General features: G+C 32.4%; 3 protein-coding genes across 3 annotated transcripts; 2 read left to right on the top strand and 1 right to left on the bottom strand.

Moving 5' to 3' along the window:
* The first annotated feature begins 26,591 nt into the window (after positions 1–26,591).
* On the top strand, positions 26,592–30,144 carry LOC132745579 (uncharacterized abhydrolase domain-containing protein DDB_G0269086-like). The gene is made up of 2 exons (XM_060734527.1): positions 26,592–27,089; positions 27,824–30,144. Exon 2 carries the CDS (start codon positions 29,359–29,361, stop codon positions 30,142–30,144), a length of 786 nt encoding a protein of 261 aa, XP_060590510.1. The 5' UTR covers positions 26,592–27,089; positions 27,824–29,358.
* A 7,930-nt stretch (positions 30,145–38,074) lies between these two features.
* On the bottom strand, positions 38,075–43,484 carry LOC132745578 (complement C1q tumor necrosis factor-related protein 2-like). Its single transcript, XM_060734526.1, has 6 exons — positions 42,853–43,484; positions 41,123–41,205; positions 40,614–40,665; positions 40,336–40,427; positions 39,922–39,982; positions 38,075–38,484 (listed from the first exon to the last, which is right to left on the bottom strand). Exons 1-6 carry the CDS (start codon positions 43,322–43,324, stop codon positions 38,075–38,077), a joined length of 1,170 nt encoding a protein of 389 aa, XP_060590509.1. The 5' UTR covers positions 43,325–43,484.
* Positions 43,485–52,846: 9,362 nt separating this feature from the next.
* Positions 52,847–55,510, top strand: LOC132745572 (uncharacterized). The gene is made up of 2 exons (XM_060734518.1): positions 52,847–52,979; positions 53,136–55,510. The coding sequence occupies exons 1-2, from the start codon at positions 52,932–52,934 to the stop codon at positions 53,793–53,795; spliced, it is 708 nt and encodes a 235-aa protein (XP_060590501.1). The 5' UTR covers positions 52,847–52,931; the 3' UTR covers positions 53,796–55,510.
* Positions 55,511–72,089: the final 16,579 nt, after the last annotated feature.

The raw sequence follows: 72,089 nt of genomic DNA, 5'->3' as shown, positions 1-72,089 counted from the left end.
AAAAACAAAATGTCTTTTATAAATCATTAAAACCCGAGATTAAGAAAAAAAGACAAAATATGCATTTTTTTCTCTATGAATGCAAAAGTAATCCCTTTTGTTTTTCTCTATCCAAAACCAGCTGAAATGATACCTTATTTATTCTAACTTCAATAAAATTAATTATAAATATGATAATAAATTTATTCACAAATTTAAATTCATATTTATTTATTAAATTAGAGAATGGTCCAAAAATACAGAATGATCTATTTTTAAAAAAAGTTACTTTTAAACAAAACTAGACATTGTTTCCCCAGAAATGATGATCATATGTTTAAAAAAGTAAATCATTAACGATTTAAGAAAAAAATTACATGTAATATGCACTTATAAATGATTGATTGTGTTATCACAATATTTCTACTGCGTGACTAATGCATTTAGGGCTCTTTTTTGTACCTATTATTAACTTTCGTAGATTATCAGTGTCGTTTATAATGAGCAAATTAATTTTTTTTTGTTCACTTGACAATATTTTACTTCTAGTATTCATAAAAGTTTTCAAAATTTCATGAAAATAAGTATTTATTTGAAGGCATGCAGCTTTAATAAAAATGTGTTAAAATATACTTACCCCATCGTGCTGAGCATTTAAAACAAACAACATACAGACTGCGAAAACAATAAAGCCTAACAACCGCATGGTTTCTTTCTTTAAACGTTTATGTACGCTTCTTAAAACAAGAGAAACAAATAAGACAATTTTTAGATTATAAAAGCTTTTAACTGACTGTTAATTTTTTATAAATCTATTAAAAATAAATGAGCATCTAAGCCATGGATATGGTACAAAAGTAAGTATCAACAGATTTATACCAGTGCCAATATGTGAATCAAACCGAGTCTGCAACATTTACAATTTTGCTGGGTTTTTTTTTAAATTTATTTTTCTGTTTCAAGAATCGCCTAGCGCGGAGAATATGAAAAAGCTGTAAATCATTTATTTGCAAACATGCACCGTTTATACTTAGCTTAGTAAAGGGAAAGTTACGTACGAGTGAACTTAAGTGGCTAATTACAATGTGCTATCAGTAAAGATATGCCTAAACAATTTACACACTATGGTATCAATATATTTTAGCTTCAAAAAGTATTCAAATCTGTTAATCTAAGTTTTTACTGTAACATTGAATTTGAAGGTAAAATGTTAGTAATTTAGATCGATAACATATGTCCATTCATTTTAATCCTTTCAATAAACTTGTTATAAATTAAAAAACCTAAAACAAAGAAGCACATTATTCTCATAGCTCATAGAGAATTTATATCCTATCATATATATATATATATATTTGTTAGTATAACAGATATTATTTTTGCGATACACTTTTTATTAATAAACACTTTTATAATAGTATGCGCACGAACATTCAAAGAATAAAAGAAAAACAAAGTATCACGTTATAACTTACTAAACACTTGGAACGAGTCCGGCAAGAATGTAAAGGGGATATCCTTATATAGCTTTGACTATTAACTCAACGCCAATCACGCTTAAGATTCATGTATTATGTCTAGGTTTGGTTTGTTGTTGTTATTTTTGTTGTTTTTTTGTTGTTGTTTTTTTGTTGTTGTTGTTAATTTCTGTTTGATTTGCTTTAGCTGTTGCTGTTGCTTATATGAGTCATTTCGATTTCGGGTAATTTATATCATTCAAATCTACAGTTGTCATGTACAATTCCGATTATATGTTTTGTTGTTTTATTGGCTGCATTAATTGGTCATTTTGAAACCATCATTCATTTAAAAATAACTTTTATATCCAAGTTTAAAGTCCTTAATTCTATTTTATTAATTTGTTTAAAGTACATAATATATCAAACTATACTGCAGCAATAAAATTGTTCTATTTTAAGGAAAAGATGCATTCCATTAACATCGTTTTGTGATGTGTTAGATACGAGTTGCTAAGTGTATACAACTTTAAAAGATAAACTTTCCAAATCCTGGAAAAAATAATTACAAATGATAATAACAATGATGATACTTAAAATACTAATAGAGGCACAACAATGTGGACAAGAAAAAACTTGCTCCTTGAAATGTAACTTTATATCAAACGGGTTAGATACTTGTAAAGATTGGACTCCTAAAAAGATTAATTGTGTTTGTATAGCGAAACGTTTTTAATTAAAACTAGATTTTAATCATGTTTGGCTTAAGCAGGCAGGCAATGGGAGATGAGTATTGTTGTTATTCAACATGTTAGGGGTATTAACATGCAATAATAAAGTACAGCTAGGGCTATATACTTTATAAACATATAATTCATTTCAGTATAAGTTCCAAACTTACCGTCAAAAACATACAAATACAATAGGTTCATCACATTTGAGATTATCTTCGTATAGATTAGCTGCTGAGATTGGGTTATCTAAAGAGTATTCTGACTTTATGAAGATAGAAAAGGTCCTAGCTTCGCAACTTGGGGGATAAATACCACTTTCTTATGGAATGTCTTGATAATTTAGAACTAAAGGAAAAGATAAACCAGACATTAAATTTTGGCTGCACTCAAGTCTGTCCTGTTTATTTCGAAAGAGGTTTGAAATCGTGCGAAACAGGTATTTTGCATTGTTATGCAACAACCTGACACCATGGAGACCAGTTGCTGGTCGACCGTTTTGAAATATTTCTTTAATTTATGAAGGACATTCCCTTTGTAAAACTTGGTATTTACAGTTTTAACCTTAGGTACGGCAAATTGAAAAGCCGGACCTTGATTGTTAAAGAAAATTACCTACATGACCTTTTTGACTCTCATGGTGCGTTTTGCTATGCAAGGTCTTTGATTTCCTTTGCCCATATTTTGTTATATTATTTGGCTCGCTTGGGCTCATAAAAGTGAATCCAAGTCTCATCGCCAATGATGATTTTTGCGAAAGATTGATTGTTGTATCAAGGGAACTGTTTAAACAATTGTTTGGAAATTCTTACCAGAGCAAGGTTTTGCTCTTTTGTAAGGAGATCGGGTATCCATCTGGCACTTATCCTTTTCAATTTTAAATCACATCTGAGAACTGAAAGAACGGCTCCTGTAGAGATACAAACGCATTTACCTATAAACCTTGTTGTAAATCTTGCATCAGTAGCAATAAAATCGTTCACTTTTTCAACTATTTATGGCAAACTTGCAGTTTTCAGACGCCGTGCATGAGGTGCACCTTTAACTGAATCAAAGACAATAATTACTTTTGGGCAATTTTATTGTAGTATTTACTATTACCCTACCTTATCTTACCTTATCTTATACCTGTCCTTACTTTAATTTGCTTTACCATACCTTACCTTATCTTACCTTTCCTTACCTTGCATTATACCTTACCTTAGGTTATCTTACTTTACATTACATTATCTTACTTTACCTTACCTTACTTTACCTTACCTTAACATATATTATACCTAAAATTACTTTACCTTAGCTTATCTTACTTTACCTAACCTTCCCTTACCTTATCTTATACCTCAAATAACTTTTCTTAACTTATCTTACTTTACCTTTACTTATTTTACTATATATAAGTATAAGCCTTTTATTTAAGTAGATAATTAGATAATAAGATTTCGTTTTGTTATGATTTACATAATAAAAATTTATATGCTATTAAGGAAGAGTATACATACATGTATTTTATACCTTAAAGAAAAAAACCTTTGTATAATACACATCTGTAACCAATTGACAGGTTATATGATATATAAAATAGATCGTAAAGAGTTTTATCTGTTATTGTACACCATAAATCACAAATATGCATAGTTTCTTCGATGATAGTTGGAAACTTAAGAGAACAGAATGTTCTTCTTAACATACAGTAGATGTGCACTCAAGCCCTTATCATATGAAAAAGATGTCTAAAATTATAAATTGAATTAGATTCTCTTGGTAGAATAAGCCGCTTCTATTATAGCAATATTAAATGGCCCTTTTCTGGTTTTGATCTAAAAAAAAACATTATAATAAATATGACTGGTGTGCTAAATCTACCTTTTGTTATTATTTATGTTATTAGTTATATAGATTTTATCTTAGATCCATTTAAATCGACGTCGATACTTATTCTTAACTACCTTGTAAAACACATAAAATATACATCGAAGATAAAAACTCAGATAAAGAATAAAAAATATATATAATTATATCTTGTCTATATCTTTCACGAACACAAACTTTTTAAAATAGATAGAAGCGGTTTATTGAACGCCGTCTCTTGTTTATCATAGTTTACCGCAAAGAAACGTCTGCTTTCCAAAGTAGAATTTCAATGAAAAGAAGAAAAAATATATTTCTTATACATAAAAATATGAAAGTCTTAAGTTTAAAATATGTATACCTTTAACAGTATAGCAGCCAAAGAAGAGAAAAAATCATTATGAACTTTATTAATCATAATGAACTATGTTGTAATCATGTATTGCCTTATTTTAAACAGACATATACATGTAAATTATATAAGGTGGTCAGTATACTCTTCCGTATGCTGTTTTACACTTAAGTAGTATGTTAACTAAAATGTATATATCTCCATATAAAAAGCAAATTTCTACGGAAGAGTATACTGACCCCACTTATATAATTTATATGCCTGTTTAAAATAAGCACATTGATATTTTCTCTTCTTTGACTGCTATACTGTTTAAAAAACCTCCATTTTTTATATTTTATATTCATATTGTGACTGCTAAAGTGTATAACATATCTACTTTGTGTGAATTCAAAACATGTTTTTTTATATTTACAAAGAGACTTATATTTGTATTTTGATTTTACAATATGTATAATGAAAGATAATCTTGACATACCATAGATGAAAGGTATGAGGGGTTGGATGGAGTGAACAAAATAAACTGGGATATCAAGATAGGGCCTCAATGAATCAATTTTAACAAATTGATATGTACATTGTATGTTGAAATTATAACACAATTTGTACATTTTACATTTGATGCACTTTTAGCTTTGTTTTTAAAGGGAAAGAATTCATTGACGAATTTTCATTTGTGCATACAAATTACTTCCCTTTGTCCTGTGAGCAATCAATTCAGTATTTTTTTTTCAAAAGAAAACTTTGACAAAGTATTAAAATATTTGATTACTAAATACAGACATCTTTTTTCTTTAATCATGGTATTTCATAGTATTAATAAGTTTACATTCGTCCGGTCTTCGACAGTAAACCCTTTGAGAGGGCGTTGCTTATTGTACATATAAGTATGTTATCAGGTATTAAACAGTGGAGGGATATTACATCAGCAATTGTGTAATTTGTATACTTTTACCTCCTGGTTTATAGACAGTAATTCATTGATCTGTACGCATAAGCATTGTGAACTTTTATACCTTATGAAGTTTTATTTAAGGTATGAGCCCCCTAATGGACACTATAAGGAACTATAAAATTGACAACATAGTTGAGTTATATACCTTAAAAGACACAAGAATGCAAAATTTAAACAAAGTTTACCGTATGGTTTACGAGTTATGGAGGTTTTTCTTAAGTAAACTTGGCTATTAGAAGGGCTCTTTTTCAGAAATGAGAAACTATAAATATTCTATTTTATAATCATTATGAAAAAATGTTTTCCTATAGAACATTTTTGAGAAACAAATAATAGCATTCAGCTAACAAATGACCCAGCAAAATTATTGTTTCTACTCAAAATGTTTGAAATATGTATATAAATGTTACCCTACCCCACCCATTTTATGTACTTGTTTGATCATTTTTCTACTTGGAAGGCCTTATTCAAAATAACCCTAAAGTTTACTCAAATCAGGGGCTGCTCAAAGTTTGCATAAATTTTCTTAAAAGTATATTTGTTGCGCTTGTCAAATATAAAATACTTTTACCGTCTAGTTTTTATTTTATTAGACTTTGAAAATATCAGGTACCATATTTGATAAAAAAAATTGGCAAAATTTAGCCAATAAATACCAATAATTTCATAATTAAAATGAAACACTTTTTTCTTCTCAAGAGTGATATGAGAGACACAAATAATGTTCAAAGAAAAAAAAGAAGAAAAAAAGTTGCCGCGTCTTGGGCTTGAACCCATGTCCCTCAGTTACAATGCAGTTGACAGTAGTTCTAGCCTATTTGAATACTCTTCAAAGTGGAGGTATTGCATTAGGTGGATCATACCTTAATGCAGTTTCTATCTATAATTATATATACTTTTTCACAGCATTTTTTTTTTTTTTTTTTTTTTTTTTGAAGGGGCTCAACTAAGGTCAAAGAGCAGTCTTTAAAACTCATGCATACATCAATGGGGCACTTAAAACGGAGAATCGTAAAATAATGGAGCAGATAATATCAAAATGTATTTAGAATCATATTAAAAATCGATATTTATTGCAATTTTTAGCCCGATTTCAGTTATAGCGTTGAAACGCTTTACAACTTTAGGTCATTTTGCACAATAAAGATCAATTATTCTGAAAGTAAGAAGGAGTGAGTGACTGCACACAAGATATTAGTTAAGACTAACAACAAATGGTAAAGAAATTTTAGGTTGTGGCATGCCAAAAGAGGAGTCGCTTTAAGAATCTGCATAAAAGTGTATACGCGATAAAAGACTGTTTTACATACATTTTTACTGCAGAATTCTAAATTCTAAATCATGATACTTTTAAATTATGAAATGTGATATTGTTAAATTACAGAAATTGGATGTGCATTCAAAATTAGATAGAATTGATAGAGCATAGAGTGTTTGTTTGTTCACTGTGTAAAAATTACTGGTTTAAAACCCCTAAAATTCACGGTGTCTTCTTTCTCCAATGTTCCAGTAGTAGAGAAATATATGAGTACAGGTCTAACATATTTTATATAAAACATATTTTTGTATTTTTGTTATGATTTTTAGTTAGTTTATACAAATTTATTTTAGTTCGATTGTGTTGGAAACTATAACTATATATAAATAATGAAACATTCTCGCATCTGTATCTGGAACCAACCAATACTATGCAATGGATGTAAAGTTTCTTGCACGAGGAAACAGAGGCTTGCCCCTGATTAGGTCCAAACCCATGCGGCCAGCAATCCTTAGTTAACTAGTCCGACGCGTTAACCACTCGGCTTCGCCGTCAACCTTAAATGATTTTTTGTACATTGAGTTTGACTAGAGGAAGGCTTATCCTTTAAGGAGGATAATAGTGACAGGACTTATCGATTTTAGGACCATATAATTGGACTCTCTATAGTGTGAATTTTATTCAATTTCTTAAATCGGTAAAGAAATTGAATTGCTAACTGCGTTAATTTATTAGGATTGATGATCACGAACGTCTCTGGAAATCAATTTCACAACAATACCTTTCATCGCTGCAATTCAATGCGATATTAACATCAATACAATTGACTACAAAAACATCGACAACAGATGTCCTATATACAATAATGTAATACCGTCACTGGAGACAATGAAATTGAACTGTAAGTAATTGTCCAGTTTACAATTATTGATAAAGTTAAAAGTTCATGCTTTCAAAGTCTACATCTAAAGGGTTGTGCTTACCAACTGCTTGTTCACTTTTCTTTTCAATAATTTGTATAGATAATAACAATTTCAGATTGCGAGAATAGTAATAAAATACATGTTTTAGTCACATTCCTAGCAAAGTTTTAACTTTACCATTTTGTAGTGTAAATGTCCAAACAATGAGACAAGGATACGTGCTTTTATTGTAAAGAAACATTGGCAGGTCTTTAAACAGTAAGTAGCGATAAAAGGTAATATATTTAGACCTGCCAAGTTAAAAAATTCATTTCTTAACAAGAAAAAACGTTTAGGAAGCCATGGTTTGTAGACAATAAATGACAAGATGACCCAAGTTGATGAAACAACGTTCACACTGTATTTATGTCATACAAAGTTAATGTATTTGTGACTGGTTTTGCTTAATGCCTCAATCCATCGAAAATTATAGTAAGTTTCGTTCTTTTCGCAGTTAACAAAATCCTTCACACATATTATTTGAAAGCATAAATTTTTGTATCAAAATATTAAAACCGGACCAATACTTACAGTTTATATTCATTGAGTCCAATGTTAAATATATTACAACTTCTCTCGTTGTTGTTAACTGGTCAATTATTGTGTCCTTTTTGGATTTCTGTATGCAATATTATTAAATCTACTCCACTTTATGCGGACGAGTATAACAAATAGCTTTTTTCCAGTCAAGTAAACTTTAATTTCTTTACCATTCTAAAGACTAAAGTATTTGGATGATTTAAACATCAAGCATGTTATACACATATAGGTGTTATTTTCCTGGACTGGAGACAGTGTTTGGTCCGCAAAACAGATTCTTGTTAGCCAAATTGTCAACATTCATTCTGATATTGTCAAACTCGATTCCATATGTATCTATCTCCGCTGTGATTTGTAGAGTGTAGTTACCTTTTGGAAGAAGTACAGCTTTTCCGATTGGTCCAGAATCCTCAAAGACATTCCACAAGTGACCATAATCTGAATGTGATTTGCTTAAAAACGATCCAATAACATTATTTGGAAAAACAACAGTTACATTGTCCGACTTGCCATCATTTGAGAAAAGAATATTGTCGACGTAAAGCGTTGCATTTGTTTTCACCGTTCACCGGAATAATAACATAAATTCAGCTCAATAGATAAGTCAGCAGATTATAGTAAAGCGTTTCCTTGTTTGAAGCTTGGCTTCTCATCCTGTGAAGATTATCCATTTGCTTTTGCTCGTCAGTTAAAGCATCATTTTTCAAACTCAAAATGATGCTGAGTAATGGTCGCTGCCGCAACAGAGAACAAAATTACATAACGCACGTTCTCAAACATTGTCTCGGATTCGTTTTGACGTTTCTCCTTTCACGTCAGTATGCCGGTTTGGTTGAATTAATGATGGATTCATCTCCTTTTATATCTTTTGAACAGCACATTATTTCATTTGATGTTGAATAAAACAGTGTTCTCTTTGTCTACATGTGTTTCCTGCCTAGACAAAAGCATCAATACAGCAAAGGGAATATAGGGAATATAATTTATTTGTTTTGGGTAATTATAATGGACAGAATGATCCGGATAAGATCATTATATCGTTTAATTTTCAGCTTGCATGCATAATCATTATTAAATGAGTATGGCAGATTTCAGACTGTTGCACGATTTAAGATAAAATGTACTGCTTTGGGAAACTGTCGCTTTTATAACAATGATGAAAGTATTTTATCCAAGGACATATCTTCTTGATCCGCATTATTATATTGTAATGACGAAATATAGCAATCCATGATGACAAAATGTAAACAAGTTTTCAGATACTTTCAATATAAGTTTTCAATATTTTCAGATACTTCAATACATAAAAGGATTTTGACAATTCGTACGATTTCTATGCTATGTGTAAATGTTTAAATAACAGACAAAACTCTTTTGCAGACGTGTAACTGAACATGTGCAAATAAGCTGATTCATATTTAAATATAGAGGCAGCTGTTAATGAGACTTATTAGTCATGTAATTTATGGATGATATATACTAATGGCGATGTCGTAATTTATTTTGTAAATTTACATATGCATATTGTAAATTGACTTTAATTGAAAATGTGAGGCGATGGCAATTGTTTTAGTATGTGGTTAAATAATATTTCTAGGCAAAAAAACAACATATCAAATGAAAGAGTTAACTATTGCAGGGTTAGATTTCAAATCTCTTTCAAATCATGTTTAGTTTACTAACTCATTGGATAAGATATAACGTATACCTGCTACTTTCCAAGGAAATGTTTGACAGGATGCTTCTCACGGAATGACGTGAAAAATTTTCTGTCATTGACTTTAAAACACAAAGAAAAACAGAGGCACTGGTTATTCACGTCAATGTAGATCTGTCATTCAGTAAAGCTTTGGAATTCTATTGTTAATTTGAATTTTTAAAAATGATTCGCTGAGTTGAGAAGTGTTTGGACACATTTTAATAAAAACGTTAATGTAATTTAAAGACATATACGTATTTAATCAGTTAAAAACTACGCTAGATCAGATCCAACTGGACAAAAACAAAAAAAAATAACACTTTGAAAGGGAGTCGCTTTAAATTGTGTTATTCACATTAATAGTACATTATGAACCTTACATTATAAACCTAAAAATATGAGACAGGTTATTAGACCTTTATTTGTAATAATTGAATGGTTAAAGCAAGTTTTAAATTTGTAGCATAGATTTCGTGAAAGACTTGACCTATTTTATTCAGAATTCGGCCATTTTAGGTACAGATTAATATCGATTTATTCATTCCAGCCCAGTTAGAAATTAAACAAGGAACAAGAAACAAAATTATAAAATATTACCTTGTAAACGATTTTGCTAAAGGTTCTTTACTATGAGGAAAAAATATAAGTGATGTAATTTATCTAAAGGGAGACAATTTACCCTCTTATTCAAATGTTCTGCACGAGAACAGTTGAAAAATTAAAAAATTTTGCTGGAAAATTTGTATTATCAATTGCAGAGTACAGTACGTTTCTAAATTATGGTATTATACTAGAATAGTAAACTATAGTATGATAAAGTATATTTTTGTATGATTTGAATAACATATTCAATATTGTTTTCTGCTGAATGTTGTGCTAAATGTCCAGCCAGCTGAACACCCCAGCTCAACAATTGAGCTGAATGTTTGATGAATGTCTAGCCAGTTTCAAATCCCAGCTCAATATTTAGAACGAGACATAAAAACTAATGTTGTGCTAAATGTTTGATGAATGTCCAGCAAACGAATGTCGATCTGAATGTTGTGCTAAATGTCCAGCCAACTGCATACCCCAACTCAACATTCAAAACTGAGACATGAAAACTAATATTGAGCTAAATGTTTGATGAATGTCCAGCCAACGAATGTTGAGCTGAATGTTGTACTGAAGGTCAAGCAAGCGTCACATCTTGGCTCAACATTCAAAAATGAGACATGGAAACGAATGTCGAGCTCAATGTTGTGCTTAATGTGGAGCCCAGTTACCATTCCTAGCTTGTCATATTAACTAACATTAAAATTATGTTAAGCTAAAATGCCTGGTACCGACATGTCGAACAGCTTCACATTCTCAGCTTCGACATACAACAGGAGCCCACAAAAACGAATACGATTGTCCCGCCTGGTATTATGTTTTGTCAAAGCATTGTCTCATAGCAATGCACACCCCAAGCTCGAACAAGCAGACTTCAAAAATCAACAGAAGATTTCTAAACACGAGGAAACATAAAACGAATGTAAACCTGAATTCGTTTAGTGCCGCTGAACTGTCAAGCTCAGCTTAAAGTCCTAAGCCGACAACTAAAATAGGGATATAAAACTGTTGTCAAGCCTGAATGATCTTCGAATATCGTCTGTCAGATTCCCATTCATGTCTCAACAGTAGTTAACGTCCGGAATGTCCGAAGTTTCTCCTGTATTTCTCTTTTATTTGAATGTTTTTCTGAAAGTCAAGTCAACTTCACTTCACATCTTAATATTGATAAATCGATCTCTGTGCCAACTTCAGATTGTTCGCCAGAATGATTATTATGACCCAAAACTGAAACGTGTTGCAACTTAAAGTGGAATAAAAATAGCGCAAAATACAATTTTTAATTTACTTCTCAGTATATTTCTTCTTTTTTTTCATATTTCAGGTTTAAGTGCCCCAGCTGATCTTGGGAATATTTTGAAATTTCGTGTTTTTTTTAGACTTTTGGACCTCAGTGGAGTTCCTTTAAAGAATGTCATGTCGGTCAGATGTAAAACGAATCATTTGTGGTAATTACTTAAAATGATTCAAAACACATATGAGCCGCGCCATGACAAAACCAACATAGTGCGTTTGCGACCAGCATGGATCCAGACCAGCCTGCACATCCGCTCAGTCTGACCAGGATCCATGAGGTTCGCTTACCAACCCTATAACAAGTATAGAAACTGATAGCGAACAGCATGGATCCTGATCAGACTGTGCGAATGCGCAGGCTTGTCTGGGTTCATGCTGGTCGCAAACGCACCATGTTGGTTTTGTCATGGCACGGCTCATATATATCTTACTAGAAATAATGTAACCACCATGGTTTTAAATTTATTTTAGAGAGTCATACTATATCATAATTGCAATATTTGTTATCAATTTTTCATTTCTTTAACTTTTGACTGCATGCATGCTTACAATCATGTGCCTTTTAATAAAGTTATAATATTGCTATTCTCGTTGCCATTGTAAAAAACTAGACACTTTATTTTATGATATACTACGATACGATGGTTTCATATATAACTATGATAACGATGAAAGTTGATTACCCGGTTTACTCGTTTAAAAAAGCGAAATAGTATTATTTATAATTCCGTACAATTACGTTGCTGTCATTGAAATATTTTTTGAAGACAAAACAAGTTCCGGGAAGTGACAACAAAGACTGTTAAAAACGATAAAAATTAATACATGTATTTTAATGACTGTTTTACATTAGACTGCAGTTTTGGTCAGGTGGCAAAGAAAATGTAAACGAAATATTTGTTTCGATTGAATGTTGTTCCTGTTATCAAACCAAGCTACAAAACTTTTCGTGTATAAAGCTATTTATCTGCTGCCAGTCGTTCACAAAAATTATTGTTTAAATTTTGAAAAAGAATATTCCAAAATACCTGTATGAAAATAAATGTGTTGGTATATTTCATTGAGAGGGAAAGGCACATGTATGAAATCAATGCTAAACGATTTTATATCAACTACAAATAACAGCGTAATAATGTATTCCGTAAACTTTTATTTCTGTTTACGTGCAATGTTCATTGGGGGCCAAATAACAGAGAAAGTCTATGTTAAAAATCTTTTGAGAGTGGAACCATACAATTATTGAAACAACATGATTTAAATGTTTATCAATTTTATAAACATATTCATAATATATAGCTTAATACCCTTATATTTAGGTAAAATCAATCAGTGTATTTATTTTCTACTAGCTGCAATCCTTTCTTTGAGGTGTGCGACCATTTCTCGGGACATGTTTGACAATATCACATGATTAACATTCTTCCTTTTCAATACATTTACCATTTAATTTAATGTCGTTGCCTTCACAAAATGTAAGTTTTGAATACGTTATCTTTATTCCTGGACCTTCCTCAGGTTCACACATACAACATCCTACCGACCTATACCCATGTTACATTTTGACACGGGGTACACATCCACTGTAATAAGGTTCTCATGCGGTTTCACTTGTCGAGATTTCAAGTACTTGAAATACTTTATCGTCCCCATTAGAGTTGGGCAAACTGCAACACACCCAACAGGCTTCATAAACCAGATTCTACATTGGGCGGTAGCACAGCGTAAGGGCCCCCAATATTGTACCTCTGTGCTTTCTTACAGCCTAGTCTTTGAAATATGGTCTTTTTTATTCCTACATCGACCTTCCTACATGTGCACCCATCGTCTTTATAACCGCTTGGACATTTGTTACAGCATCCCCACCATGTACAACAGCATCCTTTTCCATATATATGGGCATCATTCCAACAGTGGCTCATCTCTCTAACGACCATCTGCAGGCACCGATGCTTTGTCGGCCAGCGCGAACCAACCCTCTTCTGATGGAATCAATCCACAGCTTATCCCAATCATCGCGCTGGCCATGTGGCAGGTGATTGTCGGGAACTCGACCAACACCTCGACCGTACGGATCTTTCCAGAACTCTATACCGTCATCTCTCAAGCACTTCTGGCATGGCGAAATTTATGGTTTTATTTTAGAGCCTGCAGTCATTTCGCACTGAAAAAAAAATGGATTTTAATTGACTTCATTCCTTTCTTTTTAGTTCATTAATTACAAAGAGTTTCCCCCTGATAGAAAATTTAAAATACTTGAAATACTTTAATCACCTTCCTGATATCATATTTTGAAATGGATTACATGATCTATTCACTATTTATTATTCTGGTCTCATCAAATTCAATATTCAATGAATGTCACAGGAATTCGATAACTATACTGTATATCCTAAATACTTACCTTTTGATGAAACAAACGTGTCAAACTCAATACAAATGGAGCTATAATTCCAAAGGTTCCGCTTGGCTGTTTCCACTTCGTATACAAAACCCTAATTATTCGGTGTTTCTTACTGGAATGCTCTAAATGAAATGAATCAATATAACAATTGGATACATGGGTACTCTTACTGGACACAACTCGATTAGAGATAGATAAAAGTGGTCCAATTCGAGAATTAAAATAACGCTAATCCTGGCCAAATTCGAGAATATTGCAGAACTCAGTTTGACAAGAATCATGTTCATGACTGTTGTGGTAACAAAGCTTCATTCTTGGCCCGTTTAACAATGCTTTAAATTGTAACTGCAAGAAAAAGAACAATGAAAATAGATTAATGTTTCAAAATAGCAAAATTCGCAGACGTTATCCACACTGCGGGTATCAAGGAACAACTTGCAATGTTAACTTAATCGTAATATTACATTTGTAACATTGTATGATTGAATTTATCAATAAACTTACATCTCTATTGTGTAACCTCTATAATCAACCTGAAGACTCAATCACTCGGGGGTTTTTTTAAATATATTATGATTCAATCATTCAAGTGTTTGCAATTTTTAATAAATGGTTTTTACTATATATATAATATATACATGTATCTATATTTTTTATGAATAACCCACTTACCAACTACAATTAAAAATAGAAGCTGAAGAACTTTTAGAGCGGTCAGATGCTGCGACTGTTGACTTATGAAATGGTTATTTGTAAAACGAAAAAATGGGCAATTCGAAGCCTGCATATACATGCATGTAAATATTGAAGAAATTCTACGATTAGATGCTCGAGAATTGTCACTGAGATAACTGTTATTTAGAGCAATTATCATACTCGTTTTTGACACTTTTAGCGCAATTTTGTTTTATATAACCAATCGAAACTGTCTATATCAGGCAATGAATTGCTAAAGGAGGACGATCCGTGCAAAACAAGAAGGACAACAATAGTTAATCGCTAAACAAATAAAACAAAAGTAAAAAACTTAACCTCAGATCAGAGACGTTGTTTACCTATCTCTTGCTCAAACTTTCTACATGGACTTTTTTATACCGCACAAGTCGCCGCAATATTTTTATATGTGGAAAAGATTTTCATCTGATTTTATCATCATTTTTCAAAATCATTAAACAATCGTTATGCAGCATTCGTGTCAAGTGTACTATTTACACGTGGTCTACTTTAATTACTTAAAAGTATGTTATTCCTTTAAAAACCGCTTAAATATAACGAAGGGAAACATTAAATAAAAATATTCATTATTTTAAAGATTCTGATCCTTGTGTAGCAATCGCGCGTTCGCAAGGCATCTTAAGGGTTCGGCATAAAAACAATGAGCAAAAATCTCGATTAAGGTTTTGAAAATACACCCCCGATTAGATTACAAAGAATATATCATTCTTATAATATACATTATCCCTTAATCATGGAGAAGAAGAGAAACAACATTAAGACAGTAAAATTATAGTACATCCGTTTCTTCCATGAGGCCCAGAATTATGAATAATTTATATTTGTAAACATGAATATTAATGAATATTAACTTGATAGATTTAACCCTTTCCCTAAATTCAAACTCTTTATAAATAAAAAATGCTTGGGGTCTCTATTTTTTTCATTTTTGTGATTACACAGTTTATTTTGATCAATTACATTATTTGCTACTTTTCTATACAAATTTAAAAAACCAGAGTTTATTTAATTACACAGGCGCAAACCATCTCCGTGCCAAATGCATTTGTCATGTAATTATTAGCTGTTTTATTCAGATATCGTACATTTTACGATTCTTTTTATTGTTGATTTTCGACTCAACTTTTGGACAGAAATTGCCGAACAAGTTTATAGCGCAGCTTGAAGATTAACTGAATACCATATCAACGCTTTACGTTTACTAATACAAGCTGAATTTCTAATTTAACATCATATCTTGGGAGAGAAATTATTGAATGATTTTAAGCCTCTACTATTTGTGTTTTGTATTAGTAATTGAGTGATTATTTAAAATTGAAAAATTATTAAACTTTTTGCTGCAGCATTTGCCTGAGTCAGTTTACAAAGTTGAAATATCTAATAACTTATTTCTTTATGAAAAAAAGAACATGTGCAAATAGCTTTTTTGAGTTTGAATACAATTATAGAAATAAATTTTGGCCACTTTTAACTATACGTATATACTTATAACAATAAATGTTGATATGATATTCTCTCTGTTTCTCAAAAAATAATGAACTTTTCAATTTTAATAAAGGATAGCATCTATTTATAATTCAAAACACATTAACATGGACTTTTCGACAATTAATAGAATAACATGTACTTTTTGATACAAAAACAGTAATAATTATGTTTCGATAATAATTAATGTGTAATTTCTATAAATGCATTTCAAAGCACATTAACATATATTTTTGATAATTAATAGAATAACATGTACTTTTTGATACAAAAAAAAATTAACAGGTACGTTTCGATAAAAATTAATGTGTACTTTTCGATACAAAGCACATTAACATGTATATTTCGATACTTAATACATTTACAGGTACTTTTCGGTAATGAAAACATTTACATGTACGTTTCGATACTAAAAACTTTAAAATGTACTTTTCTTTTGTAGTGCATTGACAATCATATACAATTTTATCTGTTTTAATGAATCAGTTTTTGTTCTTGTACCATTATTTCAGTCATAATTACTTTTTCTCAATACCTTAATAATGAAGCAGTCTCATGTGAAATCTATATACTTGTAAACAGCTGTATGTAGTGAAGAACTATTCAATTTAAAAAAACTCCAGGAAATTTGCAAACCAAACTATTCTTAATGTTTATATGGCGCTCTATACAAATATAAGAGCCTAAAGCGTTAAGTTAAACAATCACCGTTTCAGTGAAACGTTGCAAAGAATAATTGCCAAGATCAGATGTTAATAGTTGCATTACATCGATTTACAAGTGTAAAATTTAAAGGATTTTGCTATTCATTGATTTTTTTCAACAATATCCTTTATTTTTTTTATTTTATAATTATCATTTTATTTATGACTTTAAAATGTTACCTATTGATATGTTACGTTGGATATTATTTGTTTATGTATTTACGTATCACTAGGCATTTATTGCTGCTCAAAAACATTTGATGTTCCGGGATTTAGTTTTGGTGACGAAAGAGTTTACAGAACAAGCCATGATTTTACAAGAGGAATTCCTTACACAAACAAAATAACCGATCTTTAAACGTGACAGTATACGTCCGAATTGAAAGCTTATTGGAATAACAACAATGAAAATATTATCGCTATATTATGGACAAAGAAACTGAAAGACGTTGTTGCAATCTAAAGGAATCCATGTTAAAGACGACATCGGCTTTAAGTGCATACAAGCAAAACGCTCACACAAGAAGATATTCATTCGTATTGTTCAAGTAAGCGGATTTCTTCGGTTTTATGGACGACACAGCACTTCATTTGTTGGGCTTAGGTTTCACAAAATATCCAAAAGCAAGGAATGGCATCTAAAATTGTTAAATTTCTGCATTGATGTGATGATCCCGAAACTATCGGAATCTCAGGCCATCTATGGGTTAAACCGGAGTCTGCGTAATTTATGCACAGAAATATTTAGAAAGCAGGATGAGGATTTTTTTGAACAGCATTTGCAATGGCATTCGATGGAAACATTAATTGATAACAAGGTTGCATGAATCAAGGAAAAATCATGGCTTGAAGTCTAGGTTGAGGACAGTATTTTCAGGATATATGAGCTAGAATATGTTAATGTTTATACAGCATAAGCATTTCACTTGTTATGTAATCAAGTAGGTATGTGAAGTGTTTAAACTTAAAGATGCATTAATAAGCTACCATCTTCAATTTTCACTACACGCATATACGTAGGATGTATTTAAGTATATGGTTGTTGATTTGTTCTCTATCTATTATTTTGGATATATACGAACTTTTATCAATAAACTGACATTTATGTTATAATTTTTCTTTTTTATCGTCTAGAATGTGGTATGTTTGGTCGTCATAAAGTAGATGCAATTGCAGTCATTTACTGGATATTAAACCTCGATATCATTAAAGTTTACGCTCCATTCGCAACTCTTTGAATACACTCACGCTACTTCAGACGGGACACATTCGACCGATGCGCAAGAGAGAACATCAAAGCTATACAAAACTGAATTGTTAATATCGAAATATTTTACCTATATTGTATAAACCAAACAGGTATTCCTTAGCGTTTCTTGAAAGTATCGGGAGCACTATCGTTTTATTGTGCTTAATAAAGGATGAATAAAACATTCCTGGCTGAGAGGTTAAGGCTGCTGACTTCAAACCATTCACCCATCACTGTTGTGGATCCAATTCACACAAGGTACTTCATGTACTTTGGATTCTTTCATCCGAGAACACTATGCATCTACTCATTTACCCGCTCTTGCCATAAATAATTTGAGATCTTCTTCCATCAGTTAAATTGGAAAGTCGCCATATGATCTTTACTGTGTTGGTGTGACGAATAGCAATATTTTTCAATAAAGTTGTGCAGCATTTTCGAGATGTGTGCATGTGCGCGCATGCGTGCGTTCGTGTGTGTGTATGGAGGTTGTTGCGTGCGTGTATGCGTGTTGGTAATAATTTTTTATATAAGAATATGTATACAAATTTTTAGATTTAATTACCTCCTAATGCTACAGATGCAATGGTTTAATTATATACCCATGTCTTTATGTTAAGCACTGTCTCAATTTACTGTACCCGTTGTCTGTTGTTGTCATAATTAATAAGTGAACATCTAATTACGGCTTATGCTACTAACGGAATTATAAAACCATCTTCAATCACTTTTAATTTCATTTCGACCTGTTGATCCTATATTGTGTCATGTATAATGTATTCTTCAGCAGCGTCTTATATTGCTCTATTTACTGCAGTCTTATGGTAAGTCTACTGTATTATATTTCAAATAGACTAACATTTATTTATAAGAAATGACCACGAAACCACATTTAAAATTGAGTATTCATGCCAAAGATGTGAATTTTCATAAGATGCCAGACACATTAATATGATCTTGTTATAAAGGGATGACACGCCTAATCTTTCGCAAAATGTCTCACAGGATGATTAACCCAATTTGCACTGAACTTTTCTGCTGATCAAAGGACTGACATATACTTTTGTAAAATGACATTATACAAATGTCAAATCATCCTAAACATATTATGAAACAGTTCATTTTCTTAAGAAAATAATTCAGTGTTTGTTTCGTAAATAATTTTCATACTTGTAAACATTTAATTTTCATCTTATCACCTGATGTCCCATTGAAGCTTACGGGTTTCCCTCCAATCGCAGGTCCTGCTACAATACAATAATCTGACCTTATAAATCTTTGTCCTGTCAAACAGCAGACGATGGTAAAATGTGCGGGCAATTATGTTTCGAATGTCAGCGAAGGTTAAGCAACTATATTGGAAAAGGTTATTTGTTCAATATGTTATCTTCCAGTCTTTACTAACTAATTGTTTGTTTCTGTTCATTTATTATGCTAGATTTTCTAATATCGAAACCATTGATCAGTATTAATGTTTTTCTAAACTTTACGATAAGGGAAGTATATATAGCACGTTACTAGTGTTTCCAAATATCGTCTATGCGCTTTTTGGATCAAAATTCTGATTTAAATATTACTTATTATCTATTGCATACAGTTTATTGTATACATTTATTATTAAATTTTATATTACATAATTTTCTTTATTGTTTACTCTTGTTCATCATATATTTGGTTTTCATTTAAACATTTGTTTTATAATCGCATTGGTATTTTCACATTTATCTTCTATATGCTCTATATTCAATGGGTGTATACAAAAAGGTATCTATCTTTATTTTTGCATGTCTACATGTCGGTGTAGCATTAAATTAATCACCATTATCTAAGAACAAAATAAAACAGTTTGAAATGATACTTTCTACTTGGAAGTCTCGATTAGCATGCGATCTCCGGCCACAAACCCATCTGCTTAATTTTTGTATACAGTTCTCTTTTCATGTAACATTGCCTATCCCAGTAAAGCAGTCCGGTTGTGCATGGGCTTGGCGATGCTATGGTTATGAATCACTTTTATGACACCTTTAAGAGATTTTGTTTCTTTCGAAGGTTTCTCTAAATAAAACAGACGTTTAGATAAAATTTAACGATTCAGCAGTTCTCAAGGATTTTTTTATCAATATAACATTAAATTGTTGGCACAGTCAATTCTAAACTTTAAAAAATGACCAAGGTTCAATGATTGTTAAAAACTCCTTGAGGTCAATTATAAACTGCAAAAGGCCTTTCTCAAATTATATGCATGCTTTACATTCCATCACCAGAGAGAGGCTAACTGGGCATGAATGTAAACAAATATTGTCTGACCTGATAAGCCCTAGTGTGTAAAGCCTCATTTTTATTGTCGTGTTCCACTACGTTATTCCAATTCTAGATATGATTATACGGTTATATTTGTTATAAAATATCTGAGGATAAGAGTTTAATAAATGCAGGGATTGTGAAAAGTAAAAAAAAGGAATGAATGAGGACATTTCAAGGTACAATTCCATTGTTCTATTCTTTTTTAAACCAAGCTACTGTAGATGTATTTCTACTTACCTTAATTAATCTGATTTCTCATTATTTTTAATGTTTTATCTTTTTATTAACAAAAAAATATATTTTGTGCATGAATTTCATTTAAATATCACACTAATAATTAAATTTAAAGCATAATTGCTTCAGAACCTTAATGAATACCATTTTTATACTAAAAAGCAAAAACAGTTATTTTTGTACTATTTCAGATCAATACATGACGACAGTTGTTTGTTTTGAAGCATTTCAAAAAATAAGATTAACGATCATGAACACCAATTCGAAATGTCTGAAGATAATAGATATACTTTCTTGGTTTGACTAGAGAAGTTATGAGCACAACAGTATGATGACCACTAAAGAAGATTTTGCCAGATGAAAGGTACAACACAAGACTTGATTTTCAGTTTTACACATAAATAAAGTTTAGCAACTGTAAAAATGTATGTACAATTGAAATATTAATTGATATATTCTAGAAATGTCATAATTCTTGTTTCCACTTCTCAATGAAATGTATATATTTTTCAGGAATTCCATCGGTAACAGTCATGAACACAAATTGAATCGCCTTTAATTGTAATATCTCTTCATGGCAAATGCATAATAGAAGAAAAAGAAACTATCAAACAGTTCAAAGAAGAAATACAGAAAACTTAGGAAGAAAACAAACAATGATATTGAACATTTGATACAAACGTCAATGTGATATTGGACATTTGATACAAACAATTTTTCAAATGATTAAAACACGATTCAAAATATACAGTATATATTCATTATAGTTTTCAATTTTATAAAACATCAGAAAACATTTAGAGCGTTTATTATGAAGCAAGCAAAACAATCAGTTTGACTGGTAAAAAGAAAGGGATGTTGCAAGCTGACGAAATGTTTTAAGCATATTTTAAAGGACCATTTGTTTAGTCTTTTGCATCTTACATGAAAATAAATAATCAAAAAGAAATTATCGAATTACCTTGTTTTTAACATTGTGCTTTGTTACATATATGGTACAGCTACAGGGAATATGTAAGCGTGTTAATTACATAATTTGTCCTCTTATCGCATTATAAACTGTTGAGTGGATATGTCTTGGAATGTTAAAGAAGTGCTGAAAGTCGATGCTGCCTTTCCTAATACCCTCCGACTGCAAGGTCCTGCATAGGTTTTCCGCAAATGTTCAGTCCCCTAAGTACATGGAATGTATGGGGTTGGTTAGTCCAGGCATAATCTTCTAGAAGTGCCGTGTATCCTTATAATTTGTTATATATCAGCTTGTACAGGCTTCCAACAATATGACCATATAATCAAGTCGGACCAACTGGACAAGTGCAATAGGCTAATAATACCTCAGCTTCGTCTTAGATTTGACTGATATTTGCAATTAAATGGTTGTAATTCGTTATATACTAAGTATTTCATACTGTATTTAATTAAAATAGTTGATAACATAATATAAGGTTTACGTTCTTTATTTAGCTTGAAATGTATTTTTACATTGCCGTAGACAACATCATGTGTTATAATACTGAAAATCCTTTGAAGTGTATAAGATGAGGGTGTGGTGTCATATCTAAACAACATATTATTTTGATTTGATAAGGCTGTCTGTAAAATTAACCAGTTACTAGACAGTCATCCAGATTTTTTTACTTTTAAATACAAGGTGAATAAAACGTATTGCTTTTTTTTATTTCAATAGCTAATTTTAGGAGAAGTATGGTACAGAATTCAGCTTCCAGCTGTTTACATCTATTATCTTCAACATGTGTTTAGGTTAGCAATAAAATACTGATAACACACACAGGCACGAGTATCGGACCTGGGATGAAAATATATGACCAGATTGATAATAAAACCTGTGTTTATCTTAAAAGTGTCAAAAAACCAAAAAAGAAATGTAAAAAATGACCCCCTTTAAAATATACTATAAGTTAAGAGAAGGCCGGAAACTCCAGATTCGAGCCTACGAGCAAGGGATTCATTTCCCGAGCCGTTGTGAAAACAATTGGCCAGACAATTAAAAAAGACTTTTATCACTATTTCACGTTTGTATTAAGCTTCCAAATGAGACCGACTCCAAGTCTCTAGCCCTTCCCGTTCATGAAATATCTATCGGGAAACGAGCGAATTCGTGCTAAAAATCCTTGGTAGACAGAATTGCGGCACAACGATTCGGTACGTAAACATAGACTAATACATGTTTGTCAGCTGAGTACGGGTCAAATCACTTGAATTTACTAAATAATATTACTAAATACATTAAGTTGGACCACTTTAATAACTCCTGATTGCTTTATCTTTGCTTTACCTTCCCATATAAATTTATAAAATAAGTCATTAAGTATTTTCAAAAATGCTGAATTAGGTGTTGGTAAACTTGTAAAACCATGAGCGAATAAAGGAATGAGTAATGACTTAACAACAGTATTTTTTCCTATTGGTGTTAACATTCTTTTTTCCAGTATACTATACCTGTATACTATTTTTAACTTTCTGAAGTTTTTCATTAATATTTAACTCTACGTTTTTTTTCTAAATCAACATCAAATATCAAACCTAACAAATTAAACTGTGTATCACCCCATGTTAATTTTCATTTTGTCTTATTAGATCTTGTACTATATTTAAGAGAGCCTATCCAAATAACTTTAGTTTTATCAAAATGTACTTTTAATCCTGAAATTTCTGAAAACGTATTTACATTTACAGTTGGACACTACGCTTTCCTCTTTTGATTACATCTGACGGGCCAAGTGGGAGACTATATGATGGACAGTTCTTAAAGCCCTTTGGGACTGAATTGCCTTAATGTTTGTCTTCTGTCTTGCTTCGTCGGGCCCTTGTAGGTGAATTTCTTGTTGCTCTGTCTTCCTTTAAGACATCGATTACTTTTGTTATGGTCATTGGGTTTACTTTTATATGTTTCTACATGATCATTTTGGTGTTTTACTTATTTAACCTTTTGTAACCATAACAACTGTTAGAATTTCACTTGGCGGGGATTCATTTTATTTACACTGTCTCGTTTATAGGAACATGGTGGGGCTAAGAGCGAGGTTTGGTGCACCATTAACCGGTTTAAACTCCCCAGTAGTCATTATTATGCTGCTGACCGTTCCAAGGCGGCGCCCCTCTGTGTTCCTCAGATGTATGTCTATGTTGTTTTATACTGTTTTGGTGACACTTTTGCTCTTGTCTCTTGTTGTTTCTCGTCTACGGTAAGTATCTTCCCTTTGTCCCTGGTTTGTTATTTGTGCCGTGTGGCGGCTGTAAAAAGTCTCCCCGTACATTTAATCAATGATGTTATATTTTCGATCCTTGTAGATCGTTCAGCACGACATTATTGTTGTGCTTGTGGTACTTTTAGTTTCAACTTTTCGGCATTTTCTAGTTGGGTGGTTCCAATATTCCTACTTGAATAATGTTGAATCACCCTTAGGATATGTTGCCTGCTTTTTAAATTTGTCTTTTGACTTCTTATCTGTGATACGCAGGCTTCATAACCTCTGATCCCCTTTCAAAATTCTATTGCATTTAGTTCCGCCCATTGTTTTCTCGTTTAGGGCACACGCTTTTTATTACTTGGGGACCATACGCCGCTTTTCATGGAATGGCACGGAAGTGTCACATTGAAGGTTCCATGATAACCGCCGTATGAACACATCTGCGGATGTTTCTAGATTCAAAATTCTACCATTTCATGTTTAAATGTTGAATTCTGCTTAAGCCGGTGCTAGGGGGCGTGGACGGTAATTTGCACTTTCCAGTACCGTCCATGAACAGGCTCAATCAAACCGAGCCTGCAACATTTTCAATTTTGCCGTGTTGGGCTTTCTTTAGGGATTCTTTATTTATCTATTTTATATTAATTTTATTCCCCCCCCCCCCCTTCCCCGTGTCTCATGTCCCCTTCCCCTGTGCCTTTTGACATTGTGGGCCTTATATTAAATCATTTATTTGTTTTGTTTTATTTCCTTATAAGTTACTTATTATGTATTCTGATGTGGTGGTTTGCCTGCCCGTGCTCTGCATTGCGCCCTGTCCTGTTTTTCTTTGGGGTCCTCCTGGGCTTCTTGCCGCTGGCGCTTGTTGCTGGGTCGGGTGGGGGCTGCGTTCATTGAATGCCGCCTTTCCTTGTCGATCTTGTTTATCATATTTTAATATCTTTCAAATAGTATAAAAGGACTTTTCTGATCCATCTAGCAAAAGTAAAGTATCATCAGCAAATTGTGTAATTTTATATCCCCCCATCTATATTTATACCTTTAACATCTTTACATTTTCTTATTTTTGTTGCTAAAATCTCTGCACATAAAATGAAAATATAAGGTGAAATAGGATCGCCTTGTCTTCAACCTCGTTTAACTTTGAAAAAGTTTGATAAAACTCCATTTAAAATAACACAAGTTTCAGTATTATATAAAAATAAAGATATCCATTTTTTAAACATAGGACCAACGTGAAAAAGTTATAAACATTTCTCTTTAAATGTAAAAGATAAAGTATCAAACGCTTTTTCAAAATCTATCATCATTACTAAACCTGGTATATCATTATCCTCAGCATATTTAATAATATCATACAATAATCGAAGATTCTCACCAATATATCTATTTTTAACAAATCCTGTCGGGTCTTTTGAAACTAAAATATCTAAAACAAATTTAAGTCTATTTTTTGTCTTTTGGAATGCATGTTATTGGTCCTACAGTATAAGCAAAATTTATAGCTTTCACAACAAAATGTCCTATTCTATTCCAACATATTCTTAAAAAATTTTGCTGTAAATCCGTCACAACCTTGGCTTTTATCATTGCTCATACTTTTTAATGTAAAAGAAACTTCATCACATGAAAGTAGACCTTCAAGATCCAATGCTTCATTTTGAGACAACTAGGTAACTTTACAATTTTCTAATTCCATAACAATTTTAGATTCTTCAGTTATATCAACATTTTTATATAAATTTTCATAATAACTACATGTCCTTGTAAGAATATCTTTCTTGTTATAATATGTTGAAGCATATGTAGGATTATGATAATCTGAACTTTGAACAAATGACTATACTAACATTAATGATTAACATTAAGGTAGACCATGGGTAATGGGCACCATAAGGAACTGTAAAATTGACAATATAGGACAGTTATATGTCTTCAAGGTCACCTGTATGCAAACTTTAAATAAAATTTACCGTGTGGTTTATGAGTTATGGATATATTTCTGAACTAAGACTTTGCCATAAGAAGGGCTTATTTTCAGAAATAAGGAAACTGTAAATAATCTGTAATATCATCATGATAAAAAATGTTTTTCTATTGCTCATTGTTAAGAAACAAATAATAACATTCAGATAACACATTACACAAGCAAAATGTTTGTTTCTAAACAAAATGTTCTTAATATGTATAAAAATGTTACCCTACCCCACCCGCTTTTAACACTAATTTTACCATTTCCCTATCTAAAATGCCTTATTCAAAATATCCCTAAAATTTATCGAAATAAGGGTCTGTTTTCAAAGTTTGTCTAAATTTTTTCAAAGGTATATTAGTTGATCATGCGAAATATAAAATACTTTTACCGTGCAGTTTTAATTTTATCGAACTTTGAAAATATCTGGTATCATATTTGCTATAAATTTGGCAGAATTAAGCAAAAAAAAATACCTAAAATAATTATATAATTTAAATCAAACTTTTTTTTTCTACCATAAGGGATCAGAGAGATACATAAATAATGTTTAAAAGAAAAAAAGAAAGAAAAAAAAGTTGCCCCTTCCGGGGTTTGAACCCAATTTCAATGTAGTTTACTGTCACAAAGTGAAAGTACATTTGTAAAATATTGCATTATATTTTCACGCCGAACCTCATTTTTACTCTATATTCATTGATGTGAGATTGCATCATCTTTTGTTCAATTTAGAGTTTTCGGGTGAAATTATTATTTAGAGTATTTTTATGGTTTGCATAAATTTCCATGTATCAATTTAAACATTTTGCCGTTTATTTCACAAAAATCCTTTCAGTAATAAGAAAGTTACATTTTTGTTTTATGAACCAGATATATGTATTATGTCTGTATTTGAAGGACGGGCCTTTATTTCACATAACTATTTTTCCCGCCGTCCCAGCTTTATTTCGTGCAAATCGATTTTTCATGTTTTGCACGATCTGTTTTCCCGCTCAGTACTAAGTAGTTTGCTATATATTGACTGAATTTTAAGTGACATATTGCAATGCACTGGACGTTATACAGGTCACTATGACGGTGACAGACAAATTATATTTGTCATAAAATTACAGCTTGTACAAGGTAAATTTAATTTTCTAGTGATTTTGTTTCATAAATTTTTGCTATTTCGTAAAATACTATTTTCTATTAGAATTATAGTTTATTTGATTCAGGTTTAGTTATTTGGCAGTAATTTATTGTTTTCTAAATTTTTGCAGATTAAATTTTAAAAGCTCTTTTTATTCTAGTGTTTCGCTATTGCAAATTTATACCGAGACATGTTAATTGATGTATGTTAATTGAAGTTTTAATTATATTGTAATTGTATAGGAGCCATGAATATTTTATAGATATATATATATCTATTCATAAATAATTTATTATGGTAATACCGTATTTGTGTAACTTTATGTAAAATGCTGCAGTATCGTAATGATTTGTTTCAATCAATTTAATTTACGTTATCATCTTACTTCATTTCATTTATCATCAGTTTTTTTGTTATAAGTAAATACAACGTATCAAAACTAACGTATCTCTAGAGAAGGATCTTCAGTGGCATGATTTTGGAAGACGTTTATTTATTGGTGGTTATTATGTGGCGTATTTTTGACTATATTTGCAACGCAGTATTATGCGGATGTGATTGAATTTTTGTTCCACGGAATGTATGGTGTACTATAGTGGACATTTTGTTTATTCAAAGAAGCACGTTATTTTATTGGAAACCGACAAAGGTCGAGTCTTTTCCAAGGGACTTTATTATACCCTTATGTTTGATTATCATGGAACTTATCATGTTTTATACTTTGTAGCTTCTTATTTGAGGACACACCCGAAGATGACACGGGCCCTCCACACGTATGTCCATGGCTAAAGGGTGACGCATGCCCTTGTTCAGGATCCTATCAACTGTGCCAACACTGTAGGAAGTACAGTTACACTTGATAAGATTTTATACAAGACGCCCGCCATTGTGACGAATTTTGTTCAACAACGCCACCACTTTATTGATACATCATGACAGAAACTTTACGGGAGAAATAGACTGAGATACGTTGATAGTGTTTGTTTGTGCAGTGACTTATCATAGTAGTTTATCATATACAATCATTTTTCATTTATAAATATTCATTTCTGTAAATAAATTTGTATATATTTTTCCGTACTGAGTTGTTGGTTGTTTGAGATAGCAATTGTGGTCGGCCTGGTATCCCATCGTAGTCCCTATTGTGACATTTGGTGACCTCGACGTGATTGGATACCGGTTGACTATAGTTGTTATCTGAAACAAACCACACTCATTTTACTGCAGCTAGGTTATATAGCTAACACTAGAAACTTTGGTTTTTATTTTAAGTAAAAAGTTTTATTTACAATTAAAAGTTAAATTTAGTTTACTTAAAGGTAGTTAAATTTTGTATCACTTTTAATTATTTTTTTTTTTATATTTCGTGTGATTATAATTTCTTAACATTTTCAGATTGATACCGTGACAAATGAAACGGACTTGTGTGTGTGACAGCTATCCAGCTGAGAGGTTATAACAGCCACACAGACCCGACTGTGGACGTTTGGACGTTTAGGGTGAGTTCGTTCCATTTTCCTCCTTTTAGGTGTCACTTTATGATGAGACCACCAGTTTTGTAATCTGAAAGTGACCTTTCGGTAAAACACCGGAAGTACATATATACACACATATACTCTGCAATGTAAGGTACTACCCGCCTTGTGTACTTTTTCTAGATAAAGAAACTGTGTCTGTTATCTAGGTGAACATTTAATTTATTGTGTCATTTACAATTTTACTTTGTGTTTACTTTGTGTCTGTAGTATATTGAAACTGGCCATATGCCTTTATATTTTTGCACTGTGGGGTAAGTGCTACGCGACATTGAGTTTTTGGTCGTAGTTTGGACTTTGAAGTTTAAAGTATTTTGAACAGTTTTAAATATTGCCTACTGTCTACTGTACACTTAAGATTATTATTATACAACCTTAGTGAGATACTTAGATGAGTTTGAAACTTAGTGTTTGTAGTGGTGAGGTATAGTGTTTAGAATAAATGATACATTGTTTATTTTAGTACTGTGTACAGTGAAGGTACATTTTGATTATAGCGCTAGAGTGATAAATGCGTTTAATTATATGGTGTTACACTGAAGTGTAGTGTTATAGTGCACCGTGATTGCACTTAGTGAATATAGCGTTTTGTGATTTAAGGGTTGTAGTGTTACCCTTTAATGATACTTTGATATCATTGTTCTACCTCACGGTAAAGATTTTACTTGTATCCTAAATTGTTGTTGTAGTAGTGTTACAGTGTAGGAAATATACATAATAAGTCAAGATGACTAGTGTAAATGAGTTGATGAAGGTAGGTCAGGAGTTAGGGTATACAGATGAGGCTTTGAGAAACTTTGTTAAAGAGGAGCAAGCAAGGGAGCGTGAAGAAAGACATAGTAGGTTAGAAGCTGAGAAGGAACGTTTTGAAGCTGAGAAGGAACGTTTAGAAGCTGAGAAGGATAGGTTAGAATTAGAAGCTAGGTTAGCAAAAGAGAAGTTAGAAGCTGAGAAGGAACGTTTAGAAGCTGAGAAGGATAGGTTAGAATTAGAAGCTAGGTTAGCAAAAGAGAAGTTAGATTATGAGTTTAAGATTTCTAGGGAGAAGTTAGAAATAGAGATAGGAATGGAAAAAGAGAAGTTAAGTAATGAGGCTAGGGTTGCAAAGGAGAAGTTAGATTATGGTCGTCAGTTAGAAAGAGAGAAGGAGGAAGCAGAAACTAGGAAGTTAGATACAGAACATAAGATGAAGATAGAGTTAGATATGTTAGGTAAGAAGAGTGTAGGTAAGGTTAAGGTTAAGATGACTCCATTTGACGAAAAGATTGATTCTATGGATGCGTATTTGAATGTTTATGAAACTTTTGCGTCTGCTCAGAATTGGGAACATGAAATGTGGTCACTAAACTTACCGTTTCTGTTAAAAGGTACTGCTAGGGAGGTATTTGATAGGCTTCCATTAGAAGATAGGACGGATTATGATAAGCTGAAAGATGCTTTGTTAAGGCAGTTTGAGTTGACTGATGATGGGTATAAGAAGAAGTTTAGGACTGAAAGGCCCCGTGAAAAATGAGACTTTTTGTTATGTTCCTAGCTAGAATTTCTAGATACTTAGATGGTTGGCTAAGATTGAGTAAGGTGGAGAAGACTTATGAAAAGTTGTTAGACTTCATAGTAAGGGATCAATTTTTAGATATCTGCAATAGAGAACTATATCAGAACCTTAGTAGTAAGAAGTTGTTTTCAGCCAGTGAAGTAGCGGAAGATGCAGATTTGTTTGCCAAGACTAGAGGAGGTCCGAAGTATGTAGTGAATCATGGAATTAAAGAAAGAGCTAAGCCTTATGCACTGCCGAGTAGACCTGTAGATAGAAATCAAGGTAGTAGTTATCGTATGCAAAGAGGTAACGATAGACTAGTAAATAGAGGTAGAGCATCTCAGCAGTATGAAGGTTATAAATGCACATATTGTGGTCGTTTAGGGCATACAGCATTTTTCTGTAGAAATAAGGCTACAAATAAAGCTAACGCAGTGGAAGACATAGAACCGAACTCAATGAATCCAAGGTAAGAATGATAATAGTTATCAGGGGTAATAAGAAGGCGAGGAGGTTTATAGAGGTAGGAGTAGAGGTAGAGGAAGAAATAGAGATGCAGATTCGAAAAATTTCGATGCCGAGATCAGATAGTGGTAGTAGTTTGATAGAACTTGGGGATTTTGAAGACGTGGGTACAGTTTACTATAAATTCATGTCCGACAACTAGAGGTATATGTAATGGTTAAAGCTATAGTTGCAAAGCTATAGTTAATAGTACGCAAAAATGAGAACTATACTGGAGTGTACATGTGTCAAATAGTACGAAGGAATTTGGTAAATGCAAATCAATTGTTAGGACCGCAAATATTGTAGTATACGTCACAAAAGCTCGCATTTCTTTTGTTAATATCAAGCAGGGTGTCCTATCATGTGTACGTATTACCAAAATATTTCGTTGGTAGAGAGATCTACTCTCAGCAATAATACGAAAATTTGAATACATTGACGATTACGAAAATGAGCTACATATGTTCGTTATAAATGAGATATAGCAAATCGTATAATAAGCCAGTTCTATCTTAAGTTCCAGACACTTTATTAGCGAACAACTCAACTTAAAGCTGTTAGAGCTTTGTTAAAGAAGCAGCAGGACAGATAGGCTTTAGCTATGTCTGGAGCACATGGGTTGAATTAGATATAGAGAAATAGGCAGCTAGGACCGCTAACTCATCAGTTTATGATTCACAATAGTTAAAAAGTAGGTACAACGGGCACAAGTGCAAAGTAATAGTCTAAATCAGGTTCAGCTACGCAATACTAAAGTACATGGTATCTTTCGGGCTTCTAAGAATTTATATCGGGCAGGAAATAATCGGTGGAGGCGTAACGTGAGGACAGTTAAGTATGTCTCCTTCGCAAGCGATTCTACGGCCAGACTTGAGTCGTTTCACTAACAAGTCAGCAACTCTATCACTACATCGCAGCGTCCGCTCTTTTCGGAGCATGACACTCGATGGTATTATTAAGGATACGTATAACATAGTGTAGTAAGAGTCATTTGGAAAGGGAGTTTCGCTCTATCTTATGTGTGCTGTCACCAACTGCGTTAACTGTTGATTTTTGCTTAATGGCTAGACCTTAGTTAGAACTGTCTATATTGACCATGAGAAAGTAACACTGTCTTGTGTGAAGTACCCTTTGTTACACAACAGCGAGCTCACTATTAATAGTCTAAAGGTAGAATAGAGTCATGTTAACTTTTAGGTAAGATGCTTTGATTGATACTCTTACTTTCTATACGAATACGTTTTGCGGCTGAGTTGAAATATGCTCGTATGCGCTCCAGATCTGATAACTAACGTCTATTGACTGAGTTAACCGGAAGAACTTCTCGGCAGTAGCATGAAATTTATGAGTCACTAACATTAGGCTCTATGGAGATATTCTGCTATATGCTGAACACGCGTCTACTCGGCAGTTGCAATAAGGTTAGCTCTTCTTTAAGAAGTCTACCATGATCACGTACATACTTCGGACCTCCTCTAAGTCATTATTCGCGCTGAAAAAGCAAAATATTGCTCGATTGACCTCCAGTACTCAGGCTGAAGACTTTGAAACGGAGGTACGCCTGAAAAAACGAATCTACTCTTTTAAAATACTAGAAAGCAGTTACTTTGATGAGATTAAGTAGATTTCTCTATTGCTTAAAGGAATTAGTTCTTCCAGAAGAAGTAAGATTGCCTTTATAATGAGATTGATGGGATACTAACAATTAACTAATCTTGTTCAGTCCCATTAAGAATTATGAGAATCGTTACGTGCCTTCAGTTTAGAGCTCTCAATTGGCACTTGTTACGTCTCTAGCAACACAGTTAACTAACTAATCATCTCAGTCTAGACACATCTATGTGTAAAGCTAGGAGACTTAAAAGCTAGAGAAAGGAGTACATTCTATATGTGTCTAACAGGGGGCCTTATCAGTACCATAGAGCACCTTAGCTTCAATTTGTTGAAATAAACCGCAGATGTGTTCAATCGAAGTCAACTCCCATACGAAGAGCGACACTTTAATACAAGAAATTGCGAGTCGTATTATTACGCATATCTTGAAATTGCTCATATGAATTGCCGTTTTGGACAGTCTATCTGAGGAAGATTTGGCGACAGAAACGCAGAGTATTCAAAATAAGACCTTTCCCTATCGCCCAATTTGGTAAACCTTATTTATACTATGAAAAGGTTAAGTTTAGGTGGAGCCCACGAGTTTCACGTAATTAGATGTCACCACAGTGTCGCTCGAGAGCAATACGCATTAACGCTATTTTCTTAATGAGATAACAATGTATGCAAATTAAACTGCAAGCGCGTATACAGAGATCATCTTTTTCGCACAAAAAACAGTAGGAAACTAGTTACGAAGTTATAGTACATCAATACCACTCAGTATAGCTACAGTTGACACTCTTTCTTTAATCTAATCAGCAAGAAAACTAAACTAGAGCTATATAGATTACGTTCTGATCTATATTCTAGTAATCTAACTCCATTAAGGCAGCGCTATCTCGAGCTGAGTCCTTAGAGTAAGCCTTTCAGCAGTTATCTTAAAACGTGGATACGTAAGCAAATAAGTAAAATGTAAATTCCTTCACCATTAGCAAGCACACTGAAGCACAGCTATCAATGATAGCAGTATGAAACCTTTCTTTCTAAGAATGGTTCGCATACTAGCCTATACAACGTATTTCCTAATTCTCCTTAGAAAATCTGGCATTTGTTTTATATCCTACTACATATATCGTCACAATTTAGCTTAGTTGTTACTTAATCTGGACTAGTCGTTCCTCGACTTTTAGGAGACTTCTTTCTACCTACTGTAAGATTCTCTCCGTGTGCCTTTGAGAACTTCTAAAACGCTAATTCAATGTTCTCCTGTAGGCGATCTGAGCGATCGCTCCTACTAGTTAGTAACACATAAGAAAACGAATAACTTTCCAAAAGCCATACTAAATCGGGCTGTATAGAGAAGTATCGTTCTGAAACTGCCTAAGTATTTCGAACTATAGAACGAGGTGCATTTTGCACTAACAGGTACAGTGCAGCTATTGTAAATATGCTGGCAAATGGATATGCACTAGATTAGACGAGCGAAGATGATAGTTTAGATGCAACTAAGCTTGACAACAAGATATGATGTATGTGACATATTGTTATCGTCCCATTGATAGAACACGGTTTCAGACCTAGAGAGATAAAACGATGTCCAGGTTAAATCCGTGACCTTATCAAACAAGATTGTAAGAACTCAGATTGAAACCATTGTATACAATATTAGGAATAACATATAGTTACAAAATATCTTAGATATTTAAAAGATATACCGGAAAAATACGTCACTCTAGTTCAGGGCATGACATTAAGTTGACTACGTCAGAACCGGTAAGGACTAGGGTTATCTCTATTCCTTTTCAACTCAGCAGCAGATAGTAAAGGAAGCAAGTTGATAAAATGCTAGAGTTTGGGAGTTATCGAACCTCTAATGCTCCGTTTTCTAGTCCAATTGTCCTTATCAAAGGAAAAGGATAACACGATTAGGTGTCTGTATTGGATTTTAGACAGATCAATTAAATGCACGGTATTTGATGGCGGAACGCTGATGCCCAATATGGAACAGAATTTTCGAAAATTATCAAAATACAGGTATTTTTTGCGAAAATTGACCTTAGTAAGGAATACTGGCAAGTTCGCTTTGTCTGACAAATGGCAAAACCTTTGAAGCATTTGAAACCCCGTCGGGAACTTTTTCAATTCGCGGAAAATGCCCTTTGGTTAGTCAATGCCCCTGGCAACATTGTGTAGACTGATGAGAAAGGTTTTTAGAAAGAACTAGATCAAAATCAGATAGTTTTATAGATGATATTTTGGTCTAATACAGATCACACTTGCCAGAGCATATCAATGCATTGTATGAGTTATTTAACCGGGCAATTAAGAAGTCTATGGCTTACTGTAGACCGTCCAAGTGTTTGCATATGTTTTGAAAATTGGAATGTTAGTCAATCATGAATAGAGTGTAGTAAGTCCATTGAACCTGTTCTCAGTAAGGTCAAGCAATTCAGGAGACCGAGAGACCCACGGACTAAGGCGAGGAGTCCGGCAATTTTTGGGGTTGTGTCTTGGTACCGGGAAGTTCATCCCTAACTTTGCCGCCAATTGCTGTTAACGTTGACCGAATTTGACAAAAAGTTTCAACCAATAATCGTATGAATGGGGTGAAGTCAGGAAAAGGCTTTTCGACTCTTAAGGCTAGTTTGACCGGTCCGCCCATTTTGAAATTACAGATTTAGCACAAGATATTTATCTCAAGAGTTGATGTCTTTCTGAATTGTGGTTTAAAGGAATCTTATTAACTTCAAGAACAAGGCTGAGGAGAATTTCCAGTAGGCTTATGCCCAGTAGAAAGATGTTACCAAGAGAACAGAAGTATTCTGTAATATGAGAAGGAGTGCCTCTGGTATTGTTTGGAGCAATTTCTAAGAGGAGAGAGAGAGAGAGGAATTTATTCTAGAGAGCAGATCACCAGCCGCTTTGTATCTTAACAAGGCAAGAGTTAAGTAAATCTGAATAATGAGATGGTCTTTGGCTTTTGGCAGCCATTAAACAGGATGAGGATTAGAGGCAATCCAGGTAGAGAAACATAGGTGGCAGTTATTTAAGGCAGGGTATAATGTAGAGTGTAGTGTAGTATGTTTGGGTTGTGTTGAGAAAAATATCGAGCGCCGGGGGGGGTTTTTTGGGGTTAGGGGGGGGGGGGGGGGGGGGGGGGGGGGGGGGGGGGGTGGGGGGGGGGGGGGGGGGGGGGGGGGGGGGGGGGGTTTTTGTTGGGGGCGGGCGGGGGGGCGGGGGGGGGGGCGGGGGGGGGGGGGGGCGGGGGGGGGGGGGGGGGGGGGGGGGGGGGGGGGGGGGGGGGGGGGGGGGGGGGGGGGGTGTTATATCGAATGAATTTAAAAAAAGTCATTTTTCTGGGGGGGGGGGGGGGGGGGGGGGGGGGGGGGGGGGGGGGGGGGGGGGGGGGGGGGGGGTTTTTTTGTATTTTTTTTCTTCGGGGGGGGGGGGGGGGGGGGGGGGGGGGGGGGGGGGGGGGGGGGGGGGGGGGGGGGGGGGGGGGGGGGGGGGGGGGGGGGGGGGGGGGGGGGGGGGGGGGGGGGGGGGGGGGGGGGGGGGGGGGGGGGGGGGGGGGGGGGGGTGGAGGGGGTTTTTTTTTTTTTAAAAAAAAAAAAAAAAAAAAAACCCCCAAGAAAAAAAAGGGTTTAAAACTTTTTTCGGAGTCGTTGCCCCCTCCTGCCGCCCGCCCTTTTACCCCCTTTTTTGCAATTTGTCGTTTTCACTTTGTTGTATTTAAAGAAAATTTATCAATTTTCTTATTTAAAGGGGGGCGTAAATGTCACAAAGTGAAAGTACATTTGTAAATATTGCATTATATTTTCACGCCGAACCTCATTTTTACTCTATATTCATTGATGTGAGATTGCATCATCTTTTGTTCAATTTAGAGTTTTCGGGTGAAATTATTATTTAGAGTATTTTTATGGTTTGCATAAATTTCCATGTATCAATTTAAACATTTTGCCGTTTATTTCACAAAAATCCTTTCAGTAATAAGAAAGTTACATTTTTGTTTTATGAACCAGATATATGTATTATGTCTGTATTTTGAAGGACGGGCCTTTATTTCACATAACTTTTCTTCCCGCCGTCCCAGCTTTATTTCGTGCAAATCGATTTTTTCATGTTTTGCACGATCTGTTTTCCCGCTCAGTACTAAGTAGTTGCTATATATTGACTAAATTTTAAGTGACATATTGCAATGCACTGGACGTTATACAGGTCACTATGACGGTGACAGACAAATTATATTTGTCATAAAATTACAGCTTGTACAAGGTAAATTTAATTTTCTAGTGATTTTGTTTCATAAATTTTTGCTATTTCGTAAAATACTATTTTCTATTAGAATTATAGTTTATTTGATTCAGGTTTAGTTATTTGGCAGTAATTTATTGTTTTTCTAAATTTTTGCAGATTAAATTTTAAAAGCTCTTTTTATTCTAGTGTTTCGCTATTGCAAATTTATACCGAGACATGTTAATTGATGTATGTTAATTGAAGTTTTAATTATATTGTAATTGTATAGGAGCCATGAATATTTTATAGATATATATATAATATCTATTCATAAATAATTTTATTATGGTTCTACCGTATTTGTGTAACTTTATGTAAAATGCTGCAGTATCGTAATGATTTGTTTCAATCAATTTAATTTACGTTATCATCTTACTTCATTTCATTTATCATCAGTTTTTTGTTATAAGTAAATACAACGTATCAAAACTAACGTATCTCTAGAGAAGGATCTTCAGTGGCATGATTTTGGAAGACGTTTATTTATTGGTGGTTATTATGTGGGCGTATTTTTGACTATATTTGCAACGCAGTATTATGCGGATGTGATTGAATTTTTGTTCCACGGAATGTATGGTGTACTATAGTGGACATTTTGTTTATTCAAAGAAGCACGTTATTTTATTGGAAACCGACAAAGGTCGAGTCTTTTCCAAGGGACTTTATTATACCCTTATGTTTGATTATCATGGAACTTATCATGTTTTTATACTTTGTAGCTTTCTTATTTGAGGACACACCCGAAGATGACACGGGCCCTCCACACGTATGTCCATGGCTAAAGGGTGACGCATGCCCTTGTTCAGGATCCTATCAACTGTGCCAACACTGTAGGAAGTACAGTTACACTTGATAAGATTTTATACAAGACGCCCGCCATTGTGACGAATTTTGTTTAACAACGCCACCACTTTATTGATACATCATGACAGAAACTTTACGGGAGAAATAGACTGAGATACGTTGATAGTGTTTGTTTGTGCAGTGACTTATCATAGTAGTTTATCATATACAATCATTTTTCATTTATAAATATTCATTTCTGTAAATAAATTTGTATATATTTTTCCGTACTGAGTTGTTGGTTGTTTGAGATAGCAATTGTGGTCGGCCTGGTATCCCAGCGTAGTCCCTATTGTGACATTTACAAGCAATTCTAGCCTATTTGAATACTCAAAGTGGAGGTAATGCATTACCCATGGTCTACCTTAATATGAAAATGTGTCGTTATAAATATGTTAAGCAAAGAAAATGCTATAGTTAATTGACTGAAAACAAAAGTCTGATATATCAGGAAACGTATTCAGATAAAAAAGACAGCAAACAAGAAGAACAAATCAGTAATAACAAAAAATAAAGCGTCATTGTATTCCTGTTGCTTCTAGTTATCAACTGAAAATTTAACAAATCAGTCGCAAATTGAAATAACTATTGATTGCACATTTGCAATATACATTATGGTGATTCATAAACATTTCCAGTTTATGTAGCTAAAGTAGGCAATCTAATAAAGCAAAATGCCTGTAAATGTGCTACCGTATCTGCAAATATAATGCGTGGCTGACGAACATGTCTGCAGCCAGGCCTCGGCGCCTGCTACCATATAACTGACGAAAGCATTTCCACCACTTACATCGTTGTAATCATAACTTGCTTCTGCTATTGCATAAACATAATAATGTCCATTAACGTAAAGTTTTACACATGCATGATTGTATTTATTGCCATTTGTTTCAACAAAAAATATGAATAGGTACACGCCACTGTATGGTGCTGTAAATTTTCCATTTGCTGTGCTGTAACCGCTTCCTGTGTTTTGCAATATATTGTCAAAATGTAAGATTTTATTTGACGACAACTGTAAACGTGTCTGTTTGTGAGGCTTGAAGGTCACTGCGAAATAAACAGCGTAACCTAAAATGTACAGAAATATTGTATAATATAATGCACACCTAAGATGTGAATCTACGTTTAACTTCTGTTTTTATTGTTTTATGTTCTCATTGCTTCTAATATTTTAAATGTAGATGCCCATATGCTGTGCTAAGATGACAGACGAATGGCGTCATATTTAACATATGTAAATGATGCTTCTTTTAAAACAATGCATGTACTAACAGGTATTAAACATAACTCGTCAACTTCTCAAGTCTGGCCATTAGTTTGCTTTTTCATTATTTCAGAGCTTTAATTAGCAAGCTTATTATTTGGACACTTAAGATGTACAAAAAACTAACTACATGTTCTAATTGGCATACTACTTTTATGACTTTTTTCCAAAATTCACACTTCTTTTCTCATGTAAAAAGCATATAACATGTTTTATTTCCATAATTGAATTTTCATAAACGTATGAAAAATATATTCATTTTTGATACTAAAATGAGGTTTTATTTTCATATGTGAATATTTTTAAATCGTCATAGATATTCTTATCAGTAATGACCTTAAATAACGTGAAAACATATATTTAGGATAGAGGTGTCATCGATAAGGACTTTTGTATCGATATATCGGTAATGAATTATCGGCGATACAGCGATATATCGATTGCCAGGCTAAAATTTAGCTTTCAAGTCTTTTTAAATGTTTCCTAAGGACACTGACAAAGCAGTTGTATTTAGACAAATGCAAAAAAGGTAAACTATAAAAACTGAACAATTTGTTTCTTTTTTTATCATATAGCTATAAATGAAAACTAATTACTAACGTAACTTAGTAACTATAAAGTTAAATTTACTTAGTTGTTGTTGTTGCTATTACGTAGTTACTGATCATGCTAAATCCCATCCTTGCCATTCCATTTAAGCCGGGTTTAATTGGCAAATTATAGTGTTAAGAACCTGATTTATTATCAAAGTTTAACATTTTGTAATCATAATTTTTACAAAAAAAACACTGACAAATTTTTCTTGGCATTTTCCCTTTTTAAAATCTGAATTGAGGGGTCTTGCCATCCAATTAGCAGACGTGCGAGATTAAAACGAAATTAGGCAGCATTCGTTAGAGACACTGGGAGGTAACTTTGGCATTGATTGCCGTTTTCATTTTAGAAAAAAAATGTTTCTGGCTTCCATAACTTTATATGTCGCTTTTATTTTGACGTTTCGGACAGTAAGCAGGTCTATCAGTTTTATAAAACCTGTTCGCTGAAGTCTCTTTAGCTAGAAATATATATGCATTCGATATCCGATATTTAAAAAATGGAATCAATATTGAATCGGATAACAAAGATCGTTGATACACCGATATCGATTGAATCGATGACACCCCTAATTTAGGATATTTGAAAAGACAAGACTTAAGTTTTCTGCATATTCGACTTTGTTCACAATTATTTTAAAGTCTTACGTGATTCCGTAGATCCTTCCTGTCCTTTCATTTCCTGGATAGCTTTAAAATCCAATGGACCCTACAATAATGAACAAACGAATGTACGAATCAATAGTCTTATATAGTTGATGGTCATTAAATACCAAGAGGCAATATATGATTTTCAGATTTATTTTCCTTACAAAAATACTTGTGCTGAACACAATATAAACTGAGGATATATACTCCTCTGTTGAACAATTGCAGCTCGTAGTATAAAGATGAAAATACATCAGCAAAGATACCACCTTGACTGGGATTAGAACTCGCGAGCTCCCTCTTACATGCGAAATATTTAACGCTCTAAATTACTGATTCCATAGTATGAGGGTAGGTGTGCACTTAACCGTATCATTCTTACTCAAATAACGAAGTCTGTAGAATATTATTTACCTTTTCTCCCTTTTCACCCTTTTGCCCTTTATGTCCATCAAATCCCCTCGGTCCAATTATTCCAATTTCGCCCTTTTCACCTTTACTCGATGCTTTGAAAAATAAAAATATTTGTTTTGTTACTTTTCATAATTAATTCACAACAATATTTGCAAAGTTTATAGCTTATATTTAGGTTTTGACATAGCTAATTAATCAAAAGTTATCGATTATTCACTTTTCAAATACAACTAGACAAATTCTGCGAAAAACTGTTAATAAACCATGATAATACATACGTGTGCCCTTATTTCCCTTCTGTCCATTTATGCCATTATAGCCAGTTTGTCCCTATAGACATGAAATATGAAAATAATTACATTTCATTACTGCTTAATAGTTAGTCTAAGATTTAAGATCGTACAAAGTAAAGATTAGTAAAAAAAAAACAATTGTTTTTTATCATTAGATTTTTAATCTTTGGAAATAGTAGAGATGTGGACTTTCAATAAGTCTCTATAAGTTTCTAAAGTAAATACTGTCTATTAGTTATATGTTATTTCAACATGATTGAATTCACATACCTCTAAATCATTAAGTCTAAGGTTATAAAAAACTTTTCAAACATTTAACTTAAATCTCAGGCAACCAGCCTCAGAAAGTCTATTGACCAATGGAAATCCTGAGATTCGAGACAAATCTCATAAAAACAAGTCTTTTAACATGTTTAACATTGAGACAGTTTTTTTTAATATCGTGTAAGTCTCTTATTGCCGAACCAATCAAATATAAAGTAAATAATTCATACCTTTTCCCCTTTAATGCCCATCATTCCTACTCGACCACGTGGCCCTGGCATACCAACTTCACCTTTATCACCTTTCAAAGGAGCTAACAGAAATAGAAAAGAAAATTAAGAAGATGAAAATAAAATGCTATGTTCATTATTTATCATTAATCACATATGTAAGGGGGACATTCTACTGTAATAGCCAAATTAGCTATTAGTGGAGAAAAAGACGTTTTTATCAAATTTAGAAGAAGGTGGAATCTTATATTCAAAATTTAATATGGACAAGCCCTTTCATCACATTTGTAAGAAGGAAATATCATAGTGTCAAATTAATTTGAGGCAAAAGAAGGAAAATTTCCACAGTCAAATTAACCATCAGAAAGCTAAAGCCCTTTCATAAAAATAAGTAATAAAATGCCCTACAATTAATTTACTATTACTGGACCAAATCCCTTCCACCAATTTGTAAGAAGGAAAATATCCTTCACTCATATTATGAAACTTTTCCAAAATGTAAAATGTTATTTAATATTGATAAGCATAATGTTTGTTTATAATTTTACAACTATTTTCAACTTTTTCTCACTCAATATGATGCATTAGTTGTAACAAAACGTTCATACTTTTCATATACACAAATGTATATTGAAACATTTAGGAATTCTAATTTTTAGAGACAGTGGTAATATTGTTTTATTCAACGACTTCAATCGTTTTAGTTTTGAATCTTCAAGAAAAAATATTATATTTATTGCATATATATAATAAGAACTGTTAATTGTTAAAATAGTCATTTTTCATCGAAGCGTCTGTAGATTACGCTAACCATAGCGCGCGGTAATTAAAAATACTTTTTATTCATATAAATGAAATACCTGTAATTAAAGAATGTTAAAAAGCTAATACATTTTTCCTCCTTTCTTACTTTAACTTTTCTACTCTTTTTCATTTATGAAAGATTTAAAAAAGCTATGACATAAGTAAAATTTAGGTTAGAGAAAACATTAAATAACAATAAATTATGATATGATTTTATATTATTGCGAAATGAATGTATGTGAAATTTATGTACATGTATGTCATAAAGGTATAATGAATAAAAAATAACAAAAACAGAATGTTCAATAGTCTTTCATTGTGAAATGAATGTATGTGAAATTTATGTACATGTATGTCATAAAGGTATAATGAATAAAAAATAATAAAAACAGAATGTTCCATAGTCTTTCATTGCAAATATCTGGAATGAAGTGATCCCTCGGAAGCATTAAAAACAAGAAGGATACATGAGGGATAATCAAAAAGTGCAACATCCCTCACGCCCCCTAGCATCGTCTTGAGAAGTACTCATTCTCAACACTTAAAAGTGCTGTACTTAATGATACCGAAGGAACAGAAAAATATAAACATACAGCACTTGACACCTGCTGTTTGATGAATAAGAAAGGATTTCAATGATTGACCAATCTTGTAACATCATTTCCCACACAATTTCTAAACAAATATGAGTTCCAGTGTTCATGATTCCTCATATGAGATCTGTACTTGTTATTTCAATGAAGCGGACTCGAACCTGCTTAATTAAAGTTGCAATTATTCTGCTCACAATCACGCTTTTAATAAACTATAATATGTAGGAAACTTTCTATGCAACATATGATGTAACATCAAATTACCAATTCACGACCATGCCGTAAAAAAAATGGTAAAGGTCCTAAAATGTGCTAGAAAATTATATTTCATACCATTTTCAAATGCAAATATCTTTCGTTCAACATTTTCCATTCTGCCCTCAAATGAGCTCATCAAATCGTGGGAATATTTTTTTCCATTCTTCACAGCTGATTGTAGTATTTGCAAATTCCTTTCCACATTAGAGATTATTCCGCCTCTGCTATAACCTTTTTCAGTTAATTCATTTGTAATTTTGTCAATCAATTCATTCATCTCTTCCTCAAACTTTATGAATTTCGCGTCTGTTTCTTTTTTAACGCTCTCTAATCTATCTTTCAGGACTTCACACGTGTCCGTTTGTCCAATTTGGCCATTCATTTCGATCTTTTCGGATATTTCCTTCACGTCACTTCTTATTTTCCTTATATCGAAGTAAACATTATCAAATTTGGCGGCAATTGTATCATACAACTGGTCTGTCGTGAGTTCGGCTGAACAAAGAGCTAATAAAACTGCAATACTCAAAGTTGTCAGCGATGCCATTATAATGCCTGTTGAAAATTATGACTTTTCACAAAAATAAATCCTTGCATAATTTCAAAGCATTGAGTTGTTAGACGTTTGAATGATACTTAATATTTAAAAACAATTACAAGAAAAGACCAAGTTCTGTTTTGTGTTTCAAACATCCCACTTTCCAGGAATGATCTACGTAAGATAAACTTCGTAGAAATATTTTGTACTGTAAGGCAGACAAAGGTAATAGTGTGTGTCTTATGTAAATTTACGAAAAAGTTGGTTTGGTTTTTTGTTGTTGGTTTTTGTTGTTGTTGTTGTTGTTTGTTTTTGTTGTTGTTGTTTAAATCTTATCTTTGAATTTCATTTCTAGGTTTTGAAAAAAGGAAAACGTATGAGCCGTATCATTAAGGAATTAGTGTGATATGGCGAATTTGTACAATAATAACACAGCAAATACATATTGAACTGCTTATAATATATGAGTTTTAAATCACCATTTGAATTTACTAAATCAATCATCTTTATTCTGGTGATTATTATTATTGTTGTCACTGTAGAGTTCGTTTAACATTTCAATGAATAACTTAGTGGCGCGCTTTCAAAACATTAAATTATTTGTACTGTACTTCTTACATATATCTGCCTTACATCAGGAACATTCTTGTTCTGCTTTTTCTCAACATCGATAAGCTGTTGTGCCAAAATTTCGGCAGCATTTTACATAGACGTCGTTTTTTACTGCATAAGATATTGTAACTTTTTTCATAAGTGTGTATATGTTTTATTACTTTGTATTTTTATAACTTGTTATAGATTTCTTTAAATAAGAGTACACATATGCCCATATTAATTTAACGGAACTCCACTAAGGTTTATAAGCCTAAAAAACATGAAATTTAAATTTTTCACATAGATAAACATTAGCACTTAAAACATAAATATTAATAAAATATAACCAAAAATATAGAAGAAATACATTGAAAATCATATGTTTGTGCTATTCTCAGCCGATTTGAGTGAAAAGCGTTTAAACGCTTTTCAATTTTGGGTCATTTTTCACTATTATAATAATTATACTGGAAAAACGGAGCAATCTAATGATCTGAAATTTTGCAGATAAGTTGTTAGTATAGATAATGGAGTCATAATCTCAAAAGATTATTTCCATTCCCGTCATGTCAAAAAACCTCAGTGGAGTCCCTCAGTGTTTTTAATAAAATTATATGTCTTTTTAAACACTTTTGTCCTTATTTTGTTGTTTGCTATTGTTGTATTAGTAATGCTTTATTTATATGATTTTGAATAATAACTAGTCTTATAACAAAACAACATGTATTTACTCAAAACAATAAAGCACAATTCCATTTATAAAATTGAATAATAAGAGACATTAAAAATTAATATTCAATAAAATACTAACATATACCTAAACATTTAAATGCTAAAATCAAGAGTGTTTGCACAGATAAAGAGAATCAAAATAGAGAGGCTGATAGGGTAAAGTACGTTGCTGAGAAAAATTTAAATTGACAAAAAATGAAATAAACATGTATCATATTTCCCTTTGATTGGAGTACCAGCAATCCAAAAACATAACTGGTATTAAGAAAAGACCATCAGAATTCTAAATATGTCTAAAGTGCGTAACTACATTGTACCAATTACATTATACTTTAAGAAACAACAAACTCCTATTATTAGCTCAATTGAATTGAAAAAATAAACTGTAAATCTAAAACATACTCACACATGTAAATTTTTCTTCAAAAAACACCAAAACTAAAAAGGGTTTCATTTTAACAGCGTAACTCATTTTCATAAAAATATGCTACATAAAAAATAGCGTTTCTAAAGAGAGTATCTCGGATATCATTATGCAAACTACAATTGTGTAAATTTCAAACATGACTGTCATTTTCAATTGAAGTAATGCTATTGGCTTATTCTTCCGTCTATAAATATTCCATCATGCCTCCCAGATTCAATTTCTATGAGGTTCTACGCCACATCTAAAATAACATAATACTGATTTGTAACTATTTGGTAAAGTCATATTTATTTTTAAATTGTCCTTCTAATTTTCTCGTATAGATAATTGGTCACGAAAAACTCTTCCATTAGATTTCACTTCTGCACCAGGTCTTAAACTTGACCGTTTTCTTTTTGGGTTTATGAGTTTCCAAAAATGGTTCCGGTCCATTTCAGCAGTTCTTTTAATTTCCTTGTCTGCTTCTTCAAAGTATATAGAAAAGTAAAACCTATGTATCTGTCTAAAATTCAGGCTTTGCAGCTTTATACGAATGAAAACTATAATTGTCTTGAATTCTAGATCTACCTACACCAATCAGAACGCAAATTCTTCATGCGTTTATGGAGTCTAGGGAGATGCTCATTCCAATAAGTTTGAGATGTTGTGGGAATGAGGATTTTGGGAAACTAACATTGCTGCATTTCAAACAGACAATCATTATTATGTTTTAAAAAAAACGGATATACTTGTATATAATTGGTTTCAACCTTTTTCCAACAAATATGTTTTCTCTCAGAACTCACAGGATTCAAAATATTTTCACATTCTACAATTATTTACAGTATACGGGTCTATGATTAGAAACATATAAACAAGCATCGTCAAAATTTTCACATTTATCTATCCAGTCAATTTTTTCAGGAATCAAGATGAATTGATGATGAAAAGCGATTTCCATATGATACAAATGTTTGATTAAATATTTAACATAACGGAAGCGTGTTTGCTTGTAAAAGATTGCAACGATAAACAAACTCAGTAAGGTAAGCACTTCAACCACTTCCAGAACAATCTAGCTTTACGGACAAGTTAAAATCGCCTTAAAGATATTCGGAGAACTCACACATCTTGTCTATATACTCTCTTTATTTGATATTAGAATGATTACTACAATGAAAGTAAAACATCTTATTTGATTTATTGATTTGGAATTGAATGCCGATGATTCTGTCATCATCATCAATATTGAATTGAGTAATACAATGTTTATACTAAGAATGATAAATAAACTATTTCAACACCACTTTTACCAACTGTTCGATTACTTGGTAACATAAGGTTCTTATCAGACACAGCATAACACATATACATATTATCAAAAGTGTTCAAAAAATCTAAATTATATTTTTTAACCCATACTCAGACAGACCACAAATGTAAATTTTATGTTTATGGAGGACTTTGAGGAGGTATGTACAACTTGACATAATAACTGTTACATTCCATGTTAAGACATTTATTGTTAATAATGCACACATTAGATAAGAAAATAAGTTCATTTACTTACATGTACCAGTATTGTCTAGGCGATTATATTGATATCTGAAACCTTGCCTAAAGTGTGTACATTCTTAAGGTTCGTCATGGTAGAAGCCTTTATCACTACTAAAACTATGCTTCACTGTGTCACTATGATCAGTCTTAAGTCTGTGAGCTCAACTATTACAAATGATGCCTCGCGACCAGAATCATTTTCTTCAATTTGTGATATGCCATCATTAGACTCGATATTCACCTTTATTACTGCATTTTTTTTTGGTGAACTTTTAGAGGGAATAATAGGCATCATCGTTACCTTAGGTCCTCCACTTGTAATATACTTAGTCAATATAGCCGGGTCATTTATGATTTTAACTCCCAGACAAAGAAACTCTTCGACATTTTAGCTCATTTTGGAATTTGACCTCCAAATTATCTAGATTCTGTTTAACGTTAGATATACCATTGTTACCACTTTCACGATGTTTGATTATAACTGGAATCGTATTGTTACTTACCTACCGGCTCTTTTGTTAAAAGCGGTCTAGTAAATCACTTACCGACCGCTTAACAGGTCTGCAAATATATACCGACCTGTTATTGTTCTATTGTTCTCTATACAATAGAAAATATGTGAAGTCGATAAACTCGTGCATTACACTAAATTCACCGTTAACAGATATCCCGTAAGAGAGAAATTTTGAAAAATAACGCTGAACTGTGCAAATTTATAGGGGGAGAGGAGGTAATGACCCCTTTCAAATAGGAAAAAGAGTCTATATATATTTCACCAAATTAATAGAAATAAATTAGCGTATACGGCTGTAAGGACTCTCAAAACATATATTCCAGATTATTTGTGAGACAAACGAACTGGCTACTGCTCTGGCGCTGAAGTTTGTGTTTCACGATATTCATGAGTACAAAAACGCACATTTAGCCTTTCTTTATTGTTTGCTTTTAGGTATACCTAACACATTTGCCGAACTATATAGCTTCATAAGATACTAGCTCTCGACATTTTCTTTCACAACTATGTCTTATTTTGCACAATCCTGCATTATTTTAACAATTCTGCATCATGGGATATATACGACGATTTTATTATTGGTGCATATCGAATCAAAGTCAACTTCTGTATCTTTCTTTCTCAGTGAGAGAATAGTTCATCTTAAGTATAAGACCGTTTTTTCTCATATCCCCAAGTTTTTTTTATATTACAATTTTAATTTTGTATACCAGTACATGCAGTACTCGCCTGCTCTTTGCAAGAATACGACTTGGGCTTCCATTCCAGACTGCGGTCTTATCAAACATATTAGTAAGGGATTATGGTTATTAAAAATACACCGAAAGAAAATTCTTCCAAACATCATAAAAAACAACAAAAAATCCAACATACATGACGGTATATCTACGTGTATTACTAATGTTTATTCATAGAACTCTGTCTTCTACTTTCCTTTGAAAGAATCGTATATTCTTATTCTATTAGAAATAGCCTGTTCATCTATTTACCATGGAATTAATTATATACATGTACATTGTATACCGGTAAAAAAAAGTGTTCCGTTCTTTTGATTAGTAAACGGTTTTTTTCTTCCTCAATATGTGTATATGTTATTATTATGTTTTGTACTCGTATATCAAAATAATGATCTTACCTTTGCCTACTTGAAATAGAATCTCGACAAGTTATGTTTTCATTTTCTATTACTCAACTCAACAAGTACATTTACTTGACCTTATTACATAATGAACCGCCACGAAAAACACGAGAATATTCAAATAACACCTGATTTGTGAACGAATGAATTACAAGAGCGTAGCGGTTGGTATCTTCGAATGACTTTGGAAAGCTTTCTTAAACACGATGAAGTACATAAATAATTTGTTTCTTGTGAGTAACATTAATAAATACTGAGTTTAAAAATGATGTATGGATAGAAAAAACAAAAGAGCATGTAGGTAAGATAGTTACCGCACTCGGAATAGGTCTGCATAGTATTTACAGACCCGGTGGCCTTTTAAAAACCACGATCGCTACTCTCTCTCGGTCTTCAAATCGCCACCGGGTTTGTTAATACTATGCAGACCTATTCCTCGTACGGTAACTATTACATACTGAGTATATGGTCTATGCTTACGATTTATTAATGTTAAAAGGTGAGAAGCAAAGTAAATCAACAAAGCAAAAAGATCACACTCCTGCTGTGAACCCTTTGGAGAAAACTGTAAGTATTTGACAGGTTAAAATCAAATAATAAAAATGGTTCGAGCGTTATTGACAATTTACTGCTACACGAGCAAAACTTTAGCACGATTTAATATTGTCTATTGAAGAACTTAACGAATGGTCATATTACGCTCGCATTAGTTTTAATCTAACATGTAATTTTATTTGTAATGAAAATGATAGTCAATACGAGCAAATCGGTGTTAAATGGAATAGTGACCTCCGTGATGATTTTGGACGTAGTTTTATTTCTATTACCGTAACTTATAAGCTTAACTGGTCATGCTTACTACAGAAATAAATCTTAAATGAATACTTGTATCGAACAATTTACAACTGTTATAAATGATGTTACAAATCTATTGTTACACAATCAATATGTATATGATACGCCTTGTTTTAAAAATGCAACTTTAAACAAAAACGGAATTGTTCGATGATGAATGTTCTATTGCGAAGCGTGAATATGTTAAAGTTGTAAATATATACAATTTATGTAAATGATGAAAATAGTGTATCGATGTGTATTTATATGTTTTGTGTATAAATATATTATTAAAGAAAGAAATGAAGTTATAAAAAGGGTCAAATAAAAGATGTAGAACGCCTGCGCTATTGTAAACTCAGATATTTTCGAAATATTTGTCTAAGAAAAAGAATTCACATGAAAATAGTGGCATAAGTATACAAGAATTGTTTTAATTCTTTTCTAAATTAAGTGATTTTGCCTAATGTTTATAATATAATGTCGAACAATTCTGAAGCAGTCATAATTTCTAAATGAGGAATGAATTTTTGAAAAATTAAATTCACCAATAACTTCTGTAGACATTGGATACTTTAAGCGCCATTTGAAGAAATGTAAATCTTTTGCGTGCGATCAGCTTTTAAATGAATATTTCATTGAATCTTCGGTTATATTGATGTCAAATTTAGTTGACATTGTTAACGGTATACATGTAAGTGGATGAATGGAGATATTGCTCTTTTGTTTAAGAGAAATGACCCATGTGACATTAGTATTATAGAGATATTACTCTAATGAGTTTTTTTCAAAAATATTTATAGGTGTGTTAAATGAAAGGATATCTGTTTGTGTTGAACATAATAACGTTGTAAGGGATGCCTAGTTCGGTTTCCGCAAAAACCCTTCAACTTTTGTTTTATTAGTTGTACTAAATACTATTATTAGTAAAAATTCAAAATAAAATTAAATATAAACATGTGCATTTATAGACCTTAAAAGCATTTGACAGTGTGTATCGTAATGATCGGTGGTTTAGCTTTATTATTTTTAAGTCATAGGTAAAACGTTACATATTTATGTCAGAGGTTGTAAAATATATATTCAGATTATTTCAAGCGTTCAATAGGATTAAAACAAGGGGAAGTAATGTCTTTTTATTATTTTTACAAGATGTAAAGTTATTTCTCCTAGATGATGTTAACTCTAGTACATGTATTAATTTTGAAGAAATTAATTTGATACATATCTATATAATTATTTGTAGATGATATTGTAATCACTGGGAAAAAACTTCTGATTTACAAAAGATTCTCAGTTATTATACACGTGTTGCAGTACTTGGGGATTAGAAGTTAATCCGGATAAGTAAAATTGTTGTTTAAGAAAATGCGGGACTTTAAAGCATGATAAAATAAATATGCTGCTTGCCAAATCCAAAGGCATATCATTACAACCAAGAACCCTTTGTCACTTATTCAATGCATTTCATGGTCCCGTGATCAATTATCCTATACTCTATGTTTATAAAAAAAAACATAACATATATTTATTAGTCTTAAGCAGATTAACAGCTCATCGACATTTAAATACAATATGAAACGTTTTGTAGCATACATAATAATTATTATCATATTTACAGAAATATACCGAAATATACAGAAAAACGCATACATTATACACAAAACACAAAATCAATACACAAATGAATACACAAATGATAAACAGCGTCATTCATATACCTTCTACAAAAACAGAAAACTTAGTAAATACGTCATCTATAATTATAATGTTGAAAAGAACAAATTCACTGTTCTAACACAAATTGATCTCTTTTAAAAAAACTACAAGTAATATGGCTATTTATGGCGGGTTATGCAGATACCCGTTGTTCATTAACAGATATGTAAGAATTGTAAACTTCTGGCTGAAGATGTAAACTGTGAACATATCAAAGTTGTATGAAATAATGTAAAATGATTTTTAGAGGCAAGGTAAATTTTCTATCTTAACTATAGTTTCTGTTAGAAAGTACTGGATTTTTATAGCTATGTTGTTAGTTATACATAAAAACCTTTTTCTTTGTTATTTAAACAAAGACTTACTGAGCAGTTTGTTCAGTCATGGACTACAACATTGTCTGCTAGCTTATAAATTATTTAAAAAACTGTTTGAAATTTGAATACTTTTTAGATAACATTTCTCTTAAACTACGAATTCAATTGACGAAGATCAAACTATCTTCTCATCAATTGCAAAGTTAAACTGATCGCTATGGTATTTATAGAATTTCACGAAACCAAAGACATTGTACTATTTGTAACAGCGAAGACCAAGAAGATGAATATCTATTTTTTGTAGCTGTTCAGCATACAATTAAATACGAAAACGTTGTATTTGTATTAACAAATATAACAGACCAAGTGTTAAATCTATAGACCGAAGTAAATAAACTATGCATTTTTATACGAGAAGCATTTATAGTAAGACAAGGCATTAGGAACAACTATATGTCTAATTCTACTATATTTCTGAAGGAAATACTGAAATGATTATAACTATTATTTTGTTTTGCATAAGTAATTGAGTGAAATTCTAATCAATAGTAGAAATTAAAAAAAAACGAATATTAAACTTCTGCTGCAGTCATTTGTCTGAATCAAGTTACAAACTTGTAAATATGCAATATATTGTGCAATTATTTTTAATAAAAAGCATGATACATACTTTTTTATGACTATAAACGCGTTTCTAAAAAGTTTTTTTTTTCATTTTAAATATATTCAAACAAACAAATATTAATATAATATATTCTCTATGTTTCTCAAAAAAATATGTACATTTCAATAAAAAAGGATGACATCTATTTTAAAATTCAAAATACATTAGCATGTACATTTCGAAACAAAATATTAACATGAACTTGTCGATACAAAATACATTTACATGGACTTATCGAAATAAAATACATTAGCATGTTCATTTCGATACAAAATACATTAACGGGTACTTTTCATTACAAAAAACAATAACATGGACTTATCGATATAAAAAACATTAACATGTACTTTTCGATATAAAAATACATTAACATTTACTTTTCGATAACAATAACATTAACATGTACTTTTCTAGGATAGTGCAAAAATAATCATATCCAGTCCATATCTTTGTCATTCAGTGACAATTTTCGTTATAACTGACCTTAAATATATTTAATAAAACATGTATATATATTTAATAAATCAAGAGTGCAACCTATTTTTAGTGTACATCTGTTTACCCGATTTTCCGAAATTGACAGTCATTAACAGTACACAACCATATGTACACAAGATTTATATAAAAAAACGGTTATTTTAGTGCTATCTTAATTTATACCAGTTCGCATAAAGATAAATTGCGTTTTTAAACAATTCAAAATTGTGATGTAACAAATTGTAATCAAGTTTCGAGCAATCTTAAATTATGCTGCTTATATTTTTGCTACAGTTTCTCATAAGATATTAGAATAAGTATTATTATTACTTTAATCATCTTAATGGGGTCAAAACATGTATTAATCATATAGTTTCATATAAATGCACAACTCTATGGTGAAATTTCATATGTTTAAATGAATCAAGTGTACGTTTTACATCATATATTCAGGTCATAATTAACGTTTCTACATTTGAATACGAAAAAGGCAAGTCTCATGTGAAATCATATATACAACAGATGTGCAGTGAAGATCAAATTCAATTTAAACTCACAGATACTTGAAACAAACTATTCTAATGTTCTATATGGGCTATATACAATAATAAGACTAGCTTTAAAGTTAAACTCACCACCGTTTCACTGAAACGTTGCAATAATAATGCAGGATCAGGATTTGAATAGTTTGCAATTAGATCAGATTTACAAGGTGAAATTTAAGAATTTGCTATTCAGGATTTTTTTAACAAAATATTTTTATTATTTTACAATAAATCATTATTATTATAATTTTACTTTAACATGTTAAACCATTGAATTATGTATACGTCGGATATTTATATTGTTTGTATTTACATATACCTAGGCATTTGATATTGCTCAAGAAACATTTGATGCTCCCGGGAAGATTTTAGTTTTGGTGACGAAAGAGTTTTACAGAAAAGCCATTGAGTTTACAAGAGATAACTTCCTTACAAAAGAACCAATAAACCGATCTTTAAACGTACAGTATACGTCCGAATATGAAGGTTATTGGATAACAACAATGAAACAGAATTTATCGCTAATGATTATTGCCAAAGAAACTGAAGACGTTGTTGCAATCATTAGGATAAAGGTCCAATGTAAAGACGACAGATCAGCTTTAACTGGCATACCAGCAAAACCTACACAACAGAAACACTTAATCACTTCGTATTGTTCAAGTAAAGCGGATTTCTTCGGATATTATGGAACGACACAAGCACTTCATTTTGTTGGGCTTACGGTTTCACAAAAATATCAAAAGCAAGGAATGGCATCTAAAATTGTTAATTCTGCATTGTGTATGATCCGAAACCTTGAAATCAAGCCAATATATGTTAAAACCGAGTCTGCGTCAATTTATGCACAGAAAATATTTGAAAAGGCAGGATTTGAGATTTTATTTGAACAGCCATTTGACAAATGGACTGTCGATGGAAAACAATTAATTGATAACACAGGTGTGCATGAATCAAGAAAAAACTATGGCTTGAAAGTCTAGGCTTTAGGAAAGTATATACGGGTATATGAACAGAAATATTGATAATGTTTATACAAGCATAAATCATTTTACTTTTATATCATTTAGAGCATAACGTTGTTATGTAATCAATACGTATGTTTAGTGTATAAACTTAAAGATGCATTTCATAATGCAACATTAACTTTCAAACTTACCGCATATATATACGTAAAGATGTATTTAAAGTATATGGTTGATTGATTTTTCGATATCTATCGTTTGGTATGTACGAACCTATTTGATATTAATGTATTAACTTTATGTATAAATATTTGTAATCGTCATAGATGTGGTTTGCACTGGTCTTATAAGTAGATGCAATTGCAGTCAGCAGGCAATGGATTTAATGAATATTTAACATCGATATTATCAAAGTTTACGCTCCATTCTCAGCTCGCTGAGACGTGAAACATTCGGCCGATGCGCAGGAGGGTACATCAAGTTATACAAAACGGAATTGTTAATATCGATATATTATACCTATGTTGTATAAAACAAACATGTATTCTTCATGGTTTCTTGAAAGTATCGGGAGCACTATCGTTTTATAATCCTTAATACTGGATGATGTATCAATAAAGCTTTCCTGTCTGAGTGGTTAAGGTAGCTGACTTCAAACAATTTACCCATCACTGCTGTGGATTCGATTCCCAACAGATACTTTAGATTCTTTAATTCATCCAAGAAAATTATCCTAAATTAATCTTCGTTGCGTTCTACTTAATATGTATCCACTCGTGCCTGAATTAATTACAGGTAAAGCTGGAAAGTCGCCTATAACCTCTACTGTGTTGGTATGACGTTAAACCGACGTTTCTCGTTAAAGTTGTGCAGCAATCCTTCGAGGTGTGTGTGTTCACGCGCGCGTGCGTACGCAAGTGTCCGTAAGGTGGGTGCGTGCGTACATTCGTGTTGGAAACTATCTCGTAGATAGGAATATGCATACAAAATTCTTGAGTTACGTGTAAATAATTCTTAAATGAGTGAACCATATACCACCATGACAATGGTTTTATTTATACCATTTTTGTTAAGCTCTTCAATTTACTGTAACGTTATATTGTTGCCATAAGTAATTTAAGGAAACAATCAAATACGTATACTCCTATGACTTTACAAATATCACTTTTATCAACTACCTAAATAATCTAATAGACCTGTTTTATCTTATTGTTACTGTTGAACATATATAATGTCTTTTGGCTGCGTCTTATATTGCTCTCTTTACTTTTAGTCTTATGGCCAGTCTTCGGTATTAATTTACCAATAGACTAACATTATAATAAATGACCACTAAACCAACCTTAAAATTGAGTATTCATGCTAAAGATGTGAATTTTTCTAGAAGATGTCAGACGCATTTAAATTATCTTGTTGACCGACCTAATCTTTCGCAAAATGTCCCCTTTTCACTGAAAATTTTCCTGCTGACAAATATTTTTTAAAATGCTATTATCCAAATGAGAAATTATCCTAGACACTTATGAAACAGTTCATTTTCTTAAGAAAACAATTCAGTGTTTGTTTCTAAATAATTTTTGTACTTGTAAACATGACATTTTCATCTTATCACCTGATGTCCCAGTGAATCTTACGCGTTTTCGCCAATCGCAGACAATGTTACAATAATCTGACCTTGTAAATCTTTTTTCTGTCAAACAGCAGTTTTCGAATGTCAGCGGGTTAAATATATTGGACAGTGTCAATATGCTATCTCAGTTTTACTAACTAACTATTGTATTTTGTTTATGTTCATTTATTATAAATTTCTAATATAAAAACCTATTTCAGCATTGAAAATTGTAATTTGTTTTTATTTATGTAAATATAGTACGTATTATTGTTTCAAAATATCGTCTATCACAATTCTGATTTAAATATTACTAATTATCTATTGTACACAGTATATTGTATACATTTATTGTTGTTGTTTTTTCCGTGTGCCCTGTAAGAGGTAACCCCATTTATTTTCCCCGCCATTGGCATGATAGGGGTCGAAGAGCATCCTCCTATCAGCCTTACAATGATACATGTATACATGAATATTTGTTTGTGACAAAAAAATATTAATAAAATAAAATTAATAAAATAGAATTAATTGTCTTTCTTTTTTCAAAGAGTTCATAAGCTTAAACTACATTAATACATAGTTTATTTAAGCAATTATGCTCAACAAAATAGACATTTTTACAAATGAAATGCAGTATATTAATGTTATATTTCCAAGCAAAATTTAACTTGATTGCATAGTATGAATTAAAAGGAATAATTACAAACAGTAAAGATAATGTGATAAACATAAGATTTTCGCAAAAGTATCATTTGCTTGTCCGTTAACGAACAGAGAAGTCAAGGTTAAAAAGCGAATTAACTCTTTATAAATTAATGCTAGAGCTTTTATTGAGTTGCATCCCTTACATTAAAGATGACATTCATACAAATTACAAATATTTTAAAAAATTCTGTCACAGTATCGCTTTTATTTTTACATTGGTTTTCAAATTGGTATTTTTTTTATCATTAAACAATTTTCTTAACAATCTAGGTATTGGTTGATGTATATAATTGTTACGATATTTCCAAATTCCCCATTTGGTTTCAGATATGACAGTATTTATCAATTTATTTTTAGTTGCTTGTTCAAAAGACCAAAAAAAGTGCAGTAGATCAAAAATGAGAATAATCAGCGTCTAAGATTTTAGCGGACTTAGGTTTTTGATTACCACGTGTCCAAACATTACTTGCAAAATCACATTCCAGAAAACGTGTAACAAAGTTTCTCTGTCAGATAAATTGATAAGAGACAGCTTTTGATCTGTATAAATAACATTGTGTAAGAATTTCCACTGATATTGTACTGATTTGCGTAAAGAAAAGAATCATAAACTTGGATCCATATTGTATTCAATGGTAACTCAATATTTAGTAAGCTCTCACATTTGCTTTCAGTTTTTAATTAACCATCCGCGCAGGCTGATCAGCATCCATGCTGTTCGCCGCTGTCAGTTTCTCCACTTTTAATAGAGTTGGTAAACGAAAAGCATGGATCCTGATCAGACTGCGCGGATGCGCAGGCTGGTCAGGATCCATGCTGGTCGCAAACCCACTATGTTGGTTTTGTCGTGACGTGGCTCATTTGTTAAATTTAATATTACATCAATTCCTTTATTGTTAATGCTTGTTCATCATATCAATACTCGTATTTTTCATTTGAACATTGTTTTATAGTCGCATTGATATTTTCACATATTTATGTTCTCATCTTAGTAGCAAACCGCTCTACTGATTATGTTATATATTCTATAAACTCCCAACACCAGATGCAATTGTACATTGTTTTATCAGTGATAGTCGTACTAAATGTACTCTCTTAAGCCCCAGTCACATTAGAGCTTACGACCAGTGATGACCAGTTCACGATCACCAGTGACCTCTGGTCGCAGACAATCTTTAAAACGTCTTACGACGGTCATCGATGATCTTTGACAGTCACAGGTTATCTTATATAGGTCCCACGACCAATTTCAGTCGTAGATAGGTTTTTGAGCTTGCACAACAACCTCCCTGCGATCAAACAGGTCGCTAGTGATCTTATAAGGTCTAAGGCTGTCGCACGATGGTCGTTCGGAAGTGCGACAATCTTACGACAGTCGTTATAAATTGCCACTAGTCACTGATCCTTAAATTTTGAAGAAACAGAGTCTGTCACAACGTTATAAAAATGATTTAACAAGCATGACATGGCCACGCCTGGGCCCATGCGCACTACTTCGACAAGAAAGGCTAAATAATGTGTATGTTAGAGAGAAAATTGATTAACGAAAGTTTAAGACAATGGTTTCCAACAGAATGATGTGCCTATGTGGTCGGAGTTCCATATGCCACTCGGGACTTCCACAGAAGTTTTTTGACAATAATAATTGTTAATGGTCATTTTACGAACAAGTTTAATCAACTGTTGAAATTCATTAGAATATCTGTAGCTAGCCATAGTTCTAATAAATATTCTCTTGACATTGTGTTTAGAACTACTATATGCTCCATATGGTGTGTATAAATAAATCGTAATAAATTAGTAACGTTCCAATTACAAACCTATACCTATATTATACCTTGCAGCAATATAGAACAAAGGTATGCTTTAGGCAATAAAAGTTTATCATAAGTTTCCTAATCCTACTATACATTTCTATTTAACCCTAAATACATGTATAAAATCAAGGGTTTTTTTTCTCATACCAAACCTCCTCTACTAATCATTGGGAAGTAACCGTTGCTTGTACACTTTCACAGCGGTTACTTCCCCTGATGAACTAAGTACACAATTTTCTGTAATGCATATTTATGAGATATTGAAATATAGCACGGTTGTTGTAAATCATCATCATCTTCAGTAATCGCCTCAACTCTTCATAGAGCATAATCGCGATGAAATCTAAGTTATATTTATAACAGTAGAAGGCAGTCATTTTTAAATAAAAGCAGTTGACTCCCTTTGATAGCGAAAAAACATATACATGATTCTGTTTGCAATGTTACATTATACTGTCCTAGGATGGTAACTTGAGCCTTTGTTTACATAACAAAGACCAATAACAATGCGAAAAAAAGGTTAGGCAGATCAATGCCACAATCTATAAAAATGAAAATAAAACTACATGTTATCGTATGTCTTGTTAGCGCAAAGTAGGTAGAGCAACCGTGTCAGTAATGTGTTTTATCCGGCACAGGGACAGAAGGTCGGACCACTGGTACGACACGATTTTTTTTACCTCAGAACAGTCAATAGTTCAGAAAACAAGTTTGATCGGTTTTATACATACATGAATATGAGATCGAATATTTTATTTCACTGTGATCAAAAAAAAATACAAAAAAGAAAAATGAATAGAAATAGAAATAAATATATACTATTAAATATATATCATAAAGAAGAAAACGAAAATAAAATGAATAATTATAATGATAAAAAACAGAGCAAGAAGAAACAACTGTGGTTATAAAATGGCACTACTTAAATTGTGGTTCGAACCTATGAGAACAAAATTCTAAAAGTTACAAATAATTTCGATCTACCGACAGTTTTCGATACCGACAGAGCATAACGTAATACACAAACGATACTGTAAGAATAATGCTATATAGTATTTGTAAGTGTTTTACTTTTTACGATATCGGATAGTTAGTAATCCAGATTATCCCGTTTTTTGGACTTTCCCATGTACCGTTAAGACCAAATTATCATCCTAGGACAGTAGTTCATTGTATAAGTACCATGTAGCTGTCTGTTATCAGTTGCCTAATTGTTATTAATTATTAGCTCCTTTTCCACTTGAATGAAATAAATATATATTCGTCACCTAAAAATCTGAAAGGAATGCAGAAATACTACTGTTTCATGTGTATGACCAAATATTGGCATGTTTGGAAATTTTAATTTGATCACCTATCAATGAAAATCAAGAAAATCGTGTTCATAGTTGATCACTTTACAACGGGGGTCATTTAAGGTGTGTGTGGATGGGGGTCATTCAATAACGGGAAGGGGTAAATTTTTTACACTTTGAACATTGATCAAAATCCGTTGAAAATGGCCAATGGGGCATATGCTGAATAAAGAATGAACGTTAAATGTAAATCATAATTTCAATAATGTATCTATTGGACAGGAATCACGTACAACTTTACGACAGGTTTGAGTTATCACTTAACAGGCAATTAAACTATTTGCTGAACTTGTAAGACAGACCGTCGTCAAAAGCTAGCAGGCTATCCTCACTTGAACCATAACATTCGTATAAGCATCGTTTTAAAATATGTAGGAAAAGATGAATTCAGTACATTTATGATTTATATCACTCCACTGAGTTTATTTTGACATGAGTGGAATGGAAATATTTTTTCCGAGCTTTGTGTATCGTCTGATGTAGGTCTGGACAAATAACTTGTGTCTTATATTAAATATTTATTTGTTATAACATTGCGGTAATAAAGATGGACAGAAAGCTTCTTTAAGACAAAAACAATTATTGTATCAAAATGAAACTGATAAAAAACAAGAAAGTGTGCTATTCTTTGTGTTTTGCAAGTTCTTTCGTTATTATTTCAAAACTTTATGTTTTTAACTATTCGCGATTACGACACAACGATAATAATGGTGTTTTTTCAAAAACTATTGGGAAAAATAATATAAACAATACTTATTTTTCATCTGGAGACAATATCCGTGATATCATATCAGAATCACATGTACATATTCTGAGACATCATAGACGTCGAAAGTATGGCATACAAATGAGTATAAATCAAATCAAAAACATTAAAAGCGTTCTTCCTACGAATGGAAATTTATTAGTTTGGGGACTTGGATATGACAGTCCCTATTGGCACAACAGCACAAATGGAAAGGTATATTTTATAGAAGACGATTCTCCTTCAACGAAATCGGGAATACAATGGTATGACGAAATTATGAAGAAATATCCCTTTTTAAAAGCTTATCGAGTGCGCTATACAACAGATACAATTAAATCCTTCTCAAAATATGTAAACCACTCGGACGCGTGGCACGAATTGGATCTATTCGACCAGTTACCAGAGTCGGTTACACAAACACATTGGCATGTTATCATAGTGGATGCTCCTCTTGGATGCTGTGAAAAAGGTCCTGGACGATATCAGTCTATCTATGCGTCATGGAAACTCGCTAATGAAGGAACACATATTTTCGTCGACGATTTTGAGCGAAAAGTTGAACATGAGTTTTCTATGAACATATTTGGAAAACCAGTAGAGGTAATAAACAGACATGATACAAAGTTTTCGAAAGCCAACAAGCAAGCACATTTCATCGTCAATTCCAGCACTGTGTTTATACATTCATCAACAAAATTGAATAAAAGTGGTAGAGAATCAAACAATACTAAATTTATGGAAATAGGTGAAAACAGAAGTATGTTATATAACTGGTCGTTACAACTCTTTTTAAGCAAGAACAGGGACTTCATGAACTTTTTTAACACTTGGAAGTCATATCTTTAAACATGTAAATGGTGACACCATATATAACAAAAGTCCCAAAATTAGAGACAATGGGTTAAAGTTGTCGCTAATTGGTTTTGAAAAATAGTTATTGAAAAATTTTGTTGATGTAGTCAATTATACAGAATTTTATAACAGAAATAGGAAACTGTAAAACATGTGCTGTTTTGTTTGATTTATTGACCTTATTACATAACGTTTTGACCCATCCTCGTATAAATAGTCTTTCATACAGAAATTTATCAAAACTAATATCAAATTAGAGTACTTTGAAATAAACATTGTTTGATCAAGAACATGTATTAGGTTAGTGATAAGCACAGCTATATATGTTTTAAATGCGATAGAAGTAAACAGCTCTTAAGTGCTCACTTCAGTGTTATTATTTCTTTTGTCATTCGGGATCATTTATTCCAGCACTTTTAGATGTTGAAAATGGAGTACCGCTCAAGCTTGTGCAAGGGGCCGTGAGGGATGTAGCACTTTTCATAATCCCTCATGTACAGGCTCAATCAAACCTAGACTGCAATTATCATGTAATTTTGTTGTTGTGATTAATGATTCCGAAGGTTCACATTTTATCCAGATTTTTATACTTCACAACAGCAGGTGCAAAGTGCTGTGTGGCAGCTGTAAAAAGTTCCTTCGTACTTCATTTTAGTGTTGTTATATTTTTCTTGTCCTACAGAATTATTGAATCTTGGAAATTGATTACGCTTCAAGCCTGAGGGATGTCAAAGTCCCTCCTGGGCAAGACTCACTCTTACTGAGCCTGTAATTTTCATTTATTTTTGTTGTGATTAATGCTTCCGAGGGGGTCAAAATTTAACCAGATTTTTTAAATAATTAAAACAATGTTTGTGTGTATTCAGTCTAACTGACTTCTAAACTACTTGTTTAATTGAAATTTTAAATCAATATAGATGATTTCTATTAATTCATTCTAACCTAAATTCATATTTTTGTATGTGTTTGTGCTACAGTGTTTTGATTGGGTTTTACGTCACATCGACACAGTATAGGTCATATCGCGACGATCCGGCTTAACTGGTGGTGGAAGACCTAAGGTGCCCTCCGTGCATTATTTCAGGCACGAACGGGCACCTGAGTAGAAACACCGACATTCCGTTAGCTATCTGAATAGCCTCTTCATATGCAAGATTTCAAGTCCATGTCGGGATTCGAACCCACAACGGTGAAAGGCAAGTGGTTGGAATTCAACGACCTTAACCACTCGCCCACGGACGCCCCGTCCATCCTTATCATTGTTGAAAATGTAGAAATGCTTTTTTTGTATGCAGATTTTCCAATTATCCAAAAAAGGGTGCATATCTATCAAATTGATTTAAAGCTGGAACGAATGTAGTTTTGCATCGTTTATTTGCCCATCTTCTTTTTGTTGAACAAAAATAGTAAAGATCATATAGCGACTAAACAGCTTCAATTGATGATGGTCCCTGAGATACTCCTCTGTGCATTATTAAGTAGACCTAACGATGAGCATTAAGCCAGCTGCATTGCTTCTCCAAATGAAAAAATCATCAAATGAGATTCAAACCAACAGCGGTTAGGGAGGTGTTTTTGAAGCCAACGGCTATGGATGCCAAATTAAATCTGCAATTGCTTTCATGAATTCAGACTTTTTTTCAGCATTTCATATAATCGTTTACGTCTTTATAATTCTTCCTGTATATTTCAAATTGACCAGTTTCATGTCAAATTAAATGTGAAGATGGTTTTAATTTGTTTTCACCAAGAAACGTAAGAAAGTCGTATAATTTGCCTTAAATATTATAATGCTGCTTAGAAAATACCTAAACGTTTAATAGAGATATTGGTATATCGTGAAGATTTATTCTAAAGCAGAAATATTTAGATGCCTTCTAAGACAATAATTATTACATTTTTATGACAATAATTTACAACAGCATAATATAATAGTACGAATTATGCTTTTAGTTATTTATTATACATGTTTAATGATAAAGACATGTTTTGAACTACATGTATAAATTTGAATCTGCCCATGACTTGCAAATTTATTTATGGAAAGAATAAAGAAAAATGTTATCATGTAGGCCAGCGGCGAGTTTTAAACTTTAATTATTCTAATCGAGTTTTAATAAATATACAACAAATGTCACTATTTATATATCACATTGTAAATCAAAGTAAATCTGTAATATGACTATAATTGACCTACACTCTATGAGTCATTTTTATAAATGACAGTAACCCTCTAAACACCTCTCAAAATTTTTTTGGTTTAAAGTTAATGTATCTCTTTTTTATCATTTTTAGTGTTTTAAATTACTTTTTGTCCAATAGATTGCAGTGGCTCAATTGAATCATAACACATTTACTTGAAATGATATATAAAATTAAATCAGTCTAGATAATAGACAGTTTTATTAAAAATGGTTTCAATTACTAGAGTTAGAGTTAGAGTTTATAAGTAAGCATTTACTCACTTAAATTGGTCAAATGGCTGCGCCGTTCTTTATCAATTCAATGTAGTTGTTATGTATGCAACATATTACATGTATATAGTTTGTATCTGACCAGTTGGTATTTCCAATATTATCATTGTTCTATTTTTAGAACATAAACTACATGTATGTACTAGAACGTTCTTAACTGTTGTAGAAAACTCATGCATTATATTTAGATAGAAACTTCTGGAATGTTCTTTATTGTTGAAGTTGCTAGATTATGATTACTTGAGAACATAATAGACCTTTCTGGTATTTTCTTAGTTAATATATATAAGGAGACATTTTTCATTACCTTTACCTTTTAAGTCATCATTGATCTATTAAGTCATCAGTTACCTTTTAAGAAATCAATATATTTGGAGTATTATTCAACTTGGATATAAAGTGAATTATTGGAGATTGGATTTTAAAATAAATTATTCTTGTGGATTTTATTGTGGGAATTTATTCTAAAGTGTTCTTGGATTTAACTTGGATTTAACTGTGCTATTGAAAAAGGATCATTCCAGGATCAGACTAGACATTTGTAATTTTTATTTGGACTTCAGGTATTTGTAAAGATAATTTGTTATTTTATTTTTCTTTAATAATTTTTCTGTAATAAATTTGTTATTGTTTCAAGTTTGTTGCTGGCTTTTCTTTCTCGTTACGCCTGGCTCGTAACAGAAATTGGGGGCTCGTCCGGGAATCGAATATTTCTTTTTGCTACATTATTGGAAATTATTACTGTTTATTTTACATTTTATTATTACCGTATTTACTCATCTGAGTTGATATCATAGTTGTTCTATTAAGTGTACCTTTCATCTTGAAATTTTTGAAACACATCACTTTCTGAGTTTAAAACCAGCAACAAGCAGTCATGTCCTTTAATTTAGAAAAGTTTGTAGCTGAACCTTCCCAGGAGGTATCAGATTTGGCTAAGAAAACTGATTTGCTCGATCTTGCAAAAAAGTATAATTTATCAGAAATTAAATCTTCAATGCGTAAACAAGAAATTAAAAATCTTCTGATTCATTATTTTGTGGATGAAGATATTTTTCGACAAGATGCACTTTCTCACATTGTTGAAAAACACTCTGAAATTTCTGAAATAAAAATAAAAGAGATTGAATTACAATTTAAATTTGAACTAGAAAAAATGCAGTTTGAAAAAGAAAGGGAAGAAAGGCAGTTTGAAAAAGAAAGAGAAGAGAGAGAATTTCAGTTTAAAATGAGAGAATTAGAAATCAAAGAGAGAGCAAATCAGTTTGAGCATAGAATTAGTTCAAAATTTGATGTCACTAAAAATATTAGGCTTGTTCCACCTTTCCAAGAAAAAGAAGTTGATAAGTATTTTCTTCATTTTGAAAAGGTTGCTGAAAATTTAAAATGGCCAAGAGAGCACTGGACATTACTTTTACAGAGCGTCTTAATTGGTAAAGCTCGTGAAATCTATACACAACTTACTGTTGAACAAAGCTCTAATTATGATAATGTAAAATAATTAATTCTGAAAGGTTATGAATTAGTACCAGAGGCCTACAGGCAAAAATTTAGAAATTCTAAGAAAGAAATTGGTCAAACCCACGTCGAATTTGCTAGAGAAAAAGAACAACTTTTTGATTGGTGGTGTCTATCAAAGAAAATTAATAAAAATCACGAAAAGCTCAGACAGCTCATGTTAGTTGAAGAGTTTAAACGTTGTATTCACTCTGATGTTAAATCTTTCTTAGATGAAAAACAGGTAGAAACTTTAGAAGAAGCTGCCCGTCTAGCTGATGATTATTCTTTAACCCACAAAGTCTCATTTATAAATAAAGGGAAGTCCACACCCTCACATTTTAATTCCAAAGTCATCTGATGAACATAAAGGTCATAATCCCTTATCTCGTCCTACATGCAATTATTGCAAGAAAACTGGACATCTTATTTCTGATTGCTTTACCTTAAAAATGAGGCAACAGCAACGTGATGAGGCCAAACCCACAGGTCTTACCACTTCAAGGTCTGAACCTCAGTCTTGTATTGATAACAATGCAATTTTGAAGGTCAAAGAACCCAAGTCTGATTCTATAATGGAGATTTATGAACCATTCCTTTCGGAAGGTTCCGTGTCACTTATCGGTGATACTTGCCCACCTACTCCTATTACAATTTCAAGAGACACAGGAGCTTCTCAATCTCTTATTTCACAGATACACTGCCTTTTTCTGAGAAGACTTCTTCTTGATCTAGTGTCCTTATTCAGGGTGTAGAGTGTGGTTTTTCTAATGTCCCTCTCCATAATATTTATTTGTCCTCAGATTTGGTAACTGGGCCGGTGGCTGTAGGTATAAGATCTTTCTTACCCTTTAAAGGTGTTCATTTATTGCTAGGTAATGACTTAGCTGGAGATAAGGTAGTGGTGAATCCACTTGTAACTGACACTCCTTGTGTGGATCAGATACCTGACCCCATTGAGCAGGAAATTCCTGACCTTTACCCTTCATGTGCAGTTACTCGAGCTATGGCTAAGAAAGCCATTCAAGAAAACAATTTTTGTTCAGATATTGACTTAGCTGATACTTTTATAGGTCAGTCTTTTGATAATTAAATAAATTTTACTCTCACTCCTACCCTGCCTGAAACTCAGACAGATTTTTCAATATCTGATTTTTCTACACCAAGATCTAAAGATCAAGGTCATGACACGCTGTCAAGGTCACAGCTTATCCAGGAACAACAAAATGATCCTGAGATTTCAGTCCTTTATCAAAAGGCTTTCAGTGAAGATGAAGCTTTACAAGTCCCTGTTTGTTATTGTGAAAAGAATGGGATTTTAATGAGAAAATGGCGACCGCCCGATGTCCCTGCTGAAGAGGAGTGGACTGTTAATCATCAAATTGTGGTCCCTAAATCATATCGCCAGGAAATATTAAGCTTGGTTCACGAAACACCCATGGCAGGTCATTTAGGTGTTAATAAAACCTACCATACAATTCTCAATCATTTTTATTGGCCTGGCCTTAACGCAGATGTATCTAGGTACTGTAAATCTTGTCATACTTGTCAGATGGTGGGAAAACCTAACCAGACAATACCTAAAGCTCATTTACAGCCTATTCCTGCATTTGATAAACCTTTTAGTAGAGTTATTATTGACTGTGTAGGTCCATTACCAAAATCTAAATCAGGTTCTCAGTACTTATTAACTATTATGTGTGCTTCTACGCGCTTCCCTGAAGCTATTCCTTTAAGAAATATTAAAGCCAAAACTATTGTCAAGGCTCTTGTGAAATTTTTCACATTTGTTGGTTTACCTAAATAAGTACAGTCTGATCAAGGGTCAAATTTTATGTCTGGTATTTTCCAGCAGGTCATGCACGAGTTAGGAATTACTCAATATAGGTCTTCAGCCTATCACCCTGAAAGTCAAGGTGCATTAGAGAGATTTCACCAGACTCTGAAAAAAATGATAAGGTCATATTGTTTTGACACTGAAAAAGACTGGGATGAAGGCATCCATTTATTGTTATTTGCTGTAAGAGAATCTGTTCAGGAATCTCTTGGCTTCAGCCCTTTTGAATTAGTATTTGGTACACAGTCCGAGGACCCTTAAAACTTCTAAAAGAGAAATTCCTATCTGAAGATGACATATCTTTAAATTTGCTTCAATATGTATCAGATTTTCGAAATAGGTTAACTAATGCATGTGAGTTAGCTAGGCTTAATTTAAAATCAACACAAAGTAAAATGAAATCAAGTTATGATGAGAATGCTCAGGAAAGAAGTTTTAACCCTGGTGATAGAGTACTTGCTCTTTTACCTATACCTGGAAAACCGTTACAGGCAAGATACTTTGGTCCTTATACTATTGAGAAGAAAGTCAGTGACCTTAATTATATTATTAATACTCCTGGGAGGCGAAAACAAAAACAAATGTGTCACATAAATATGTTAAAAGAATATTTTGACAGAGATAGCAAAATTAGTAAACCTATATCTTTTGTAAACTCTGTTCCACAAAATCAATGTTCAGTTGAATCTAATAGTTATGAAAATTTTGAAAAGTCTGATCCTGGTTCAGCAAAACTTGAAAACTCTGATATTATGAAAAATCTGGATGAAAAACTTGCTCACTTAGAACCATCGAAACGAGATGAACTGAAAAAGCTTATTTATGAATATGAACACTTATTTCCTGATATTCCCACACGAACTGACAAAATACATCATGACGTCATTCTTGAAAACTCTGAACCAATAAAACAGCATCCATATAGAACAAATCCTGTAAAACAAAAGTACCTAAGACAAGAAGTTCAGTATTTATTGGATAATCACTTTATTGAACCACGTCAAAGCAATTACAGCTCTCCATGTATTCTTGTACCGAAATCAAATGGAACATATAGAATGTGTACAGATTATCGTAAAGTGAACTCTGTAACAAAAACTGATTCATTTCCTATACCAAGAATTGATGACTGTATTGACAAAATTGGAAAAGCAAAGTATGTAACAAAGTTTGATCTTCTAAAAGGATTCTGGCAAGTTCCACTTACTGATAGAGCTAAAGGAATATCAGCCTTTGTAACACCAGACGGCTTATATCAATATAAAGTCATGCCCTTTGGTATGAAAAACTCACCAGCAACTTTTCAGAGACTTATAAACATGATAATATCTGGTCTACACGGGTGTGACGCATACATTGATAACGCAATCATCTACTCTGATGAATGGGAGGAACATCTCAAAACTATACGAGCATTCTTCGACCGACTTAGTGATGCTAAATTGACAGTTAATCTTGCAAAAAGTGAATTTTGTCATGCAATTTTAACATTTTTAGGACATGTAGTGGGACAGGGTAAAGTTAAACCAATAGAAGCTAAGGTCAAAGCTATCTCTGAATTTCCTGTGCCTTCTTGTAAAAGACAACTGATGCGATTTCTTGGTATGGCAGGGTATTATCGTAAATTTTGTAATAATTTTTCGGTTATTGCAGAACCATTGACAAATTTGCTAAAGAAAAGAAACAAATTCATTTGGAATGACAAGTGTCAAATGGCATTTGACAGCCTGAAAGCCATACTTAAGAGTGCACCAGTTCTCTTGGCACCAGATTTTAAAAAAAAACTTTAAGTTAGCTGTAGATGCTAGTGACATAGGTGCTGGAAGTGTATTGATCCAAGAAGACAACAATGGTGTTGACCATCCTGTTTGTTACTTTTCTAAAAAGTTTAATGAACATCAGAAAAATTACTCTACTATAGAGAAAGAGTGCCTTGCTCTTATTCTTGCTATTCAGCATTTTGAAGTTTATCTAACTTCTTCAAAGTTGCCTGTTGTTGTCTTTAGTGATCACAATCCCCTCACTTTCTTGCATAAACTTAAAAACAAAAATCAAATGTTGTTGAGGTGGAGCTTATTTTTGCAAGAATATAGTCTTGACATTAGACACATTAAAGGGAAAGATAATTTGATCCCTGATGCACTTTCACGTGTCTAAAACTGTTATTTGCAGTATTTTAAATTAAACATGTATATGATATGATTGATTTTTTTTGTTGTTGTTTGCTATTGTTTGTAATACACATATATAAAAATGAATGTATAAAATTGTTTAACATTTCTCCTATGTTATTTGTAAGTTACATTGTTTGGATTTATGTAAAAGAAATATTCATTTCATTCATATTTCTTTTTCTTGAAGTGTTATGTATGCAACATATTACATGTATATAGTTTGTATCTGACCAGTTGGTATTTCCAATATTATCATTGTTCTATTTTTAGAACATAAACTACATATATGTACTAGAACGTTCTTAACTGTTGTAGAAAACTCATGCATTATATTTAGATAGAAACTTCTTGAATGTTCTTTATTGTTGAAGTTGCTAGATTATGATTACTTGAGAACATAATAGACCTTTCTGGAATTTTCTTAGTTAATATATATAAGGAGACATTTTTCATTACCTTTACCTTTTAAGTCATCAGTGATCTATTAAGTCATCAGTTACCTTTTAAGAAATCAATATATTTGGAGTATTATTCAACTTGGATATAAAGTGAATTATTGGAGATTGGATTTTAAAATAAATTATTCTTGTGGATTTTATTGTGGGAATTTATTCTAAAGTGTTCTTGGATTTAACTTGGATTTAACTGTGCTATTGAAAAAGGATCATTCCAGGATCAGACTAGACATTTGTAATTTTTATTTGGACTTCAGGTATTTGTAAAGATAATTTGTTATTTTATTTTTCTTTAATAATTTTTCTGTAATAAATTTGTTATTGTTTCAAGTTTGTTGCTGGCTTTTCTTTCTCGTTACGCCTGATTCGTAACAGTAGTAAAGATGTACTAATAAACACTAACATAAAAAAGAATCCCTTAAGAACGCCCAAAACGATAAAATTAAAAATGTTGCAGGCTCGATTTGATTTATGCCTGTTCATGGGTGATACTGGAAAATGCAAGAAAACCGTTCACGCCCCCTTGCACCGGCTTAAGCAAAATTCAACATTTAAACATGAAAATGGTGAAATTTTTAATTTAAAAAACATCTGCAGATGCATTCATACTCGTATGTCGGTCATCATGGACTCAATTTGACACTATCTTGCCCAAATTAATTTAAAACATTTTGATTAGTGGTTTGACTATGGTAAATTCTAGAACCACTAGGTATGAACGAAATTATTAGAGGATATTTTGTCTAAGTAAGTGTAAAGACCCAAAAACATCATATTATATAATATGCAAAGTTGCAAACCTGATGCAATTAGCATGCACTTTGGTCTAGCATTTAGCATTGCTCAATCGGTTAGAGCGCGAGACATTTGGATATAGATGGTATTGAAAATAAAAATATGTTCATGTTCGGTTTTCTTCATTTTTCCTTTTTTTATTTGTTTGTTTATTTTACTTAACATATCCTCGAGGAAATATCATCAGAGAATGCTGTTTTTATTTCGGGGTTACACCTATCCCGAAATAGTAACTATTCTCCGGAAGCGCTACAACATAATTTTAAGGCATAGTAAACTCACAATGATGTTCACAATAAATTTGAAGACTGTTTGCTATAGCAACCACTACATTCATAATACAACAACAGCAACAATAATTTGTGAAAAGTACGACAATTTCCGAAAATAAATTATTAACATTATGAAAAATTAAAAGTTCATTTATATTTTACTAGTAATTGACTTTTAGTGTATACAATGAATCAGTCAAAATATTATTCAAACATTAGGTACAGTAGAAAAAATTATTCAATTATCTAAATGAAATTTTCTGTCATTTAAACAAAAATTACACAATATATATATACATATATATTCTTTATTTGAGTCTCATCCATACATAACAACATAAACAATTCAATGACATAGTTTTACAAAGTAAAAGCCATTCTTATCAGAATTAAAAGAGACTAAAAATTAATCTAATGGAAGGGAGGCAACTCTGCAAGAATGTCCAATATCATTTACAGAGTAACCTCTCTTCTCATTCCATATTCATATGCATATTACAACTTGAAATTGCTAAAATAAGAAACTATTGCTAATCTTGTTCTAAAATACTTTAAGAGTTTCTGGTAATTTGTTGTCACATAGGTTTTGAATAATTACATGTTTGTAAGCATTTAGATATATTTTCCTTAGATTATATATTAAAGTTTTCTTCTGTCATCTGCATTTAGGCATACGTCAACTAAATCGAAAAACAGTTAACAATTAAATGCAATTTTGCTTCTATGTGTTGCAAGGCGCCAGGCGAAAGACGACACATATTACTTTTCAAATTTTCTTGTTTTCGCCTGGCGCGGCGAAAATAAAAAGACACGACATATTAAAGGGAAAAATCGACACATAGACTGTGGCACGTTTTTGCTTGGTGGGCTAAATGTCGACACGCTAAAACGCGATAAAGTTATGATTTGTTGCGTTTTCGCGTGGTTGCTTAATGCCCGCCATGCAAAGATACGAAAATCTGTTGGTAAAGACATCACACATGAATGTGGCGTGTTTTCATGTGGCGGGGCAAAAAGCCGCCAGGCGAAAACCCGTCAAAATTGCAATTTTCAGAAATATGAAATCATCTTTAACTCTATGCTTATATAATAAATATGTAGTGCAAGTGAAATGATAATGATAATAAGTTGTCATTGCACTTCGGTAAAACCGAGTCAATTTTATTTGGGTCCAGGCAAAAGCTTAGGTCACAATCTAACCTGCATATAACCTGTTCTGGTACATCCATTGAATCAACTTCATCTATCAAGTATCTTTGGGTTACTATAGACCAAAATCTGTCATTTTGCACCATGGCCGAGTCTGTTCTTAAGAAGGCCAGCTCTCGGTTAATATTTCTTTACCGCAAGAAAGAGTTTCTTACTCAGCATACCAAAAAACTTCTGGTTATGTCTCTTATTCAGTGTCACTATGATTACGCATGCTCTGTTTGGTATAATAGCTTGACACAGTCTTTAAAAAATAAGTTACAAACTTGTCAAAACAAAATAATGAGATTTGTACTTGACTTGGACTCCAGAGCCCACATTAACCTGTCCTAACTTAAGTCCCTTAACTGGTTACCGGTCCACAAAAGAGTTGAACAGATAATGTTGTGTCATGTTTGTAAGATAACAAATGGCCTATCTCCGGATTACATGTCTGAACACTTTATTTCACAAGATTCCATTCATAATTATAGTACAAGACTTAGTCAAAAGGGTCCGTATTGTCTACCTAAG

Source organism: Ruditapes philippinarum, unplaced genomic scaffold (genome assembly GCF_026571515.1).
Source record: "Ruditapes philippinarum isolate M1 unplaced genomic scaffold, ASM2657151v2 ctg3099_1_1_1_1, whole genome shotgun sequence".
Classification (NCBI taxonomy): Eukaryota; Metazoa; Mollusca; class Bivalvia; order Venerida; family Veneridae; genus Ruditapes; species Ruditapes philippinarum.
The sequence above is the reverse complement of the archived record's forward strand: the minus strand, read 5'-3'. Positions and strand labels throughout refer to the sequence as shown.

Bases quoted from the DNA above. Each gene is read 5' to 3' on its own strand.
- LOC132745579 (XM_060734527.1), top strand. From the start codon at position 29,359: ATGACTAGTGTAAATGAGTTGATGAAGGTAGGTCAGGAGTTAGGGTAT.
- LOC132745572 (XM_060734518.1), top strand. From the start codon at position 52,932: ATGCAGGATCAGGATTTGAATAGTTTGCAATTAGATCAGATTTACAAG. The intron at 52,980-53,135 runs GTGAAATTTAAG...ACATATACCTAG, and splicing joins AATTAGATCAGATTTACAAG to GCATTTGATATTGCTCAAGA.
- LOC132745578 (XM_060734526.1), bottom strand. From the start codon at position 43,324: ATGGCATCGCTGACAACTTTGAGTATTGCAGTTTTATTAGCTCTTTGT. The intron at 41,206-42,852 runs GTATGAAATATA...TATTTCTGTTAG, and splicing joins GATATTTGCATTTGAAAATG to CTCCTTTGAAAGGTGATAAA. The intron at 38,485-39,921 runs GTAAGACTTTAA...TGTACATTTTAG, and splicing joins GGAAGGATCTACGGAATCAC to GTTACGCTGTTTATTTCGCA.